Source organism: Colletotrichum spaethianum (assembly GCF_022836535.1).
Source record: "Colletotrichum spaethianum MAFF 239500 DNA, contig07, whole genome shotgun sequence".
Taxonomy (NCBI): domain Eukaryota; kingdom Fungi; phylum Ascomycota; class Sordariomycetes; order Glomerellales; family Glomerellaceae; genus Colletotrichum; species Colletotrichum spaethianum.
The window spans coordinates 1,241,000-1,301,947 of record NW_026054777.1 but is presented as its reverse complement, the minus strand read 5'-3'; the positions used below and the strand labels follow the sequence as shown (position 1 = coordinate 1,301,947).

The 60,948-nt window shown below is 52.1% G+C and overlaps 20 protein-coding genes across 20 annotated transcripts; 10 read left to right on the top strand and 10 right to left on the bottom strand.

The window, feature by feature from the left end:
- Positions 1 to 1,595: 1,595 nt before the first annotated feature.
- On the top strand, positions 1,596 to 2,646 carry ColSpa_03787 (uncharacterized protein; the record flags this gene model as incomplete). Its single annotated transcript, XM_049269999.1, has 2 exons — positions 1,596 to 1,601; positions 1,681 to 2,646. 2 exons carry the CDS (start codon positions 1,596 to 1,598, stop codon positions 2,644 to 2,646), a joined length of 972 nt encoding a protein of 323 aa, XP_049125956.1.
- Positions 2,647 to 3,102: 456 nt separating this feature from the next.
- Positions 3,103 to 4,330, bottom strand: ColSpa_03786 (D-alanine--D-alanine ligase; the record flags this gene model as incomplete). Its single annotated transcript, XM_049269998.1, has 3 exons — positions 3,103 to 3,276; positions 3,337 to 4,184; positions 4,243 to 4,330. The coding sequence occupies 3 exons, from the start codon at positions 4,328 to 4,330 to the stop codon at positions 3,103 to 3,105; spliced, it is 1,110 nt and encodes a 369-aa protein (XP_049125955.1).
- Positions 4,331 to 4,760: 430 nt separating this feature from the next.
- On the bottom strand, positions 4,761 to 5,977 carry ColSpa_03785 (putative transcriptional regulatory protein; the record flags this gene model as incomplete). The annotated part of the gene is made up of 2 exons (XM_049269997.1): positions 4,761 to 5,610; positions 5,661 to 5,977. The coding sequence occupies 2 exons, from the start codon at positions 5,975 to 5,977 to the stop codon at positions 4,761 to 4,763; spliced, it is 1,167 nt and encodes a 388-aa protein (XP_049125954.1).
- Positions 5,978 to 7,899: 1,922 nt separating this feature from the next.
- ColSpa_03784 (2,2-dialkylglycine decarboxylase) lies at positions 7,900 to 8,091 on the top strand (the record flags this gene model as incomplete). Its single annotated transcript, XM_049269996.1, has 1 exon — positions 7,900 to 8,091. One exon carries the CDS (start codon positions 7,900 to 7,902, stop codon positions 8,089 to 8,091), a length of 192 nt encoding a protein of 63 aa, XP_049125953.1.
- Positions 8,092 to 8,133: 42 nt separating this feature from the next.
- On the top strand, positions 8,134 to 8,662 carry ColSpa_03783 (uncharacterized protein; the record flags this gene model as incomplete). The annotated part of the gene is given in 3 exon segments (XM_049269995.1): positions 8,134 to 8,344; positions 8,372 to 8,476; positions 8,493 to 8,662. 3 exon segments carry the CDS (start codon positions 8,134 to 8,136, stop codon positions 8,660 to 8,662), a joined length of 486 nt encoding a protein of 161 aa, XP_049125952.1.
- A 1,966-nt stretch (positions 8,663 to 10,628) lies between these two features.
- On the top strand, positions 10,629 to 12,007 carry ColSpa_03782 (satratoxin biosynthesis SC1 cluster protein 4; the record flags this gene model as incomplete). Its single annotated transcript, XM_049269994.1, has 4 exons — positions 10,629 to 10,851; positions 10,931 to 11,393; positions 11,444 to 11,511; positions 11,562 to 12,007. The coding sequence occupies 4 exons, from the start codon at positions 10,629 to 10,631 to the stop codon at positions 12,005 to 12,007; spliced, it is 1,200 nt and encodes a 399-aa protein (XP_049125951.1).
- Positions 12,008 to 12,294: 287 nt separating this feature from the next.
- ColSpa_03781 (KsdD-like steroid dehydrogenase MSMEG_5835) lies at positions 12,295 to 14,208 on the bottom strand (the record flags this gene model as incomplete). The annotated part of the gene is made up of 1 exon (XM_049269993.1): positions 12,295 to 14,208. The coding sequence occupies one exon, from the start codon at positions 14,206 to 14,208 to the stop codon at positions 12,295 to 12,297; it is 1,914 nt and encodes a 637-aa protein (XP_049125950.1).
- An 852-nt stretch (positions 14,209 to 15,060) lies between these two features.
- Positions 15,061 to 16,191, bottom strand: ColSpa_03780 (zinc-type alcohol dehydrogenase-like protein; the record flags this gene model as incomplete). Its single annotated transcript, XM_049269992.1, has 2 exons — positions 15,061 to 15,530; positions 15,591 to 16,191. 2 exons carry the CDS (start codon positions 16,189 to 16,191, stop codon positions 15,061 to 15,063), a joined length of 1,071 nt encoding a protein of 356 aa, XP_049125949.1.
- Positions 16,192 to 20,513: 4,322 nt separating this feature from the next.
- ColSpa_03779 (putative secreted lipase) lies at positions 20,514 to 22,229 on the top strand (the record flags this gene model as incomplete). Its single annotated transcript, XM_049269991.1, has 1 exon — positions 20,514 to 22,229. One exon carries the CDS (start codon positions 20,514 to 20,516, stop codon positions 22,227 to 22,229), a length of 1,716 nt encoding a protein of 571 aa, XP_049125948.1.
- A 3,724-nt stretch (positions 22,230 to 25,953) lies between these two features.
- ColSpa_03778 (cytochrome P450 monooxygenase TRI1) lies at positions 25,954 to 27,786 on the top strand (the record flags this gene model as incomplete). Its single annotated transcript, XM_049269990.1, has 3 exons — positions 25,954 to 26,368; positions 26,693 to 27,295; positions 27,353 to 27,786. 3 exons carry the CDS (start codon positions 25,954 to 25,956, stop codon positions 27,784 to 27,786), a joined length of 1,452 nt encoding a protein of 483 aa, XP_049125947.1.
- Positions 27,787 to 29,170: 1,384 nt separating this feature from the next.
- Positions 29,171 to 29,725, bottom strand: ColSpa_03777 (uncharacterized protein; the record flags this gene model as incomplete). Its single annotated transcript, XM_049269989.1, has 1 exon — positions 29,171 to 29,725. The coding sequence occupies one exon, from the start codon at positions 29,723 to 29,725 to the stop codon at positions 29,171 to 29,173; it is 555 nt and encodes a 184-aa protein (XP_049125946.1).
- Positions 29,726 to 30,097: 372 nt separating this feature from the next.
- Positions 30,098 to 31,556, bottom strand: ColSpa_03776 (amidase 1; the record flags this gene model as incomplete). The annotated part of the gene is made up of 2 exons (XM_049269988.1): positions 30,098 to 30,174; positions 30,224 to 31,556. 2 exons carry the CDS (start codon positions 31,554 to 31,556, stop codon positions 30,098 to 30,100), a joined length of 1,410 nt encoding a protein of 469 aa, XP_049125945.1.
- A 1,729-nt stretch (positions 31,557 to 33,285) lies between these two features.
- ColSpa_03775 (uncharacterized protein) lies at positions 33,286 to 34,792 on the bottom strand (the record flags this gene model as incomplete). The annotated part of the gene is made up of 3 exons (XM_049269987.1): positions 33,286 to 34,335; positions 34,390 to 34,550; positions 34,612 to 34,792. 3 exons carry the CDS (start codon positions 34,790 to 34,792, stop codon positions 33,286 to 33,288), a joined length of 1,392 nt encoding a protein of 463 aa, XP_049125944.1.
- Positions 34,793 to 36,580: 1,788 nt separating this feature from the next.
- ColSpa_03774 (linoleate 10R-lipoxygenase) lies at positions 36,581 to 40,288 on the top strand (the record flags this gene model as incomplete). The annotated part of the gene is made up of 5 exons (XM_049269986.1): positions 36,581 to 36,786; positions 36,891 to 39,459; positions 39,525 to 39,743; positions 39,809 to 40,085; positions 40,134 to 40,288. The coding sequence occupies 5 exons, from the start codon at positions 36,581 to 36,583 to the stop codon at positions 40,286 to 40,288; spliced, it is 3,426 nt and encodes a 1,141-aa protein (XP_049125943.1).
- Positions 40,289 to 41,665: 1,377 nt separating this feature from the next.
- Positions 41,666 to 42,478, top strand: ColSpa_03773 (uncharacterized protein; the record flags this gene model as incomplete). The annotated part of the gene is made up of 3 exons (XM_049269985.1): positions 41,666 to 42,035; positions 42,106 to 42,258; positions 42,318 to 42,478. 3 exons carry the CDS (start codon positions 41,666 to 41,668, stop codon positions 42,476 to 42,478), a joined length of 684 nt encoding a protein of 227 aa, XP_049125942.1.
- Positions 42,479 to 44,033: 1,555 nt separating this feature from the next.
- Positions 44,034 to 44,924, top strand: ColSpa_03772 (uncharacterized protein; the record flags this gene model as incomplete). The annotated part of the gene is made up of 1 exon (XM_049269984.1): positions 44,034 to 44,924. The coding sequence occupies one exon, from the start codon at positions 44,034 to 44,036 to the stop codon at positions 44,922 to 44,924; it is 891 nt and encodes a 296-aa protein (XP_049125941.1).
- A 170-nt stretch (positions 44,925 to 45,094) lies between these two features.
- On the bottom strand, positions 45,095 to 46,897 carry ColSpa_03771 (vacuolar amino acid transporter 5; the record flags this gene model as incomplete). Its single annotated transcript, XM_049269983.1, has 1 exon — positions 45,095 to 46,897. One exon carries the CDS (start codon positions 46,895 to 46,897, stop codon positions 45,095 to 45,097), a length of 1,803 nt encoding a protein of 600 aa, XP_049125940.1.
- A 2,359-nt stretch (positions 46,898 to 49,256) lies between these two features.
- ColSpa_03770 (uncharacterized protein) lies at positions 49,257 to 49,698 on the bottom strand (the record flags this gene model as incomplete). The annotated part of the gene is made up of 2 exons (XM_049269982.1): positions 49,257 to 49,294; positions 49,458 to 49,698. 2 exons carry the CDS (start codon positions 49,696 to 49,698, stop codon positions 49,257 to 49,259), a joined length of 279 nt encoding a protein of 92 aa, XP_049125939.1.
- An 80-nt stretch (positions 49,699 to 49,778) lies between these two features.
- On the bottom strand, positions 49,779 to 50,717 carry ColSpa_03769 (putative acetylxylan esterase A; the record flags this gene model as incomplete). Its single annotated transcript, XM_049269981.1, has 1 exon — positions 49,779 to 50,717. The coding sequence occupies one exon, from the start codon at positions 50,715 to 50,717 to the stop codon at positions 49,779 to 49,781; it is 939 nt and encodes a 312-aa protein (XP_049125938.1).
- Positions 50,718 to 55,530: 4,813 nt separating this feature from the next.
- On the top strand, positions 55,531 to 57,201 carry ColSpa_03768 (putative feruloyl esterase B-2; the record flags this gene model as incomplete). The annotated part of the gene is made up of 1 exon (XM_049269980.1): positions 55,531 to 57,201. The coding sequence occupies one exon, from the start codon at positions 55,531 to 55,533 to the stop codon at positions 57,199 to 57,201; it is 1,671 nt and encodes a 556-aa protein (XP_049125937.1).
- Between the last annotated feature and the right edge of the window lie 3,747 nt (positions 57,202 to 60,948).

Here is a 60,948-nt window from a genome sequence, read left to right as displayed (position 1 = left end):
CTTAGCACCAGTTCTGCCGAGTCGTTGTCTCAGCTTCCAAGGTCAGACATGAAGGTCAAGTGCCGACGGGAGGAATTAAACTCGATTGATCAAACGCATCTCAAGGATGCCGGACAGATCGACACGCCGCAAACACTTGGCATCGGTCAAACACCAGGGTTTGGATTCGTCGAAAAAAGCCGCAAATAAACGGCTGAGCTTCTCTTTCGCTGGACAAGGCTTGCGGTCCTACTGGCCAGACATGACAGGCACACAATCAGCAGCCTTGCCGGGCGCACACCGAGATGATCAGCGGAGACATCTGCACTGAGGGCGAGTGCTTGTAAGCGGAGGATGCCAGTCCAACCGTTCGGGTCCATAACCCAGCATCCACGGAGGGTTTGGCCTTAAAACTGGGTCAACAACCAAAAGTCCGGAAAGCTCAACAACAAATTTGAGGACCCTGCTGACCTCATTTCACGCAGAACAGACAAATTCATGACAAGAGCCCGGACCATCCGAAACGCTATTACAGCGACTCGGCCGAGTCTGTTTGCGGCACTCTGGTTCAAGTGACCGATGCTGTCTGACGACTGGCCGGCAAGCGCCGACCACCAAGGTATAAATGTTTGCTCCTCGCAACGCGCAATTTCCTCGTCATGGCATCTTTTTCTTCAAAAATGTCAGCTACTAAGTTGCCATGCTGTTGCTTCACAAAGGCGTCTTGGGAAGGCATACCAGGGTCATAGCTTGCCCTATCATCTTGTGCAGTAGGCATAACTTTGATGGAGGAACATTCTCTCTGACGTGATGTAGCAGTAGTCTTCCAACATCACTTCGTCTCTGGATTCAGTCGTCTCTTCCCGACGTAGTCTTATAGTGTTGTTGGGACGTAAAACCATCCCCAAAACCAAACCCCAAGCGTTACCCTGTAAAAAAAGAAGAAAGAAAAAAAAAGAAGCAGCATCTTTCTATGAGAGCAAAATCAGACCTCACCAGTTGGGTATGTACGTCAATCTTGATTAAAACCTGTCCTGCGGCCCAAATAGTCACAAGGAAAGGCTTGTCGGTTGTGAAAACGTGCTCATCTTCTTCAAGACAAACCTAGGCCACGTGATCTTTGCAACAACAAGCCAACTAACAAGGTTCTTTCAGTATCTCAGGGCCAAATTAACATAACGGTGACCCCAGGAAAAGGCTAGCCTCGCTCATGAGGCCATGTGGAAGTTCCTGATTCTCGCCTGGTCCAATGCCGTGTTTCCCTGAACGACCTCACCTTACACAAAGCGTGCGATCCAATTGAATACCAGCTCATGTATTCGAACCGTGCCTGCCTTCTTGGTTTGTACTTCTCTGATAGAGAGAAACGGAAAGAGAGACTAACTTTGAGGTTTCTCTCCTGCCCTTCCTCGCCTGACGTTCCAATTTTGTCTTCTCTCCCTCTCTCACAAACAAAATATCTCACCTTCACCTTTTACTTCCTTTCACACACACACACAAGCGTACAAGAAACCCAAGATCGGAATTCAAACGCGCAAGCAAAGCAGTATTTCTAATCTTCCAACAAAAAAGCCAACTCAAGCAAGTAAATAACCCATCGCTCGCCACCTGCCAAGATGAAGGTAAGTTACGGCTTTATCTGATTCTCCTTCCCCTACTGGGCGTGATGAAATTGTGGAGCTCACACATTTTGCTTCACAGAGCTACCTCATCGTCACTCTCATTGGCACTCTTGCCGCTACTATCAATGGTATCCCCATCATTGACAACGCCAACGTGGCTGGCACCAAGACCGCCCAGACCGGCACTGCTTCCAACGGCGTCGTCTACGGTCTTGGTCCTCACCGTTTCGACAACATTCAAGGCCCTGATGGCAAGTTGCCTGGCTCCATCGTCGGCATCCACTCGTCTTCCCTGGATGCTCCTATCCCCACTGAGATCAAGTTCGGCACCTTCTGGCCTACTCACACTGCCACTGGCACTTTCACTGGTCCCTACACCATTCACACGACCGGTACCGAGGCGGCTCCCGCGACCTTCGAGACCATGATCACCGAGCGCAAGGCCAAGATGACCCCCACTGTCTGCATCCTCCGCTACGATCCCAATTCCACCCGCGTCAATGAGTGCCTCGGTCAAGGCTCTGAAATTTCGAACACGAAGCACACCCAGACGACTAACACGCCTATTCCGACCATCATCTCCACGGCTTCACCCACCATCACGAGCTCTACCCGCATAGGATACGACAAGTACTGGTGGATACTCTGTGGACAGTTCTCGATTGGCGCCCGCCCTGCGGAGTGCGCTATCATGACCCCTTCTCCCTTCGCTACTGGTCCTGAGCCCACCCTGGAGTTGACTACGATCAGCAGCATGATCCTCCCTACTCCCATCAACAAGGACACCACATCCACCGAGGCCTGGATGGAGTTGACTACCATCAGCAGCATGATCACATCTATTCCTTTCAACAAGGACACTTCCACTACCAGCGAACTCTTCATGGTCTTGACCACCATCACCAGTCTCATGGACCCCACCCTTACAGACAAGGATGTCATGTCAACTACCACCATCTCGATTGTTGCTCAGACCAACCACCCCGAGACGGACTACACTTTCACCAAGATCGACTCCGCGCCCGTTGCAACCGGTAGTGGCTGAGTCTTTCGCTTTCCCACCTTCATAGTTTCGCTTTTTGGTCATTTTTGTGGAGGAAACCGGAGTTAAACTTGACTTACGGAAAGGATCCATCATCTATGAAAGGCTGAACAAATGAATTCTGAGCAAGGCGTCAAGGAGGAATCAAACATGGGATTTCATTCAGTGTTGGTATGGAAGCATTAGGCTTCGATGACCAGCTGTAGGAGGCTGCACACTTTCGCAGCAATGATGCATACGAGAAATGCTTTCAACTAGCATTACATGCACCATTTCCTCCCTTTTCTTTAGTGACTGTCAAGAATAACGTGGTGTTCATCTGTCATCCCACGTCATTCCCAAAAGTAAATGTCGTGCCTTGACCCAATGACACCATAACTCATGGTGACTTACCTAGGTTGAAAGCTAGGCAAGCCCATCGTTGAGATGCTTCATGGTCTATAGTACTTGTACTTTGTATCATCCTGATGATTGGCAATTCTTGGGCTTTAGTTCCCTGAGGGCCCTCAACGTGGACGCAGTATGCAGAATCTGCCTCAATAGCTCTGGGTAATCCCAGCCCAAAGCCTCAGCCGCCATGAGAGTAAGGCTGGCTTGATCATCTCGTCCGGGCCTACCAGGGCCGGTCATGTTCTGCCATTTTTTGTTAATAACACAACTATAATGCCTTTTGAGATCCTTGTCACTGCTTACCGGCTTCATGTTCACGTCGAACAAAGCAAATTTTGACCCGGGGGAGTTTTCAAAGCGTCGCACATCGATACGGATAGGAGCAGTGACACCCAATACCTCAGCCGCTTTCTCACATTCCCTCGCAATCAGTCCGTAAGCCGGATCCTTCTCCTCTTCCTTAGTGATGACCCTTGAGTTGGCAGTGACCGCCACCACACCATTGTACGGGGCTATTCCGTCTTGGTGGTTAAAGCGGGTAACGATGGGAAGGGACCAGTACTCGTTCTTCTCGCTATTGGGGGGCATCACGGTGACCGTGGCTTCTTCGCCGGCAAGGTACTCCTCCAGCATAATGCTTGGGGACTCCCCAAAGAGGGCTTCGGCGTGAGAAGTGAGGTCATCAAGAGTTCGACACACTCGTACGCCATGGCTTCCTCGTCCTCGTATTGGTTTAGCCACGACAGGAAAGGGTAAGTCATTCTGGCTGAGCTTGGTGGAGAAGTCGGGGCTGTGGTGAATTGTCCAGGAGCGGGGCATGGTGAAGTCGCCGGTGCGGCGCAGCAGGCTGTTGACGAGCTCCTTGTCATCGTATTTTTCGACCACAAGGGGGCCGTGGCCGACGACCTTGAGCGTATCCTGGAGCTTGCCAAGTGCTGTGGAGGTTTGCAGCGGATGAGAAGCAAATAGAATGGTGTTGGCCCAAATATGAGTAGCTCCCTTTCTGACCGCGTCCAATATCCCCTCTTCTGTGTCTGGGAAACACCACTCTGAATCATTCTCTGGAGACGGAACAGACACCGGACAAACCGTCTCGATGGACTTGCTGGTGTGAAGGTTATAGGCGATGTCGGCGCCAGAGTCGCGGTATCCTACAGCCTGTCAAAAAAGTTTCTTTGACGTGAAGTAACAAGTGTTGAAAGTACTGACCACCAGGCTTCATAGGCTTGCGCATGCCATTAATGAGTGGTGGCTTGATCGCCTGGTAGATTACCGCGACCTTCTCCCGAGTTGACATGATTGAAATCTGCGCTGAATTCTCGGATGCTTCCGAGCTAAGTAGTAGAGTAGAACCGGCGTGGTGGAACGAGCGCACTTGAAAAGTCGCCGATACCAATGGGGATACAATGCGCCGCAATTTTTGAAGTCCATTCATTCTTATATCTCGCCCAATGAGGCAAACTGTGAAAATGATGCAATGTAAAGTCGCTGTTCGGTGAGGCCGAAGCAATGGCATTCATGTACTATGATGAGACGGAGCTATCCGTCGGATCCATCCGATTTATGTCCGACCGAGCGTCGGAGCACTGATAGCTTCTGGTCCAATCAGGAAGACATTACGAACGGTTTTCGGATCAAGATGGTGGCTATTGCAAAGTTACCCAACAGCGACGAAAGAACGCGATGTGAAGTGCTGAAACGCGCGACGTTCCTACCGGGACGATGCCTTAAGTAGTGCCGAACATGTCCCATAAACTCGGAAACAGCTCATCGATGTCCGGCACGCTCGTTGACACATACTCTTGCAAATCGGGCATGTCGACCGGCTGCTCCGCAAGGTTGGCGCTGGAGGTGGACAAGGCCAGCTTTTCGATGACCTCAGAGTACTGAGCGATACACAGATCCCCCAAATCCCAGGCTTTCTGACGATGTGACTGCAGCGCGCTGATGAGGTCGCCCGCCAGCTTGAGCGACATGCTCTGAGCTATTCCGCTCATGGTGTTCTCCGTCTCCAGCGCGCATCGAATAAGGAACTTGATGGTGGAGGTGAATGCGAACGTGAGAAGAGGAAGCCAGTAGTCCCCTAGCTGAGGGTCTTTCAGCTCCTGGGCCAGGAGCACAATCTCTTCAGCGGCCCGTCGGACTTCGAGGTAGCATCTCATGGGGATTGAGGACGGGCGGTCGGCGTTGACTGCTTTTTCTGCGTCCAAATCCCACTTGCGGAGGAGCAGCTTGATGTAAAGGTATGCCAAGCGGAGATTCGCTGAACCAGGAATGTCAAGACTGTCACCGCCGCGGATGATCCTTCGCCTGAGGTTGAGATCGAGCGAGTCTTCCCACTGTGTCAGTAAAACTTCCAAGTCACATGGGCCGGTTGACAACGTCTTCTCAAGGTCGTAAATATGCTCCAAGTACCGGTCGAGGAACCGAGACAAAGAGACGAAAGCTAGGTACACCGACGTTGCTTCGTAGTCAACCGGGTTAGCCGCGGGGCCGCAGAGCTGCTGTACTGTTGGGATTAACACATCATACTGGCCGCTTCGCAGCTGCGGCGGAGTGCCATATGCCAGGCTCGACCTACCACGTGGTTAGACACAAGCTCGCTGATCATGAAGGAGGTTGCTCACCATTTGTCATACACAAATATTGCCCACCAGATTTTGGTGCGTAGGAGCTTCTCAGCCTCGGGCACGTCCCAGTCAGACGAATCTCGGTTCAGGCCAAGCGAGTGGCACAGCGAGATGGCTGACCCAAGCAGCAGACCATTGCCAATGATGGAGGTCAAGGGTCTGCCAGAAATATTGAGCAGGATGCCGAGTAGCGTAGAGATACCAGGAGAAAGGTGTATCTCCGAGTACAGCGCATCGTTGGCCTGGTTCCAAATGAACCTTGTGTCTGGGCGATGCTGAGTCACGAGACTTGGCGACTGGGCCCAGTAGGTCATTGTGTGCGCATATAGGCATGATAGCAAGGCAGGGGAAATGTGACGACGGTCCTCGACGAAGCGTTTCTCGAAGGAGTGTCTGTCCAACAGAGGGAAACACCGGTTGGGTTTTTCGAAGAACCTGCGTCATCAAAGTCAGACCTAACCAAAATCCAACTCAGAAATAGCCCTGCAAAAGACTTACAGCTCGACGACATCAGGCAGCATCGGCTCTAGAAGCATCTCTATAATCTGGCATTTCAAGAATGCTGGATTGCGGTCGTCGGGAACACCCAGCGGCTGCTTTCTTACTGTCGTGAACACGACCGGTTTGCGCGTGCTGTTACCCCCATGGTCCTGTCTCGGGCTCGTCCCCGAGATCCTAGTCCGGATGCTTCTATTGAGGACGGACGAGTCATTTGAAAGGTAGGTAGAAAGCACCTGGGTGTCCTCAATATCGGCTGGTCCCACAATGTGTGCCTCATCTTCCCCCCCTCCGCCGATGGGTTCAGGGTAGCGAGTGTCATGTGGTGAGATTGGACGAAATTGAACGTCGGAGGACCTCGACTGCCTCCTAGTCGCCAAGCCAGCGTCAACGGTAGGTAAACCAATCGTTTGGGGATTGAGATGAAGCTCTGCCAAGCTCTGTGTTCGGGATGGAGACGAAGGGCGATGTCCGAGGTCCTTTGACTTGCGGCCTTGGGCGTTTCTCCAAGCACCCTTCGGCCGCGGAGAGGTGCCGGCTGGGGTCGGGGGAAACTCACACGAGGTCCCGTGGGCTCGGCAAGTTAAGCATGTTCCTCCGTTTCGATCGACATTACACCGCGACTTGCGCTTGCGACAAGCCAAACAAGCTGGACGGAGGTGAGAGCGGTAGGGGCGCTTCGAGGGAAAGGCGTCGATGTCAGCCTCGGGCGCCATGTTTTGGCACTGCTATTCCGTTCTTTTATCAGATCAACACAGAACACATTGCACCACTCCTTTGACTTGGCTATGGACATCGTGCATATTCGCACTTATCTTGAAGGGTTCTCGATGCAGGACGAGGCTCTCCGCGGGAAAGTTTTCCGAGGAGAACGTGCATGGAGCTTATCTGGTGTACTGGCAACAACTGACTAATCTCTAATCGGGAACACTGGATAAAGATAACGCACCTAAGCAAGTCGGTTGTGGCTCCCTCTCCCAACAATCTCATGTCTTTGGATCCTTGGGTTCCAACAAGGTATCAGCATTCACGGCCATCAGTAGATATCTCGCTAGCCATTACTTCCAATAACCATAGCTTGTTTAAAAAAACAACTGCAGCATATGGGTTGACGGCAATCCTCCTGGATTACACCTGCAGCCATACGGTGGAGCTTAAACCCTTTGCGATCCGAAGGGATGATCTCGCGGGGAACTGTGATACCTAAACTTAACTTTTCGCTCGGTGCGGAAGAGAGTCTTAATAAAAGGATATCCCTTAAGCTCACGAGGGAAGGGCTGCTCCTCAACTTTTGCTCCATCCATCTCTGTTGAAGACAGATCGAACCACAGCAAGCAACGTGCCCTCTTCCATCCTTGATCAGGCTACAGATAACCAATGGCAACGGGGCCAGCACGGCGGCCCGAAAGTCTGTAGCCCCGCGATGTAACTCCAATTAATTGCCAGGATGCCAACCAATTAATTTGGAGCCAAGGTGCGAGGAATACACCCCTACGCTAGGGTACCGAGTTCCAACAAGGAAATCATTCGCGGGAGGAAAACAGCTCAAGTCTGTTTTTCAGGAGGGAAAAAAATCATCGGCGTGAGTCTTGCGGTGTTGGAGCTGCTGGTGGCTTCGTTTGCATTTTCACGTTCTGGCGTTATTCCGCTCGGAGGTGTCTATTCAGGGATTCGGATATCCCAAAGTTGTCAAGGTCATCCATGACCACGCCAGAGAACTAGACGATCTGGTTTGGGCATGGTCCCCCCTCCTGTCATTTCCCTTTCTCTCAGTGAGCGCCTCTACACCCTGCTCCCGCCTGGCCTCTACAAGGTTTTATTTCTCAGCATCGGCGACGAAAGCAACGAAACTGCGTTTGGAATGGCCAAGGCCATCACCTGCAAATTCGACAACTGGCACGGGGTTACGACCCAGGCATTGGAGGTCTAGTATCACCTGGGTCGCAGAGACCAGGGTTCTGTCATGCCAGTAATGCACATGTTACCCGGCCCGAATGCTTACCGCTCCATCTTCCGTAACCCGGTTGGGTCTCGTGTCTGCGAAGCGGAGCTGGAGGACGGCTGCATCATGGTAAATTGGCCGTCTTATGGAGTCCCTCGCCGCGTGCATCGTCGAGCACATCCAGTTTCCCGCCGTGCACATGTAGTCTTCTATCAGGTTACCTCGTTACGAGCGAAGGGGCGTGCGGCTTATTGCTGATGAAGCCTAGTTCAAAGCCCGACGCTACGTTGGTTGAAGGCCATCAACCACGGAAGCGTGGTCCGTGATATCCTACCACTGAGCAAGCCACATATTGGCAACGGGCTACCGCGGAGTGCGGTCCTCACAAGTGATAAGATGGTCTGCGTCAAATATAACTAACTTCTACACCGTACATGTCGATGATCCGTTGCCGACAGTGATAGGCAACAAGGTGGTCGAGATCGAGGTGCGGGGTGACCTGGTTGGGTATTCGATAGAATTGCAGAAGCATCTCCACGAAGGTCTGAAACGACTCTAGGGCCGGTATGGTTACATCGGTGATGTTTGCAGCCGAGGCGTATGGCTGGTATCCTGATTGCTGATCACAGTCAAACCAAGGCGTTGACTCTTGATCTTGCAAAAAATCGTGATGCCGCGTATGAACCGGGGCTCTGGGTGAATCTTAGCATTTGCACCCAGCTTTGAGGAATGGATCCGTCGATCAAGACGATGAGGACGCAGATCAATCACTGACTCGAGATGCTGGAGAAGATTTTTTGCAAGTGCACCGGGAACCCGGCCTCTTCACAAGGGACGAACTTGATAGCAATCCCCAATAAAACGCCCATGGTCAGCCTCTTGAGCATCTGCCAGGGCAAATCTGAAATACTTCGGAGGTTGACGCGTCGGTAAATCAGGGCATGAGAATTGCATGATCCCCAAGGTCGCAGGCGGCATGACAAGGCATTAGGAATGAGATCGGGGATCGCCCGCAATGGGTATCTGTCCACTTTGCATCCACAACCCGAAGGATCGCCGTGGAGCTCTCGCCCACCTTATTGTTCGGTAACCAGGGCTCTTATTCAGCCCTTTGTCAACAACAGGTATGGCATGAATGCTGCAGACCCGGATTTCTTTCCACCGTGGCTCAATGACGCCAGTGGAGCGCATGGGTCAGTTGTTCGCTGCAGCACGAAGCTGAAAAGACAGCTAACGGCAGGGTCATAAAAAGTTTGCAAGACGAGAGTCATTGACGTCGCCACTGCTTGGTTGCTTTCACTGTCCAGATGTGTTGTTCAGGAAGACTGAATGGGAGTTGGAGGGGGGCGGCGGCAAAGAGAGTTTAAGCTTGGACAGACATGTGCCACCGTTCAGGACCATGAGAAGAGAGGCGATACTTAAAGCGGTTGTGTGTGTGTGTGTGTGTGTGTTTGTTCACTGCCATGTACCTACACGATGATCCGACGGCTGCTGTAGTTTCGCAGCACCAAGGAGTCGAAGAGGAACTTACACGAATAACTGACAAACAGGAACTCCTGCTGTGCCGCCTCCTTCAATATTCCGCGTCTCATCGATACGATTTAGAAACGGCCTACTTTTCCACCCCTCGGCTAGAGGCTAGAACCAAGGCAACCAGGACTCAGTGGCCTGGGATGAAATTCCTTAGTGGAGATCCTCGATATTATCATGGTCGCGAGCCGATCCCTGCTACGACGAATAGGAATAGAAGCCAGGGCTAGATCTCTCATAGCGAGCATAACGACTGGGTTATCCCAGGCGCATCTCAAACCCTCCTTCCACGATCATTCTAGAATGCAGCGTTTCATACGAGCTGAAGTAGGGGAAGGGGCTGACTGCTCCGTGGCTTTCTTTCCAAAGCTGGCTTTTTCTCCATCTCCCCGGCCTCGATGGATCAGCTCCGCGGTGCAACTCAACCCAACCAACCAACCACGTTAAGCATAGCGTCCGCCGACGCTACGCACGGCAATTGGGAGCCCGAGAGCGATGCTCCGCAATCAAGGATCTTGTTGTGGAACCCACTACAGAGAACCGCGGACTAAACCTGCGCAAGGCGACGAAATGGTGTGAGTGGGAGGCGCAAATATAGGTCTACCATCCTTTTCCGCCCAACGGCAACAAATGACACTTCGTCTTGGATGTGGTCTGACCATGGTGGTGGACATGCCAATGTGCAACACCCCGGCCATGGCCAAGTCCTTGCGTTCGCTGGCTCGCCCCTTTGCCATCGCAGATGGAGCCTCTGGGGAACGTGCCAAGTCGGGATATTAAAGAAAGAGGGGTGCCGCTCGCCAAGATAAGGCTGCTGCTGATGAAGAGAGAGGAAGAGAGCGCTGAGGGAGAGAAAATAGAAATTGCGTTTCTTGGTCTTTTCTCTTGTTTCTACCGCAGCAGAAGACGGAGGGACCCATCTTACACGGATTCATGCTTACTTTGTATATTGGCCGCCGATCGGCTCAGCCTACCTTCGATAACTCTCGCGCACAATGGCCACGGCTCTACTCATTGCCGCCGAAAACGGAACAACTCGCACTTTGACGCCAGAGTACCTGGCGGAGGACTCTGGCGACCAGCTCATTGGAATTTCCATCGCCTTCGCCATCCTGACAACCTTCTTCCTCGGCCTGCGGCTGTTCGCAAAACGGTTTACTGCGGGCGGCTATGGGGTCGACGATTACTTCTTGGCGGCGGCATACGTTGTCGACCTGGGTATGTGCGCTGTGGGCATAGGTAAGGTTTTTCTGCACAGGTCATCTATGGTGTGACTCTCTAACACCTGTGTTCGTAGTTATGGTTAAAGTCGGCGGCGTCGGACGACATGTTGAATTCGTCGAAGACTTTCACCCTGAACTGTTGACCGGATGGGCCAAGTCCCTCATCGCATTCGAGATCGTCTACTTCACGTCGGTTGCGTTGCCAAAGATGGGCATCGTGTGTCTGTACCTGCGCGTATTCAACTGGAAGGGCATGATGCGCACTACAGCCTACGTGCTCCTCGCAACCCTCGCCGCGACGAGCGTGTCTTTCGTCGTCACGGCATGTTTCCAGTGCCAACCCCTAGAGTTCTGGTGGGATCGGACGATCCCCGGCGGCAAGTGTATCGACGTCCAGGCCTTTTTCCACGCACAGGCCATTCCGGGCTTCATGCTTGATTTAATCATCATGGCGCTGCCTCTCAAAACCATCTGGGGTTTGAAGCTCCCTATGCACAAGAGGATTGCGCTGGTCGGAATCTTCATGGTTGGCAGTTTGTGAGTATCCGTCTTCTTACCTTGGAGGATCAGGACTAATAGCTATACAGTGGCGTTGTCGCTTCGATCATCCGTGCCTACATATTCTTTCAGACATCTGCCTTTACGGATCGCACATGTAAGTCACGTCGCAGCGGAAGCCACCCTAACCATTACTGACTGACGCAGGGGCATCTGTCGGCCTCGTTGGTTGGAGCATCATTGAGACTGGAACTTACATCATCGCTGCATGCCTCCCTCATTTTCGACCCATGATCTCCCACTACACGCCCTCTTGGGTCAAGACTATGGTGCGCAAGACCATAACAAAAGCCAGCAACTCTGTGTCCAAAGGGGCCAGCTCCAAAAACGGCCGCAGCGATGATGAGGTGGAACTCACAGCGCGATCCAAGAAGCAGACTGTCGACATCGAAAGCGATATGGCCGCAGACGAAGAGCGCGGATACTCAGGTGGAAGACGATCGCCGTCATCCGGAATGACCGTCGAGGTGCGCAAGTCGGACGACATGGTCAAAGGAGACTGGGAGGCTCAGGAGGGGAAGATTCGAGTCACGACAGTAGTCAAGCTGGAGCGAGTGCGTACGTCGGCCTTTCTTAGTGACTCAAATTCATAAGCCTAATAACGAATGATAATAACAATGTTCATCCAATCCGAGATTGGATTTTGACTTCCATGACCCGGTCGACGCTCTACGTTTTGGTTCATGTCGTTGTCTTAGAGGCTCTGAGAGTCAGTTCCGTAGAAGTCGACGTCTCAAGCATCCGGCATGCAACCGGCCAGGATTCCGCCGCCGTGGCTACGACTGGCTATCCCTGCAACAAGTCATGGACATGAATGGCTGGCTAATATGTAACAGCGCTCGATTGTCATTTGCTCTACAATGTTGGCTCTTGTTGGACATTACAAGTACGACTTCGGACCCTTGGCTTCCGCCGGCCCAAGCAACTCGTTCGCGATACCGCGACCTGCTGCTCTTCCAGAGAAGATGCAGCCTCCCAGGAAAGTTCCCTCCAAGCTGTTGTACCCGTGAACACCGCCACCACCGAAACCTGCCGCCTCACCCGCTGCGTACAACCCCGGGAACTTCTCCCCGTCAGCCTTCATGACATTGCTGTCCAGATTGGTCTCGATGCCCCCCAGCGTCTTCCTCGTCAACAGGTTCATCCGCACCGCGATCAGTGGGCCATGCTTCGGGTCCAACAGCTTATGTGGCGGCGCGATGCGGCTTCTCTTGTCAGCCCAATACGTCCGTCCGTTGTTGATAAGCATCGCCTGCGCGTCCTTGGAGTACGCGTTGTCAAACTGGCCATCGCGGATCTCAATCGTCTCCTTGATGTCCTCCAACTCGAGTACTGGCCCGCCGCGCTCGCGCTGCAGCTCATTCATTCCCTGCACCAGGTCGGCGAGGTTTTCCCGCACGACAAAGTCTTTCCCGTACTTTTGGAAGTTCTGAACTGGAACGGTTCCCTTCTTGCCGAAGACGCGCGTGAGAAGCTGCCACACGCTCTTGCCCGTCACGTCGGGGTTCTGCTCCGACCCTGATAGCGCAAACTCGCGGGCAATGATGCTTTGGTCGAGGATGAACCACGTGTAGTCGTACCCTGTGCTGCAGATGTGCTTCAGAGTGCCCATGGTGTCGGTGCCCGGGAAGAGAAAAGGAGGAAGTCGCTTGCCAGTCGCATCCAGCCACAGCGAGCTCGGCGCGGGGAGTACGCGGATGCCGTGGTTCGGCCAGATGGAGTTCCAGTTTTGCAGGCCCTCGGTGTAGTGCCACATGCGGTCGCGGTTGATGACGTGTGCACCAGCGGCCTCGGAGATGTTGATCATGCGGCCATCGACGTGAGCAGGAACGCCAACGACGAAGTTCTCGGGGACCTTGGGGCCCAGGCGGTCGACGGGCCATACGGCCTTCACGGCCTCGACGTTGCCGCCGATGCCGCCAGAGGTGACTGCGACAGCGGACCCATAGATTTCAAAGTCGCCGGCAATGTCTCGGTTGGACTTTATGCCGCGGGGGGAGTCGTCAGGTGCGAGGACCTTGCCGCGAACACCAATGGCGCGACCCGTCTCGTCCGTGATGATCTCGTCAACGCGGTGGCGGAATCGAAATTGAATAACGCCGTTCTTGGCGGCGCGCTTCACGGGCTCTGCGAACACCCTCACAACCTCGGGTCCTGTACCCCAGGTAACGTGGAATCGCGGTACCGAATTGCCGTGGCCCTCGGCCATGCCGGCACCTCGTTCAGCCCAGCCGACATTGAACAAAAACCCCATACCTCTGGCTTTGACGTAGTCCTCCATCTCGTCGGTGGCGAAGTTGACGAACGCCTCTGCCCAGCGTCGCGGCCAGGCATCCTCCTCGCGATCGAATTGCGCAGAGCCGAACCAGTCCCTCATTGCAAGCTCCCTGGAATCCTTGATGCCCATCCTCCTCTGCTCCTTTGAGTCCACACAGAATATCCCACCCAGCGACCAAAACGCCTGCCCGCCGAGGTTCTTCTCATTCTCCTGGTCGATAATGATGGTGGGCACGCCGCGCTCGGACAGCTCGAACGCCGCTACCAGGCCTGCCAGTCCTCCGCCGACAACGATGGCGGGCCGCTCGAGAAGCTCCTTCTTCTTGTCGGCGCTCATTGCTGCGAATGTCGGACCGGACGATGAGGGCGAGGCGTGGGAGCGTTTGGCGGGGCTGCGGAGGAGGATATGTCGGACGATGAGCTTTAGTAGCCAGGCCGAGGCGCCGATGCCAGCGAGCGCGGCAAGGGTCTGGGTGGGCGTCTGGGGAAGAGGGAAAATGTCGCGTACGTCCTGCATGTGGGGTGCCATAGCAGCGCTTGACGGTTGTTGGAAAAGCTGCCTGCCTTTAACTATTTAGCTGATCAGACCCAACGGGGGTGGTATGGATGCTGGGCAGGCTGATTGGTATCTTGGCTACGCGGCTAGACGGACGAATTGCCTGGTTCTCTCGGCCTCGGAGACTAAAACAGATGTAACGTCCGAGTAGTTCTGCTTACGGCCTGCTTGAGGAGGACGAAAAGGTCGTGGATGTGCGGGGAATGGAATCCTGCTTAGAATTTAGTGCTCACAGCTCCGGGTCCCGACGGGGGAATTAGAGCTTAGGGAGACAGAGGTCCGCGGAAGGCCGATATGCGACTCCGTCAGTTCCGGCGCAGGGATGAGCTTGGGGACTGGAGCTCGAGGCTCAGCGAAGGCTATTTAGTCTTGTATTCGTAGACAGATGTGATCCGAATTCAATGCGAGTTGAGAAGATGATGAAGTTGAGAGAAGGATGAGTGATGTAAGCTGACCGTGAGATCGAGCTTGTGGAAGCGAACGTTATTGCAGCTGACATGTAGGTAAGCTGCTTGGCTGCACAGCATCAGAAACGCAACCGGAAACACACAGAGCTCAAGACACGCAAACGCGACCGAGCTGCTGCAGGGAAACCTAGTGTCTCGAGTCAGCTCAGAGTCCCTGTTTTCCCCATGCACGTTGCTCCCCCTCGTGCGGGGTGTCATTATCCGAGGACCCCGGGCGGGCGCATCGCTTGAACATGTGCCTCGGCTAGCTGTCACCTCGTACTATTTTCATCGACCATAATCCATTGTCTTCTCAAGAGTTCATCCCATTCATATCTAATGTGATCAAGGCCGAATCGGGCAACATTTACTGGACTCTGACGACAACCTTGCCAAAGTGACCTCCGCTGTACAGGTACTGGTACGCCTTGTCAGCCTCTTTGAAGTCAAATACGCGGTCAACAATCGGCTTGATACCCTTGTCCTCGTAAAAGTCTATCATCTCCTCAAACCTCTCACGCGGCCCATTGATGATGCCCTTGAGCGTCACCGTCTTGCGCAGCGCCAACAAGTTCACGTTTGTCCGGTCCTCCTCCCCGTCCACCTTGCCCGACAAGTACCCGATGCACGCAATCACGCCGCCGAAGCCGATGGCCTCGAAAGAATGGCGTAGCGTCTTGGCACCGCCCGTCTCGAGGATGATGTCGGCGCCCTCGCCCTTGGTGACCTCGTTGACCTTTTTATCCCAGTTGGGGTTGGTGCGGTAATTGACTGTGTAGTCTGCGCCGAGTGCCTTGGCCTTCTCCAGCTTCTCGTCTGATGATGATGTGATGATAACTATCGCGATGATTAGTCACTATCCGTCCTTGAGTAGTCCGGCGAAGCATCTTCACTTACCCGTCGCGCCGGCAGCCTTTGCAATCTGCAGTCCCGAAATCGCAACACCGCCGGTGCCCTGGCAAACAACAACCTCTCCCTTGCCGCCAGGCTGGCCCAGTGGCCGGAACTGGTTGATTGACATCCACGCCGTCACCGCCGCAATCGGCAGACAGGCTGCCTGCTCATCGCTCAAGTGCTTCGGCGCCTTGACCAACCCCTCAGCAGGGAATACGCGGTAGGACTGCAGCACGCCTTCCAACGGGAAACCGAGTCCTGACTTCATATCCGCCGCCTTGATCTGGCCCTTGATGTGCGATTGGTTGAAAATTGATACAACGCGGTCGCCAGTCTTCCATCTCTCGACGCCGTCGCCCACGGCCTCGACGGAACCGCACATATCCGAAGCCGGGACCAGGGCCTCCGTCTCCCCCGGATTGATGGTCTTGTGGTGGTTGTACAGGCCCATGGCCACCTCCGTGTCACGATAGTTGAGCGAAACGGCGTTGATCTTAACGAGGACCTCGCCGGGTCCGGGTTGCGGAATAGGCCCCGAAGCAAGGAAGAGCTTGTCAAGCCCGTCCTGGCGGGTCTGCCAACGCTGCACTTCGTTGTTGCTCATGATGAATGTGATAATGTGCTTAGCGTCAGTGAGATCAGTGTTCGTTGAAGCTGTTGTGGTTTTCCAGCAAGAGTCAACTTCTTTAACCTCGAAAACTCGTTCGAAACGAGACCCCTCGGCCGGGTCTGGGTCCTTCAATAATGACGCAAGCATTAGAAATCAAACTCGGCCGGTCTCCGCAATGAGGTGGACCGGGCGGGGGCTATCGGCGCCAGCCTTGTGGTCCATAGAGACGGCCCCGGTACCGCGATCGATTTACCGGTGGTTGCGGTCTCGGCGTCTTCTTACTGATATAGGCTACTTAACTCACGCTTCAAACTTGGAAACAGCTCCATGAAGAAAATTGGAAATAGCTGTGTGTGTCGTTTCCCCCGCCTTTCACCAACTACCCAGAGACCCTATTAGAGCCTTACCCCAAAGGCGTAGGATGGTTGTCGAGTGGGTGTACTTGATTGATGATGCAGGTGCCGATCTGCAACAGATGCTCATATGGTCTCTCAACATGAACAACATCGATAACAGACACTCCGCAGCTCGGCCCATGCTCATCATCATGACTTGGTTGTCGACGACTTGTAGCGAAACGTTTTCTGATCAGTGTCCTGATTCTAGATTATAAAACACTTTGCTGGAGCGCTCGTCTACTGAAGTACAATACTCTCAACCCTTCATGTGGGCAGTAGGGATATGGGAAATATGTCAGTGATGTTGATGCAAATCTCCAAAACCACACCGGAAGTAAGTGCCAAACTGTGCACAAGCTTTATCCGGGTAAATACACCAAGGATTACACCTTAAAGTGGAGTTATATCATATGGATCACTCGAATAGATGAATGTGAGCTAGCACAGGCTGGAAATGGAATTCTGCAGGAAAGAACTATGGTAATTACAATTGCTCAGTGATTGAGAAAATGTTCAAATGGTCAGCCATAATTGACCCAATTCCTCCCCTGTGCTCTGATCTTCCAGGGAATCCGGAAAAGACGGCGGCCAAGGTGTTTTGTCACATTCATGGCACTGTAGGACATATGACACAGCCAGCCTTCCTCTCGAGTTATCCTGGAGATTCCCCCAAGGGTGGACTATCCTCTGCAGAGGTCCATGAATGATAAAATGTAGGTCACAGACCGGAGCGCTGTATACGGTGCAAGTCAGACCAAGGCGTCAGGACCAACAAGAATTGTACGTACGTATAGAACCAGCATTCACTGGCTTGTTGGTACCGGAAAGAAGCTGTGCTAGTTCTTTGAGCACTTGGGATCCGTTGGTGCGAGTCCTTGTAGTAACACCACAAGGAGCAATGACCAGAAAAGTTGACGCCAGTGCAGAGAGTGAGATCGCAGATGCGCTCCTTTCTGAGTGATTGAACTTGCCCAGTTCCACCGCTGGCGATTCCGGCACGGTAGTCTTTGTAAGCAATGATGTCCGCCATATCTGTGGCTGCATAAGATGAATTCGAGTTTGTCGGTCTAGGCGGCGCCGCAGGAGCTGCAGTTAGGAAATGAGCAAAAAGGTGATAGCTAACCATTGCGACGGCTACTAGTTGTTGCTTGGAGGGAACCCGAATCAAAAATACGAAGGTCGTTGGAAATACTACACGAAACAATTGGAACGGTGGTTGGATTTTATGTACGCCCGATTCAACAAATAGTGGTCTTGAATACGAGGTTGTAACCTGCATTTACAAATCGCATGCTTGGGTCCCGTAGTTTGGTCCAACGTAGCGTCAGAGACGATGTTTGAATCAACCTAGCCAGAAAGTTTGTGCTACTATTAGAATATTAACTATATCCAAACCTGACGTACTGGAAGATGGTTTGCGAATTTACATGGTTTGTGGCTTGTTCGACTCCGGTTGTTGCTGTAAACCAAGCTTTATCTCGGGGCCGACAACACGACATGAGCTTGAGTCTAGTAATAACGTATATACCTAACAAGAGCCTTTTTCTTCGCCGCTGTGTTAGGGTTGAATGATGTTCGAATTCACGGATATTTACCAAGCATCTATGTCTGGGCCTACATCCTCCATGGTTTCCAAAAAAGAACACAGTTGAAGATACTTGCGAGAGGAAGAGAGGCACCAATCCCAAAAACGCGTCCACTGGTTTAGGAATAGGCTGTACCTTGCTTGGTGAGGTTTAGCCTTGAGATTAGTGAGTTTGCCCTACTCTTCGGAGGTCAAGGATTGACAGAACCTGTATGCTTAGGCGTCTCTCTAGATATTGCATGAGATACAGGCCTGAAAAGCCTGCTCTATACGAAAAACGGACAAAGCGGAAACGACTCTCCCGTTTGTTCAAGACGCTTGGGCTAAGTGATCATACCTAGACACTGCATTGACATCAGTCAGCCTCTAACATATGTCCGGTGCCGCCGCAAACCATGAAGAGAAACAAGCGAATTCCGCGTGAGATGGAACAATTGCAGTCGGCACAAACTTGGCAGTTCAATTTCCAGGGGTGAGTTCCTTTCATGCATGATGATTGCCTAAAAGAGATGGTCAATCTCACTGCACAACTTCTCTATTGTTTGAGCCAAGCTTTTGTGGTATATTACAGGCCGAGAATCTAAGATTGTCAAGGAGACGATGCATAAGGGTATTTATCTTACCAGAGAAATGGAACATGAGGCTCCTAGATCAACATGGCTGCCACACGCATTGTGTGAAATACGAAACTGCATAGACGCTATCAAACACTGCCCAAAGCACCAATATCAATTTTATTTCTTGTCTTATCTGGTATGGAGCAGATGAATCGTCTATCGCCAGAGAAAATAACGTGCCAGGATCGCATGCAGTCGGCTGATATAGAACTTGAAGCCGATCCAGACTCTAAGCAGTTCTTTCCCAAACCCTGCTGGGACTATGAATGAGCAAACAGTTTATAAGAACCATGGCCCGTCCGATTCCCCTGCAATAGTTCCAGCATCTAACGATATCAAGCACCAGGTGCGGTAACCCATTCAAATCGATGACACAGTAAAACACCGAGCCGTCCAGATCTACGCTAAGATTTTGAGCTTCTGATGTATCCCACCGGGTGCAGACTCACATCATTTTGATTTGCTCCATTATTTCTGCAAATACTGTTGTTGTTTGATTTTCTGTTGGACAAAATATGTTGGCAGTAAACCATACTGACTTTCTTCGCACCTTGGCAAAATGTGATGTGTTTCTGTAGCTAACGGGATGTTTGCTACCAAGGGGTGCTGGAAATCATCTGTTACGGATGTTTATCATCTAATGTGCATTTTAGACGCCAAACCTGTGCCCCAGAAAATGACACCATCAGATGCGATATTGATTCATAAGATCTAGCCCTTCACCAGAGTCTGCTCGACGACTCAATTACTCGTCGGCTGTGCCACCATTCCAGTGAAGATAGTTAAGGTCGAGGCAAAGAGCAGCACAGAAAAACACTGAACTCCATTAAGCTTATGAGAAATTTGGTCCTCAGGCTGATATCATACTCTAGAAGCTGAGTGCCGGAGTTTAATAAAGTGCGAATACCGTTGTACGAATCTGATTGAGAGCGACTATGTTTCATTTAAGTCACCTAGATATCTTGGCATTTTACATCTCAGATTAGCCCTGACGACTGTGTCCGTGCCTGTCCCAATATTTCGGGTTCGCATTTGCACCCACGTTTAAGGTTCCGGCTAAAGACAATCATCCACCACAACTGGAACGGTTGGCTCATTATTCAGGTGTGTGATCAGACCAGCCTTGCAGACAGAGACGGTCATACTTGTGAATGTCTTGTTGTCCAATCAATGCATTTCTGTTCATTTAATCCAGGTAGTGGATCTAATCACCTGTTGCTAAGCAAGAAGTCTAGTCATTTGCTTGTGGCATCACCGCTAATTAAATTTGGCTTCGGGTAATATCACTTGTACCAAACTGCCTCCACAAGGAGCTTGACGTTCGTCCCGTTTATTAAACTTCCGCTTGGGTGGGGTGACATTCACCGGAGTGACCCGCGTTCCACTTAGCCCCAAGGGGCACTATCGTCCGTATTGTTTCAATTAAAACAGGCAAGCTGACTCAATAGCATAGTGTGGAACGCTGTCGCCAGCGGGACCTACGGACTTGGAAAGAAAGGAGATACATTATTAGGTTGAAGAGCTTACAAGAATTCAAGTATATAACAATGATGAAGAGAGAATGATGTTCGCTGTCACCCTTCACCCTTTTGTTTGAAGTGCTGCTAGCACTACTTCCATTCTTTCGCCTAGTGTCTTTACAGACAGTTTCTATCGTTCCTTGAGGGTTTCTTAGATAAACACTTTCGTTCAAAAAATCCGGATTCTTCATACAACATGTGGCAGGGATCACACTTAGCCCTTTTGCTCGCTGCAGCGACTATTTTCACTCCTAATGTCCAGGCCGTCAACAGCCTTGTGGACTTGGGATACGCTCAATTCCAAGGGGCTGTGACTGATGCCAAGCTGGGAGTGACAACTTGGAAGGGCATCCAGTATGCCGCTCCTCCCATTGGAGATCTCCGATTTGCCGCACCAGTCGATCCCGTTCAAACCGGCTTGGTCAACGCTACTGTCCACGGTCCCATCTGCCCTCCTCAGCAGCCAAACGACTGGACTGTGTCTAGCATTAACTCCCGCTTCACTGTCGACGAAGACTGCCTCTATCTGAGTGTCACAGCTCCATCCAATGCCAAGACCGATTCCAAGCTTCCCGTTGCCTTCTTTCTCCAGGGTGGAGGATTCGGCTCCAATTCCAATGCCAACTGGGATGCCAGCGAAATCGCATCGGATGGCAACGTCATTGTGGTGCAGATGAACTACCGTGTCGGCATGTACGGCTTCTTGCAGAGCGATGAGGTTCGCGCGGGCGGTAGCCTCAATGCTGGTATTAAGGATATGATCAAGGCTCTTGATTGGGTTCAAGAAAACATTGCGAAATTCGGCGGAAACCCTGAGCAGGTTGTCCTTGACGGTGTAAGCGCTGGCGGTTCGGCTGTCGGTCTCTTGATGGCTGCCGACACCGGTGGAAAACAACTCTTTGCTGGTGGAATTGCCGAGTCTGGCGGCTGGGTGACCATGCGAACTATGGAGCAGGGCCAGGGCCAATACGACTGCCTTGTCAAAGAAAAGGGCTGCTCCGACTCCCCCGACTCGCTGTCCTGCCTGCGTGCTCTAAACCAGTCCGCAGTCCGTTCTTCAAGCTGCTGGTTCAATCCCGGTATTGACGGAGAACTCTTTACCGACAGCATGGTGAACCTATTCAAGCAGGGCAAATACACCAAGGTCCCTACCATATGGGGCTCTTGCGCCCAGGAAGGCACCATGTACTCTGCTCCGCAGTCCACCAACTCTACCGAGGAGGCAAACACTTGGCTGCACGGCCAAGATCCCTCTCTGTCTAACGCCTCCCTCACCATTCTTGATGAGCTGTATATCGACGTGTCTCAATCGGTATTTCCCGACTCCGGAGTCAAATGGCGCCAGACGGCTAACGCCATCGGTGACATTGGCAACCATTGCATCATTCGCAACATCCAGAACTACCTTGCCCGCGATAAGGTGCCTACATACAACTATATGTACGCTGTACGAGATCCTAAGTCTGAGGCTGAGGGTTTCGGTGCTTACCATACCGTGAACACGTACGCATTCTGGGGTCCCAACCGCACCGATGGCTCAGCTCCCACATCGTACTTCGACATTAACAAACCAATCATCTCTCAGTTCCGCAAGTACTGGGTTTCTTTCATCCGCAACCTGGACCCCAACACCGATCGTGAGAGGGGTGCCTCCGAGTGGAATCTCTTTACAGGCCTTCAGGGCCGCGAGAGACTGTTTGTGCAGACTAACAACACCCATATGGAGAGGATGAGCACTTCCCAGGCCCTGCGCTGCGATGTTGTGAGACCCATGTCGGAGAACTTAGGGAAGCCGGCTGATGAGGGCATTGTTACCGAGTTGGATGCGGCTTTAGCGGCTGGCATCAATAGCACGACGGAAGACACCAAGTTCAAGAAGAGACGCGTTAGACAGTTCTCTCGGTATCACTAAAGTTGTTCAACTTTCAACAAAATGAAAACGACCCGTTATGGGCTGAAATTCAATACTCTTTAGAATGAATCTTCAAACAATGCGTTATCTTTAATGCAGTCGCTATCTAAGGGGGTAGAGTAGGCGTTGAAACCTCGACGAGTGACGACGGCCTAACAATTCTTGCCAGACTGTAAGATCAATTGGTGGTGGCCATGCATTCAACATCTCCCTGTCAACAAGATAAGAGTCAGATGTTCGCTACGGTCTGCACCAACTGAAGAAGGGGGACTTACAAGAGCTAATTTGATTATCGTAGTCGCCAGAATACCCCTCATCATCAGCCTCTGCAAGATTATAGTTGTAACTAAGAGAGACACCACGATCGTCGCCCTTGTCGTTGCAGCCGATAAATCTTTTATGCCTTTTGTTAGCTTAATAAATCCTCATGTTTGATCTCGATATACCTACTTATAGAACTGGCAGAGGCCACCGGTATTTGTGCTCAAGGAAGTCGTTTGGTTGTCGTACTTATCGATGAATGTTTGGTTATTGTTAAAGCTGGAATAGCTCACTATCAAAACCATTTGTCAGCCATGTGCATCTTCCAAGGTGAGTAGGCGCCACCCTGCATGGCCGAAGTAGTGTGTTCTCACCGCATCGCCCCGGGGGTGCGCCGAAGGAAAGACAGTTTCTCAAGAACCCGGCGTCGGAACACTGCAAAACGAAGATATTTTCGGGCGTCACCGCGGGTCGATCCGGGTCGGGGCTGCCATCCCCAGGTACTGCCTGACGCTTCTGGGCGGTACCACCAAGAGTGATCTTTGGTGCTCTTAAGAACGCGGCGTAAGCCTCTGGGTGATCAGATTGCACTACATCGGCAACGTTGATGGCAAGGCTATTTTGAGGCGCGGGAAGAGCAATGGCCTGCTGAAAGGCTAGTGAGGCCAAAAAGATTGATGTAAGAGTTGAATACTGCATGATGAACGAGATATGACGACATGTAATCAAGGTAATTGTGACGCAGCATCCGAGACAGCTGTCTCTGCACGCCTGAAAATGGAAAACAAAACAGCCCAGCCGCCAACCTTTCGAAAGGTTGAACACGCGCTATTTAATATTCTACGCAGCGTCTTTGCCAAGCAAGTCTCTCCTCTTTCTGAAAGGTACGAGGCCAGTTTAAGTTCGCAGTTTAGTTGCGGGGATTACCATGTGCGAGTCACCATCGAAAAGTAAATATCGCCCGCTTCTCCAGTCTTATAGAAACGCTGATGAAATCGAACCAGGCCGTCAAATGGCCCCGTCTCAACGCCCGAAGTCGCATCAACAAACCCAATTGCCTTCCTAGAAACCCAGGACCTCGTGATATCTTCAACATAGGTAAGCTTGAAGAACTCAGAGCCCCAGTATCAAAAAACATGCAAAGCCAGGACTTGGCGGTATATCCGGTTCATCCGAGATTAAATGAAGTGCAACTTATCTAAACTCAGTGTGCGCGGTCATAGTATAGATGTAAGATTTACCTCTTTCATGTTGTAGCGAGTCATCTAGTAGAGTCTTTGGGAGCACGGCGCCAAGTCTGATGAATGCTAATTCGAACAAGGATATCTAGGGGCACATTGCCAGCGGAATTCAACAGATGCGCCTAGAATTAAACCTAATGATGACACCGAATCCTTGTTCATCGGATAAGAATTCCTCATTCGAGGCCGAAGCGAAGAACTCGGGTACCATCAAACGTGTTCACTACAAATTGACAAGATTCTTCACTGGACTCAGCCCTAACCGGCAACTTTCTCCGTTACTCAGTCGAATAGGACTTACTGGTGTTTTCACAAATGCTTTGAAGAGCTACCTCTTTGCGAGTGTTTGGATCTCAAGCTAATATTTTTCATCCCTAAAGCTGTCTGCGCCGAAGTATCGATATCGGTATTGAGTACGGGTGAAAGTTCTTACAGTTGAACGATTTTTAACAAATCCTACGATAGAACTGATTGTTGCCAATTGAAATGATTTTGATATTCTACACGTCTTAAAATTGCTTTAATCTCTTAACATGGTCCTTGTGGCAACGCAGTCCTGATGCACATACTTTCAAAGCACAATAGCAAGCTAAGGGGCGTTACTCAAGAACTGAGCAGCTTTACCATCGAGTAATACCGGTATATCTTAATTAGTGAGAAAGTTCTTAGACTCCTAAATCTAATAATAAACCGCAGAATGTAGCCAAGTTGTTGTGGCGATTGGCTGGCCAAAGTTCTTTGGTTCTAGAAAGCAGCACTCGCACGGTTCCGCGCCCGGCGCGGCGCGTTGATCTTCACTTCCCGAAAAATAAAACAAGAACAGTTTCAAATAGACGTTGAACGGCTTTTCATTCTCGGACAAATAATTAACGGCAAGCGTGTCTACATGCGAAACCGCTCATTCGAACGACAGCATATGAGTATTTTTGCCATCCGATTGTGGCTTGGACTTCCTTACCAGCGAGATTCGTTCTGTGTTATTACTTCTCATTGGAGACAACACCAAGTAGCCTTGTAACGTCGGTCATGGGTGTAATTACCTTCTTGTTCGTCTTTGCACTTTGCAGGGACTATTCGAGTCCAGCACGCACAGCTTCTCCATTCAAATCGAATCTGATCGCGCGAACGACCATATGCTGGTGAGGACTCTTGCCGACTGTAACGATAATATTAGTAGCATGGAAATAATAGTTTGAACAACACCTGCAACTGGGTTACGTAGCATTCATGGCTATTCAGATGTACTTCTCATTCAAGGCTGCGACCACGACACCACATTTTTGACATGAAACTTCACTCAGCCTTCCACAACAAGTAACTACAAGAAAGCTCCGAAATTTCAGTGCCGCAGGATTTGGTTAAAATCTAGCATAAATTTGTACCAGAACGGAGCAAGCAAACGCCATGGAGATCTCATATTCTCATATTGCTAGATGAACAACGGGAAGAAGTGGCAGATGCACACATTGTAAACCCTTGCACACCGAATATCGACCCCATTTCCGGCACCGAAGCTGAATAGTCCTCCGCTACGGAATGACCCCGCAGGCTCCGGAAGCCACATCAGAGTCCTTCTTTGATTAATTCTCCGCGACACCATTCCAAATCTGGCCTGGTACCATTCGTGGCAGATAGAGCTCGGCCCCACTGGTGGTTGCCCCCTTGCAGACTTTCTGCGGCAAAGCACCGATATTCTGTCCCAAGCTTCGAATAAGCAACACAGTCCGGCCGCATCTGCCACAAAGGCCCCCGTATGTGCTACTCAACAAAGCTCCCACATATTAAATCATTACACCCATATCTAAATCGTCTCCTTCTACCGTGCTTCCTGGCACTTGAGGCCCCAGATCGGCGCTGAGATCGTCCGAGGATGCGGTCCATGCGCCGAGCCAACAACGACAAACTCTGGTGGGCTGTGCGGCTGCATGTCCCTTGAAACCAAACACCGCCCATCAGCTGTCACGCCAGCGGGTGTGAGCACAGCGCCCCAACCTCTTGAGCTCGTCTTTCTGTCTCGATAGGCGTTTCGCGGGCATAGCCAAGATGAGTCCGTCCAGTCTGCCCGCAGCAATGGGTTGTCCACTTGCCAGCTTCCCTTTTCTTCCAGCTTCCCCTTCATTAATTCTTTCACACTTGTTTTGTCTCCAAATTGCTCCAGCTGCAACAAATCAACTCGTTACCCAGAACCTGTCTCTAGCGTGAATAGCGCAACCTGATCGACCATGGCCACCGCCAACGATTCTTATTCCAACCAATCTTCTTGGGGGCCTCTTGACACACTGCAGGCCTTCCCCAGCCCTCTGGAAAAGCCGGTCCCTTATTTCATTACTGCTTTCTTGTTGTTTGTCTTTTATTTCTCCATCCAGCAGGCGGAGCAGACACCTCACACAGATTTACCCATTCTCAACCCGCGGCACAAGTGGGATTTCGCCTGGGTGAAAGTCAAATGGGATTTTATCTTCAATGTCCGGCACATTGTGGAAGAGAGGACGAAGACCAGTCCCGATGAGCCATATCAAGTTCTCACGGATGCTGGGGATATGACGATTCTCCCTGCAGTACCCTTCGCCAACGAAATTCGCAACCATGAAGATCTTAGCTTCGACCGCGTTTTGGATAAGGCAAGCGTTCCTCACGGTATGTGAGATGTAAAACGAGTATATTGCTAACGATTGCGCGAACTGCAGAACTTTCACGCTCAGCTACCTGGTTTTGAGCCACTCAAGGAAGCCAACCCGCAAAAGGCGGTTCTTAAATACGTCATCCGGACAAGATTGACCCAGTTCTTGTGTATGTATTCAATATCTCTATTTGGCGCTACGTGACTGCTGATAACTTCCCAGCGAAGCTAACGGCTCCTGTTTCTGACGAGACGACACTTTCTCTAACCGACACTTTTGGAGAAGAAACAGGTGGGTAGATTGCATGACTGCTTTAGCAAACTCTGCTGACAGCCCCTAGAATGGCAGACTGTTGTAATTAGGGAGGAAATGCTCAAAATCGTAGCCCGAGTTTCCACTCGCGTTTTTGGCGGTGAGAAGCTTTGCCGCAACCAGGCCTGGTTAAAGATCACTTCCGAGTATGCCAGAACCAGCTTCCTCGCCTCCGAACTCCTCAGGATCTTCCCCAAACCTCTCCGCAGCCTCGTCCACCAAATCAACCCTTTCAGCCGGAGACTCCAAGCCCAGGTGAAGGAGGCCAGGGATATAATCAACCCCATTGTCGAGGAGCGTCGGAAGGAGAAGAAGGCAGCACTGGACCGGGACGAAGAAGAACCCGAATACAACGATTGTCTCGAGTGGTGCGAGGAGTCCTCTGACGACGCCAGCTCTGATCCTGCGATGATGCAGCTGGGACTCTCTTTTGCCGCTCTTCACACTACGTCTGACCTGATCACACAAGTCATGCTCGACCTTGCCAAGTACCCCGATTACTTTGAGCCCCTTCGCAAGGAAATCACTGACGTTATTCGCACCGACGGCTGGTCTCGTATGGGTCTCTACAAGATGCGTCTCCTCGACTCTTTCTGTAAAGAGACTCAACGCCTCCATCCCATTGGTATCGGTAGGTTTCATCCTCTCGATGTGTCTGCTGGCTTGTGCTAATGTAGAGATTTTATAGTCGCGATGCACCGTGAGGCTACCAAGCCTATTACCCTTTCCAACGGCCTAGAACTTCCGGAGGGCAGTCGCATCGCCGTCAGCTGCCAGCGAATGCGCGATTCCTCTGTCTACTTGGACCCCAGCCGCTTCGATGGACACCGTTATCTCCGAATGCGTGAGTCTCTTGGCGCCGGCAACGATGGAGCCGCCCATTTTGTTAGCACCTCGCCTGAACACCTTGGGTTCGGCCATGGCCAGCATGCCTGTCCTGGTCGATTCTTCGCCGCCAATGAGGTCAAGATTGTTCTCTGCCACCTCCTCCTCAAGTACGACTGGAGATTGGCAGCAGAGGCTCAGCCTAAGTCCATTAATTTTGGCTTCACCATCGAGGTTGATCCCAAGGCTAAGCTTGAGATCCGGCGGAGAACTGGCGACTTAGGCATGAAAGCATAGGAGCTATGAGTGCCATGCGCGATGGTTGGATAGTTTCGCATTATCGAACATACTGAAATCCATGAAGACCTTCTGTCATTGGGCTCGCTTTACATGGGTTAGCTGGGGAAATTGTAATCTAGGTCAGACAGCGGTCATAGCAATGAGCCAAAGAAATTGCAATAGCTCAGCGGTCAATGGAATTCGTACAAGTTGTACTTCAAACTACATTTTGACCCGCAGACTATCCCATCGAGTGCGGATGGACCTCATTCTTGCCAAGACTAAGAATGTCCTACGCAGTCTTACTTCAAAAGTCTTCTTTTCTGAGGTCTTCATTGGATTGAAAGTGCTAGTCAATGGTTTCAATTGGTCTACACCTCCCTTGGCAAAAAGAGGTCCATTCGCACTTGGTGCGACAAAATAGAATTTTGGTCAGTTTCCGCTCTGTCATTACGGATGGTTGCCTCAAAAGTAATGATCAAATTAGGCTGCATAACTGTTGACTTCAAGAGCAGATAAGTGGTCGAAGATCCGGATCGACTTAACATCTTTCAATGTTCTGCCGGACCCCACGTACTCGATCTGGCAAGCCTGCTCAGGTGCTCACCTTCGACTTCATCCCTTCTACGGCCCACAGCAAAGCTTCCGCCACGTTGTGCCGACGGGTATGCATCACCGAGGCATAGGTCTCGCATCCTTTTCCCCGGTTTTCAAAAGAGTTAAAAAAGTTAAGCTTCGACCGTTATACTTTAGCGGCCTATTCTCGGGGCCTTTCATTTCATAATCGGGAAATTAGAATACAGTAAGCTCCCCTCGTCAACTGTTGACGCAAAAGGTATCCTAAGGACATGTATTTTCCGTAAAATGTTGTCGCATGTGATTCTACATCGCCATAGTAGCCTTATAGAACACAAGTAGTGGTGCGCATACAATTCGGACGCGGGACAAGTTGCTGTCATCGTCCGCGAGTGTCTGGAACACTGACGATGATCATCTAAGGAGAGCGATCCGGCCGAAAGTCGGCCTACTAACTAACGCCAACTTCCATGTGTATTCTCTTGCGTCGCAAATGTAAGATCATTCAAAGTTCTAAACACCTATATCGTAAGCTGTAACCATCTAATCTTCCTCTGACGGCCACCCAGCAGCACGTCCTACACACCCCGAGGCACAGATGTATACATCAGACGCAAGTTCTTAGGTCGCTCGAGCTTGGACAAAGGCGTGAAAGTTTTCCTTGGTCAGGCAAAGGAATACCTCTCTTCATATGGGAGAAAGCTGGCTCACGCATTTGTCTTGATCGATTTTGGGCCTTCTCTGTAACAGCGTGAGGATAAAGAGTGTTTGATCAACTCAAAAGTAAAGGACAAATAAAGGACACTAGGTCTATATCGTTTCTCAACTAGTCCATCTGACCATGAGAAGTCTTCCATTGTTCAATCTCCCCCACTAAGTCCTTAAAGTCATTGATATTGTGCTTTTCGGCCAAGGCCTTAACATAAGGCAGCTGTCGCGTTAACCAATTATCATCATGACCCGCCTCGGGAATGACCATTCCGCCCTCTCTAATTGCTAATATCGGCGTAAAAACAACCATAAGTAACCTTTTCGATTCGTCAAACTCGTCGTTTCCTTTGATATTCTTGTCAATGGGTTCTCGCAAAGCCTTGTTCCAAGCGTCTTCGATGCTGGCTGCAAGGTTATCGAAGTCCTCCTTTGTTCGAGAAGCCGACGTCCGCACCAGCGCAACAATGCGATTAGAGTTGCCGGAGTGCAGCTTTCCCGCCATGAAGTAGGTTCCGTCGTCAGTCTTGGAGTCTTGGTAGCTGAAGCTCACATGCACGAAAAATGCAGGCGTGCTGAAAGCTTTGCAGTGCAGGTTTGTGATGGATAGGGCGATGGACTGTCGCTGTGTTTGATGTAGAGGATACGTGTGGTAGATCTGGTAAAATGGCATTGTGTACTATGATGAAAGTGAGATTTAGCACAAGGGAAGCGTGATCTTGGCTCGTGGAAGTGGTACTTGGGGGTGGGGATGACTTTTCAGGAGGACAAGAAATGATAGTCTTGGAGATTGCAACTACATATATTTTCCCTGACAATGCGATGAGCACTGCTACCTTGGGCTGGATGAGTAATCCGTTTACCTTGGTTCTGTGGTAGTCAGCGCAGCGTGGTGACCAACGTCACAACGACCATTCATGCATGGTGCGGGGTATCTCGACTCTACTTTCCCTGGTTAAGTCCCTCTATTCTCAAGATGGAACGATACTGAATTATGATGATATCAAAGTGCTAGCTGTTCATGGATATAGTCGATGGCCCGCGGCTACCTGACGAAGAATTCCCTTCGCTTCCAAATCTCGAACCAGACTCGCAAGATGAAAGTCGCAACCCCTGGCCATCCTAAAAGCCATCGTCACAGGAAGATACTCCGCGTGCAAGGATTTCGTACTATTGTACGAGACCTCGCCAATTGGTACCACAACTTCCGGAGCGCCAGCCATGACCGGAACGGAAGAATCGTCGAAACCGAGAGGAGGTGTTGTGCGGGACTCGAGATACACATCACGATATGATGGTACACCCACGGACCAGGGATAGACATAAAGGCCCTCCGAGCATGACTCCGGGTCATGTCGTCCGTAGCCGGCCGTCTCATACCAGCTCTTGAAAACAGAAATGTTTCGAAGCGCGTCGGCGTAGACGTCTTCCGTTGCATAGGTTTGACCCCACTGCCATCTAGCTAGCGGCCCTGGGTTGATGTACGGTTGGCGGCCGTTAAACTTGGCAGCATAGTCTTCGAAGAACGGCTTACCTAGTTGCTGCCATTGGTCGTGGGAGACGAAAACGCCGTACGTGAGAAAAAGCATCTTGTTGACATCCTCGAGTGCATCGCCGTGGGATTCGTACCATAATTGCGTGTAATTGGCAGGAGTTGAGTTGGCTTTCAAATAGCTTTCAAGCTCGCCCACAAAATTATCGATCATGCTCATCGCTTCTTCACCAACACTGTTTCCTGACCAGGCGCCTCTTTCCGCTGTTGAGCGGTAGAGAATGGACGGATAAGAGGTGTAATTAGAAGCAAAGTCAGGATACCAAGCCTGCGTGGCCTTGGCCCAAAGGCTACCGCTGCGGGCAAATATCCCAGCTGTATCCGAGACTGGGCTCAAAGGAATGACATGGTCGAGGGAGATAGCTCCAGTCGAGGGTCTGTTGCCAAAGAGGCCTTGAGATCCTGCTGGACCTCGCATTGAGCCACCCGTATCACTTCCAACAGCCAGATCAAGCCAATCGTATGCCGCGATACCGGCACTTGGGCCAGTAGAAGAGCCACTTGGGTCCTGATACCCGTCGCCTCTAGGGTTGAAGGGTGCATGGAGATCTACCCAGTCTGCCGTGGGGCGGTCGCCGTTGGCAAACTGAACGGTACCCATCTTGCCAACAAGGACAGCACCAAGATCGATCAAACGTTGAACTGATGGTGCTGTGTGGTTCTGGCGCCCATACAAGTAAAAGTAGGCTCGATTGCCTCCGCTTGTACTGACACCCTTTACGTGAAAGATGTCTTTGACTCCGAAACGAAGGCCGGCCAGGGGCTTCTCTTCAGTCATAGTGTAGTAGAGTCGCGAAGGAACCGCTATGCTCTTGGCCATGACATTTTCGGTAACTGCCGAAAGGGGGTTAAACCCTCCATTCTCGTCGCTAACGACACCCTGCACGAATGCCAAACTGTCGTCATCATAAAGCCGATAGGCCTTGAAAATATTCCCGGTATATGCCGACATGAAATATGGACCTTTGGGCAGGCTCAAGAACGCAACTCCAGTAGTCACATTGCTGGAAAGACCATGAATGTTACTGGAGGACACAACCACTGCCGCGCCCACTTCAGTGAGTTGACGCGCCAGAGAAGCCGCTTTAAATTCAGTTGAGTCTGGTCTTGCGGAGCGGAGGTAGATTGTCCGCAAAAACGCGGGCTGAAAGACATCATCGTCATTGTCGTAGGCGGCGGTAATGTTCAATAGCTCATCTGCAAAAAGTTCTCCACTAGATGTCTCGATAATCGTAAGAGGGAAAAGATCTTGTCCAGGGATTTGAGCGGCAGCAAAAATGAAATTTCTGGAAGTACCATTCCCAAACTGACCAACGGGGACCCCACTAGTGTAATAAAAGATACCGTTGAGCTGAACAACCCGCCCATGATCGCTGAAAATAGCGTGAACAATGCTCAAAGATGCTAATAGGAAGGCGAGAGACCACATCATTAAGTTGATGTTTCGAAAGTATTGCTTATGGCCTGGTATAGGTGGCGAGCGAATGAAGCAAGCAATTCCAATTGATTTTAAGAAATTCAGTATTTAAGCTTGAATATTACCGAGAAGCGTCTTATTCAACAAATGCAGTCCCATTTTTGTGTGTCACGTTCATGCTGCTATTAAAGACAACTCGATAGGAACAGCGTTATGGGCATAGATAAGGCGATAACCAGTCCAAGAATATAGTTGAAGGCCATCACTACAGGCCCCAAAGCGGTCTCCAACCTGGCCATCAACGGAGGTAACGGATTTTGCATGCAGGTTGATAGGCCTCCAGAGTTGGCCAAGAATGTCGGAGAACCGAATGTCAGCAGTCTGCATTGGCGTTGCTCCACCACCTAAGCCAGTATTGTTCCATCGGCCGCGTGCTTATCGACAATAACCCTAGCTTTCGAATCGCTTCACCATCAAAGGAACCGCGATGACTGTGGGTTAGACAGGGAAACGAAAATTGCAGTATTCGGGTCGAATCTTCATCCGAACAGCATTGGCAACACAAAGCCGTAAGGGCAGTTGAACATAGGTGTTTGTGAACAAGATCGAGAGATGCAATGCGGCATCAGTCGACTAAACAGTGATTTATGTCTGCAACACGAGGGCATGGACAGTCCATAGCAACACTGTGTGGCGTCAGTTGTATATGCGTAATGGGTTTCACATTGGAGGCAAGGGCTATGAATGGAATCAGGTGAACAAACAAGACAGGCGTTTTTGTACATTGTGAAGACCTGGGAGATAGCGAACTAGGGGCTTGACCGACCCACCGAACATAAGTAGTTACATTCTCTGGGGTATAATAGCATAACTGAGTCTCCCACCTGCTAGTCCTATACCTCAGTAATGAAGCAACTGACGATGCCACAGCCGGCGCGAAATCTCTTGTCAAAGATCAGACGCGGACCTTAGAATCTTGTACGTTTTATGTTCAGACTCTTCGTCTTCCTCGTGCCCTATTGTAGTTTGGCATTCGGCAACAGCGTCCTTGTGTTTTAAGCAAGGTGGCAGCCGCCCGCCGTGATTGTTTCCGGGACAATAGGTAGGGTCGTTCTTCAAACGCCATAGAAGGGACTCATGGAGGACTGCGTCTTTGGGAATGTCTCGTGTATGGCCCTTGTTGAGCGGAAAGCGGACATTTTGCCATCCATCGTCCTCGAGTTCCCAGCGAGTGATGATAGGAAGCCACTCTGTCGGGGTGAGGTCAGTGTATGCAATAGCAGATAGGAAATGCAGCAGGGATCTCCTTACCCATGAACTTCCATAACAGGACTCTGAAGAAGGCTGTACCGCAGCCAAATGCGAGGGAGTCATGTATCACTCCTTTGAGCGCTTGCTTCTTCTTCTTGGCAAAACGAGCCTTGAATGCATGTACGCTTTCGCGCCATTTGAGAGATGCTGACGGCTCTTGCTCGCCAACAAGCTCGACCTCACGGATCATCCACGCTAGCGGGACGTCGCTCATCTGGAAACGGTCGCACCCTAGTGCTTTACTAGGTCCCTTATTCTTGCGGCTCGTCCAGAAATTCTTGACGCGCTCCCAGAAGGTCATCTCACCTCGGTTATCAAGAGGATGATCATCAGAAGCAGGCCAACCGCCGCCCACGTCTCCGTGACACCCTGGAAACCAAACCTCCTTGATATCTTCGTGAGTGTGATCAGTATCACGGATATCTTGGGCGAGCAGTGCCGCCTTGAATTTGACGCGGCGTTCGTCGACAGCAACAGCATGTCGGACATGGTGGGCTGTGCCTACGACTGGAACCGGCACAGGCGTGGTGCGTTCTAAGACGGCAACGGAGTTGACACAGTCCCAAATGCCCAGGAAGAAGACCTTGATGTTAGACTCCTCCATCTGTCCGCAGTGCATTACCGTCTCCTTGCGGCAGAATGTGTCACTGAAAGCTTCGATCTCGTCTCGAGCGACTTCATATCTGTGTCCATGGGCCACTGGGTCTTCGCCTTCTTGGTGGCCATCCTGGAGCGGCTCCTGGTCATCATCCATGATTGGGGTTTGGTTGTTTCCATTAGCTTTAGCTTGTGGAGGTTTCCCATTGTCTTTCTTGGACTTCTTGGGGTGCGCGACAATAAAGTCCTCGACCTCGCCTGCCAGGTAGCGCTGATAAAGACGGTAGGCAAAGGGGACCATCTCCTCGTTGCCTTTGCAGAGCAAACCAACAGTATGGATCATACGTGCCAGGAACTTGGCCGTAAAGGCGCCGCGGCTGAAACCGAACATGTAGATCTTGTCGCCCTGAAAACGGGTCAATCAATAGCAATCAAATGTTGCAGTGACGATCACACTTACAGAATCGTAGTAACGCATGAGAAATCGATAGCCCGCAAGAACATGAGCATCAAAGGTCGTGCCAATTCCCTGATCAATAGTTTGGGAGATGGAGCTTCGCATCTCACCAAACCAGCTTTTGTTGACAGACTCGTCATTAATATCATATGTGCCGATACCAGCTGATGAGCAACGTATGTCAATAGTGACGCCTTGAAAGACTTGAACAATGAAGATGCTTACTCTGGTAGTAATGATACTGATTTGGATCATTGCGATCCAGTTTACTCAATATCTTCACGACGTTGGTGTCGGAGTTGGAGCCAGTGAAAGTGTTTCCTGTGCCATCAAAACAGAGAACCAGCTTTTTGGGAACAGTAGTTTGTCCCGACCGCTGAGTACCGTTGCTCAAAGCTGCAGGCATCGCGGCGCAGGTTATGGAAAGATTTCTAATTGACAATTGATGAGGACAATGCTTAGTTGTTGCAAATTCGGCGAGCGTTTGGGCCAGAACCGTCATCTTAACTGAAGACCACAGAACCTGATATATCTATAGTCTCGCATGACGTGGGTGGACTGCCCTTGCCGAACCTCCGTATACATCAGCAGGGCAGTCTCCTAAATGCCACCAGGCCTGATGAAGCAAACCTCTTTACTAGTTTCACAACTAAGACACTGACATGGAGGGCGTTAATCGTGCCCAACCTGGTTTTGGCGCTGATGGTGCTGGATTCAACCTAGTATCACCACCCCGAGGCTACCTGCACCCTCGTGTCCTAGTTCAATTCGTATATTGATCCTCGTTCGTGTTCACTCTCAAATCGAACCTGCCCTATCGAAACAAGAGTTACAGGTGACGCCAACTGACTGGTGGAATCAGGGTAGATCGAACGTCACACTGATCTGCCATGTTACCCAACGTCAACGTCTTGGTTGGAATGTATTATCGACAATACCTTCCGCCAACGCTCATCGCATTCTGCTGTTTTAAACATGCAAACCAGTAACAATGATGAACGAAGATTAGGATCCTCATTGGTTAAGACGTATATGCAAGACAAGCGGCAGGGTCAGTTGTGGTGAGCATCATGTTCTCATCCAGTTCTCGTCCCGTTTCCGTCATATTACTCAAGACACTCAGCCAGCCACAATGTTTTAAACCTGCGCTTCAGTAAAGCCAAGAATGATCGACTAAGGCAATAATCATCCAACAATCGCAAGGGAGCACGGCAGCTTGGATATAGATGCCTGAGCTGAGCTCATAAGTTTGCGGGGAAGGTACAAAGTGTCTCACACTAACGCGGAAGATGGGTTCACTCACATGAAATGTCTTGGACGCATCACAGCGCAATATGCCAATGAAATACACACACAAGGATTTACCCTGCCGGAATACTCCGACCCCAATGAGATGCAGCCGAAGTCTCATCGATCCGAATCATGCAAACGGTGCGGCCCGTTCGGGCAACGTTGTGAGCTTTGCCCTGGCCAGTATTTCAACCTGTCGATCTCCTTGGCTTTGATGTGCGGCTGGAACTTCATTATTTACCCCTCACTTCCCGCTCGTCTCCTTTCCACTGACTTACATTACACAACATTAGTGGTGTATGTTTCACGGTGATTGTCGTCTCTACTTACCCAATTGATAGCCTTGAGAGTAGCACAGGCACGACAGCTTTGTTGAGGTAGAACTACCTTTGCCCCGTTACAACATGATACCAGCTCCGTTTGCTCCCCCTCACTTTGGGACGCCACGATCTGCATGTCTCCGGTTGATACGAGGAGCCAATCACTTTGGAGATGGAACATGAGTACTCTCCGCATCGTTCACCGTCTCAGGCCTTGGCAGCTGCTTCGGGCATCATCTTTCATCAAGAGTCCCCAAAGTGGTTTCCTTGACATGAGAGAAAACCAAGGATGATACGTCAAAAAGGCGACTATGCACAGGCAGATCCATGTCACGGCCATCTGCGACAATGAACCCCACCGACTGGCAAATCGCGATGTGAGGGGCATACTGAAATCCAGGAAGCGAAGGTATAATTCGTGTTTCTCGGTTCATATGTCAGAGGAAATGATTTCGAACTGATTGGCCGGTGTTTTGTATAAGGTGAGCGACATATCAGCCGTTTTCATGAGAGTAAAATATTCACCACAGCTCTTCACTCTACACTGTTTCTCACGTCTGAAAACGCACCCTTGTCAAATAACAATGTCTTTTGATCAAAAGTTCATGGCTGGGGAGACTTATGGGGATGAAAGGAAAAGCTCAGCCAACTTCTTTTCTGATCCGACGAAGGTTGCTACAGATCTGTTGAAAGACTATGTTGGCCTGCGAAGCCAAACGTCTCCAGTAGAGCTTGCAGCCCTCATCAAGGAGTTGCTGCAGAAAGGAGAGCCTCTTGATGACAAGAAGGGGTAAGTATGCCGCCATCTATGTGAGGTCAAGTTCTAATGTCGGCTAGAACGACCGAGGTCTTAATTGGGATTCTTACATCTCTCCCTTCTACTTCGAATACCAGAGTACAGCTCACCAACAAGCTTATCGACACACTTTGGGGTAATCTCCAGCATCCCCCACTGAGCTATGTTGGTGGCGATGTCAAGTACGAAGTTGTCAACTCCAAAGAGCCATCTCCTAAGGAAACATTGCAGCCAGAGGATTCAATCGAGTTCAAAGCCCCTGATAGCGACGTCATACTACGTGAGCAGGTTCCTCGACCACCTGATGGGCTCCATCACTACAGAATGCCGGATGGAAGCTACAACAACATCCTCGAGCCCAACCTAGGCAAAGCGGGGACTCCCTATGCCAAGACAGTAAGGACTACCAAAAGACTTCATGGTGTCAAACCCGACCCTGGTCTGCTTTTCGACCTATTGATGGCGCGGGACGAAAACTCCTTCAAGGAAAATCCTGCTGGTATATCATCCATGCTCTTCTACCACGCGTCTATCATCATCCACGACATTTTTCGAACCAACCGAACGGACCCGAACAAGTCCGACACGTCGTCGTATCTTGATTTAGCCCCTCTCTACGGATCCTCGCTCAAGGACCAGTTAGAAATACGTATTATGAAGGAGGGTCGACTCAAGCCCGATACTTTCCATGAAAGACGTCTTCTCGGACAGCCTGCCGGCGTCAATGTCATGCTGGTTCTCTACAACCGTTTCCACAACTATGTCTGCGACATTTTGCTGAAGATTAACGAGAACGGACGCTTCACTCTAAGATGCCCTCCCGACGCCGGTCCTGAAGAGAAGGCCAAGGCCATGGCTAAGCAGGATCATGACCTTTTCAACACGGCGCGTTTGATAGTTGGTGGCTTGTACGTCAACATCTCTCTTCACGACTACCTGCGTGCCATTACAAACACGCACCACTCCAAGAGTGACTGGACTCTTGACCCTCGTGTCGAAATTGGCAAGCAGTTCGACGGTGAGGGCGTACCGCGCGGCGTTGGGAACCAGGTCAGTGTAGAATTCAACCTGCTGTACCGCTTCCACTCGTGTATCTCGAAGAAGGACGAGCGCTGGATCGACAGCTTCTTCGCGAAGCTCTTCCCAGACCGAAAGCCAGAGGACCTTCAGAATATCGGCATGGCCGAACTCGGTCAGGCTCTGGTTACCTTCGAACAGAGCATCCCGAAGGACCCTAGCGTTCGTACGTTTGACAACCTAGAGCGCCAGTCGGACGGCACCTTCAGAGACGAGGATCTTGCTCGCATCCTGAAGGAGGCCATGGATGATCCGGCTGGCTGTTTTGGTGCCCGCATGGTTCCCAAAGCTCTCAAGGTCGTGGAGATTCTCGGCATCAACCAGGCCCGCAAATGGCAGGTCGCATCGCTGAATGAGTTCCGCGAGTTCTTTGGTCTGAAGAAGTACGACAAGTTCAGCGAAATCAACTCGAACCCAGACATTGCGAGCCTCCTCGAGAAGCTTTACACGGACCCCGACATGGTTGAGCTCTACCCCGGCCTCATGATCGAGGACATCAAGCCCGTCAGAAACACCGGTAGTGGCATTTGCCCGACATACTCTGTCGGCCGAGCTGTCCTATCTGATGCAGTGACACTTGTGCGCTCTGATAGGTTCAACACCCTCGACTACACAGTCTCAAACCTGACGGCTTGGGGCTTCAACGAGGTTCAGCAAGACTACAAGACGCTTGGAGGCTCGATGATGTACAAACTCATCCAGCGAGGTCTTCCAAACTGGTTCCCATACAACTCTGTTGCTGTCATGCAACCCATGTACACAAGGAAGGCAAATCAAGCCATTGCCAAGGAGCTCGGTACCCTTCATCTGTACACGTCAGATGACCCGAAGCCACCCCCAAAGGCAGTCGTACTCATGACTAGTGCATCCATCAAGCAGGTTCTAGGCAACTCTAAGCAGTTTGCGGTGCCGTGGCTCCAGCCTCTCAACGCCATGTTCACGGACTCCAAGAAAGATATCAGCTGGTTCATGCTTGCGGGTGACGAACCCAAGAACTACCAACATCGCGTTAACATTCAAAAGGCGCTGGGCAAGATCCCGAATTTACACAACACTATCCATGACTTTATCGAGCGCGTTGGTGCAAAGTTAATTGAGAAGGAGACGTTCAAGTTGAAGGAGGGTCTTTGTCAGATGGATCTGATCCGCGATGTAGCCATTCCCCTAAACGCCCAGCTGCTGGCAGACCTCTTCTACTTCGACATGCGCACGGATGAGAATCCCAATGGTACTCTCAGCGCCGCCGACCTTTACCGACACCTGCTCAATATCCGCATCTGGGGTGTCAACAACAATGACCCTGCTCAGGCCTGGAACCGCCGACGCCGCGCAACGGAGAGCGTCAAGGTCATCATCGACTCAACCCGCACACTCATCAATGAGGTCGCTGCTGGACGAGGCTTGGGTTTTGGGATTGCGTCGACAATCTCCAGTGTCGTCGGCCGCAAGTCCAACTTCAAGAAAGACTCATTGCGCTCCTGTGGCTACAAGCTTGCCGAGGAGCTGTTGGCCCAAGGCAACTCGCCCGAGCAGGTCGTCGACAACATGTGGCTCACTGCCTTTGGCGGCATCGGTGTTCTTGTAACGACGGTAAGTACACTCGTAGATTTCTTGTCCATTCATCTCTGTCATGCTTCGAGCTAACATGTATGTAGTTCTATGAAGTTATGGAGTTTTTCCTTCGTCCTGAAAACGCGTCCATTTGGGCAGAAGTTCAAACTCTTGCCCAGAAGAAGGACGATGCTGTACTTCACGAATACGTCAAGGAGGCGCAGCGTCTTACAAGCTCCCAACGTAACGTGCGTGTTGCCACTGCTACGGCCGAGATTGAGGGCAAGTCGATCCAGCCGGGCAACCTCGTGGTGATGCTTCTTGTAAGTTTCACCTCCATTCGCTTATCCCTTAGACGAGGGAACTCTTCTGACACCTAACTCTTCAGGGTGAGGCTGGCCGCAATCCGAAGGATGTGGTCAACGCCGACAAGTTCGACGCGAACCGCAAGTCGGATTCTGTGACAGCTTTCAGCTACGGTCAGCACGAGTGCTTAGCGAAGGACATTGCGCCTACATTCATCGTCGGGCTCGTGAAGCTTGTGGCCGATCTCAAGCAGCTGCGGCCAGCCCCGGGTCAGATGGGCGTAGTCAAGACAATTCGCGTTGGTTCCGAGCGGGCTTACCTGAATGACACCTGGTCATATCTCGGCTTCGATGCCAGCAGTAAGTGCATTTCAACTAGACAGGGTCGCAATGCTAATAGTTCAATAGCTTGGAAAGTGCACTTTGAGGGGCACGGAAAGGGAAATTTCCAAGGGGATGTCCAGCCCAATAAGCCCATTGACCTAGAGCAGTACTACTACCTTATCCAGAAGCGCAAGGAGAAACTCTTCAACGGCACTAACGGCACCAACGGCAGCTCATAAGAGCGCCCTCCCAGACAGTATGAATATGGAGGACGAGTGGGATTCATTGGGTAAGGAAAATTCGGTCGTTTGGATGTTGCAATCGGTAGTTGGAGCAATCGCCAAATTGTACTGTTCGTCATGAAGACCTTTGTCCCATAAATTCGTTCCGCCAATGGCAATCTTCCGTTACAATCCGATCGTCCAGAGTGATGAAGAAAAAGAGATTGTAGCGTGGAACATTCGTTCCGAAACCAGATCCACTATCCGAGTTGGGACACACACTGGCGAGAGTTTCCAAGAAGGTATGAATGGAGAAATCGGCATTGACCCCTGGGCCTATGTTCGCAACTTGTGGGGACGATCTCACACCTTGGCTGACTGCGGAGATCTTCTCCTTGTCGGATTTCCACTTGGCTACTCTGTCGTCGTTCGAACTCTTCTTAAGGGGGTCTGTCCTGTTCGTCCTATGTCATGGCTCATCGTCCACTTGTCAGCTCAGAGCAATTTCGCTAGGGGCCGAAAAGGGGAAGGTGGGTAGGGAACAGGGGGTATCTTTCTTTACTCACTTCCAACAGAGCCGATGGCGCCTATTTTATGTAAGGCTTCGTGGCAAATTGATTAAGCTTGTGCGTCATCTTGATTGCAGTTGCAATGCTACCCGTCGTACAAAACGATACTAACCTAATAAATAAAGCGCGTCTGATTTAAGAGTATGGGCGTCGGCTGCGAACTCTAAGTCTCAAGACGGTAAACCTGCTGTAGCGCGCTTGCAAAAACGGTAAAACAAGCATATACAATAAGCTTCCAAGGCGTGGGCCGTGATAAAGAGCAGGACTACGCCAAACAGCGTCTTCGCCAAGTGTGGTTGCAGAAAGCCTCGGAATATTAAGACGATAGCGTCATCTTCTGAAAGCCTAGTGGAGTCAACGGTTTCTGCAAATCGACGAGGTCCTTGTCGCAAGATGAATGTCCACCGACATGTTCACACCAAGCACCGGCACCACATTCCGAGAACCACCGGCTGTAGATCTCACTAAATGAAGAAACACACTTGGCCCTGTCATCAGGGACCGAGCTCCTTTATGGGGTAAATCAAAGTGAACCGCTCACTAATCATTGTTATTGAAACCCCGTGTTGGTCGCTGCAACCACCCACAAAAAAGCTGTCTCATTGAAACATGCTGGATCCAACGATACGGAGTAATCCAGCTTGACATAATATCGCCGACAATAGCAGCAGCAGCTCTGGCTGATCCACCAACTAAAGAAAATGGATGCCTCGCCATGGGAGTTATAAGTAATGAAGATCACCTTCTTCGATGATGAGAGCAACCCATCGATCCAGGAATTTCTACCAACAGCCTTTTCTCAACATCCCCCATATTGATCTCCAAGATGCCTTCCACCAGCCAGATTCTCTCCGCCCTTGCCGTCACGGCTATTGCCGGCGTTCAGGCCGCCATGGGGCCAGCCTTCAGCACCGGCCCAGTCGCCTCCGACTCGTTCATCCGCGAGGCGACCTCGACCCTGGTCCTCCCTGCCGCCCCTGCCAACAACAAGGGCAGCGCCTCCCTCTGGGTTGGTATGGGCACCTCCAACGGTGACCTGATCCAGTCCATTGCCGACAACTCCAACTACGACAACACCGGTACCGACAAGTGGTCCATCTTCGGCTACACTCTCCTGAAGACTGGCGACAACTCTCAGATGCCCGTCCAGACTGACGGCACTGACGCCTCGGAAGGCGACAAAATCACCATGCACTGTATGTGTGACCTTAAGGCTTCTTGCCGACCAGTATCTTTATCCCAATTATGCTGACAAATAACTTACAGACAAGTTCGATGATGCTTCCCAGAACTACACCCAAACCGTCTCCATCAACGGCAAGGTCGTCGCCACCCTGTCCACCAAGGACGGTGAGGCCCAAGGCTGGGGAAGCGCTGTTGAGTGCGCCGCCGAGGACTGCGGTACCATTGGTGCTCACTGTAAGCCTATATCCCGGATTCTGTCATTGTGAAGCAAGCAGACTGACACCCGACAACAGCCTGGATCAACACCAAGATCATCCTCGACAAGGAGGACCCCAACTACATCAGCACCCTCGGCAAGGGCCAAGGCGTTACCGGCGACATGTCAACCAGTGACGGTGGCAAGACCTGGACCGTCACCACCATCGACATCCCCGAGCATACTTTTGGCCAATAAACGCTGCTGATGAACCGAGCTTCGTTCCGTTTGATGAGTAATCTTTTAAAGGGGGATGACGAACCCTGTCGTATTTAGCAAACCTGTCACATACCTTGCCCTGCCGTACATACTAGCCAAGATACCATTCCGCAATTTGACCAAAATTTAGATCACTTTAGAATCAGTACGTTGGTGAGAGACTAAACTTTGTGTGACAATGAAGCTAGCATGATCCCATTCCTAACATCCTTAGAATCCAGCCTGTGTGGATTAGTTAGTTCATGGTGTAAGTTGTACTAATTTGTGTCCGTCGTTGCAGCGACTGGCGGTACACCAACACATGCCCGTCAACGGACCCATTGTCTTCGACATCCAATGCTGTGGGCGATGATATGGCCTGGAGGTAGTAGAATCGGCAAGTGCATTGCTGTAAGTCTCAAAGACAGCCAATTTTTTGCCAGTCGCAAGAAAAAAGCATAGGCGGGAACGTTAGTAGGACTTGCAGTATGGACCAGGCTCCAACTCAAGTGAAAGCTCGACAAAAGGAGGCCTGTGCCCTGCTTGTCGCATTTATCAACTTCAATCCTGCAAGCTTGGAGGTATCAAAATGTCTCCTCTTCGGGCGGGTTGTGCAGAAATGTGTTATACGGAAGGATTGGCTTGTCTTCTGAGTCGAGTACTTGCATATCGGGTGGTCTTGGCTAGCAAACTACTTGCAGATGTTGTTTCCGTAGCCATGCAGTGTGCCGTAGCTACTCTTTTATGGTCTTGATGTCGTTGGTTGCGGAAAGACGGGCGATGTGAGCTGTAGGATTTTCTAGATGATTTGTTTCGCTAGCTAGCAACAAAGCCCTGCTAGTCAAGTAGCCAAGTCGTCTGAAAGCATTTTCGAAGCCGTAGTAGCAAGACTTCCAAATGCCATCACGGCTCGTGTCATACCGCACGGACCATCCCTTCTCTTCCCATACATAAACCCTCCTCGCTCGGCATTGAGTTCGACTCTGGATTCAATATCGAGGATGAGTATTGGAACTAGCACTTCTCAGTAATGGCTCAGCGGCTGTACATTAAATCCTCTCTGGGTATCAGATATATACAGATTGGCCTCACTGCTATGGGTGGCGCCTGACCTGGCCTCAGTCTGCTGGGAGAGCTACCCATGTCTTTTCATACAACACATAAGAAAGGAATTCAAGGACATGAACCCACCGTTGTCGGATTGTCCCTCGGAGCACCTTTATCGAGCCGGCTTGGGATTAAAGCTTACCCTTATGAAAATTAAAGCAGTCTTGCCAGCAGCTGGCACAGACACCAGCAAGGAGGAATTGGAAACAAGACATCGATGACGTAGCTCGTCCCTAATTGATCGACAACCCTCAACCTCGGAACTCTCCCTTTGTCTCTGCACAAAACCAACATCTGTCCCATTGCCAGCCTTTTTCAGATGCTGCATCGACCACTTACCCTCCGTTCCGTCATACCGCTCGCCCAAAACACACGAAAAGCCCAGCTCCACCTCCAGCTTCCCCTCCGCCTCCGTCTCCCCCAGACAAGACCCCTCCACACGACCAGGATGAGCTGGATGGACTCTTGGTCGCGGCCCTCCAAGTCGCAGGCCACGCCGGCGCCGTTCTACCTCCTGCCCAACGGCGACGCGACGCCTTACTGCCGCACATGCGGCCGCGTCATCTCGAGCCGCAAGTCCACGGCGGCGTCCAAGTCGTCCAAGCCGGCCGAGGCGAAGCCCGAGCCCAAGTACTGCTCCTCGCGGTGCCGGGGTCAGAAGCCCGGCCGCCTGGACAAGGAGATTGAGCAGGCCTTTGTGCGGTTCCTGCAGGGCGACGAGGAGGTCGACGGGGCTCGGGTCAAGAAGGTCAAGGGCGACGCCCGCACGCTCGTGCCCTGCGACTTGGTTGAGAGCAGGGTCTTTGGTGACAGGCAGGACCCGAGCAAGGTGTTTGGCAGGCGAAAGAACCGCGCCTCGCGGGTGATTCGAGGCGGCGGCGACAAGTCGGACGAGGACGAGGCCATTGACGTGGGCGAGCACCAACACCACCACGTCGACGAGGATCCGGGCGAGGAGATTATCGACGAGATGCTGGGCCTGGGGCGCGCCAGGTCCACGGAGCTCGACCCCAGCGTGCAGGCGAGCCTGTCTGTCCGCAGCGGCACGCGCGTGCGGCCGCCGCAGGCGCAGAGCCAGGTCAATGGCAGCGTCGGCGGGGAGAAGGGACGCGCCGAGCGGATCGAGGAGACAGACGAGATGCGCGAGAAGCGGGCCGAGGGCCAGCGCAAGGCGCACGAGCGGGAGATGGTGCGGTGCGCGGCGCGGCGCGGCGTCGTGTTTGGGCTCCTTGTGGACGGCACGCAAGAGCGAAGAAAGTGCGAGGCTGTGATGCAGGGCAAGGTCGTCGAGCCGAGCTTTGCCAAGGGGGACTGGGCTGTAAGATGGCGCGAGGACTGAGATGCTATGGACATCACGGAGGGGAACACTGGGGACTACTGGTTGTTTGTGAAGAACTGCGCTATATTTGTACATTTTTTATATATACTTCAATTATGAACACGGACATGCTTGGAACGCTTGGGCATTCCGCCTCTACTCTAACAAGTGTTTCTGCTCTCACTGCGCCTTCACAGGAAGCTGGTCGCCAATGTGATGGCCGTCGTGTACACCATGCCGACGAGGCCGAGGGCCATGAGGGCTATATCGCAAATCTTTTCCCTCCTCGTCTCGGCGATGCCCTTGAGGTGCAAGTAGGGCGGGTAGATGTAGACCAGCGGCACGCAGGCAAAGGAGCCGATGAGGGCGACGAAGCGGTCGAGGTTGGTGGAGCCGGCGACGGAGACGCCGATGCAGACGGCGACGAGGGCGGTGCGGAAGGCGTTCTTCTTCCACTTTGTCAAGAGGTCCTTCTTGCCGGAGCGGTGGCCAAAGATCTTGCCCTCGAGGATGCGCATGGCCGGGAACAGCTGGACGGGGTTGCCAACGAGGACGGCGAGGGCGTACATGAACTGGACGGCGTTAACGAGGCGGCTGTCCTGGGGGTAGTTGTCGATGATTTCAATCTTTGTGCGGTCGCCAAAGGTGGCGTAGCACAGGGCGCCGACGGAGGTGAAGACGCAGGTGATCAGCAGCATGACGCCGGCGAGCAGGGGCTCAAAGTGCTCGGGGCGCTTCATGCTCGCCTGGATGGGGATGATGAGGCCGATGCCCTCAAAGGTGAAGATGGAGGCGCCGATGGTGAGGGTGTAGGAGCTCGGGTTGAAGAGGCGGACCGAGGGGTCGATGCCGCGGGTGGCGAGGGCGGAGATGTCGTACCACCAGATGTAGACGACGCCGACGACGATGAAGACGTCGGCGAGCAGGGCGGCGGGGCCGAGCTTGGAGATGTTGCGGATGAAGGCGAGGGGCACGATGACGAGGGCCTGCAGGGCGATGAGGGCGGTGGAGCCGAGCGGGTTGGCGCCGCCGGTGACGGCCTGGAGGAAGGAGAACCAGTTGTCGGCGACGAAGACGAGGCCGGTGCAGACGAAGCCGATCTGAGACAGGGTGATGGAGGCGAGGATGAGGGCGCGCATGCGCGGGCCCGAGATCTCCTTGCCAAGATCGCCGTAGCCGCCGCCGTAGCGGGTGCGGCACTGCAGCAGCAGGTGGAAGGCGAGCATGGAGACGGCGGCAATGGCGAGCATGGTCAGCGACGAGAAGAGGATGCCGCCGTTCTTGAAGGCCTTGGGCAGGAACATGATGCCCGTGCCGATGAAGGCTTTGAGCGTCGTGAAGAATGTCTTTGTCGTCGAGGCGTCACCGGCCTTGCGTGCGAAGCGCGAGGACCGCCGCCGCCCGAGGAGGGGGCGAGTCTCGGTGGCCGGACCACGGCGGCGGCGCGATTCCTCGTCGTCATCGCCATTGTCCTCGTCGTCCGACTCGATGGCCTCCTCGTCCGAGTCGGCGAGGTCCTCGCCGGCGAAGGAGCCGTAAAAGTCGAGGAACTCGACAAAGTTCCTCGTGATGGGCAGGTTGGCGGCGGTGAAGTTGTGCTTCTGCATGACGAACTGGCGGCGGAAGCCCTGGGGCATGAGCATCTCGGAGGCGGCGGGGAGGTCGGACTCGTGGCCCGACTCGGTGCGGCGCGGGTGGGAAAAGGTCTGGGCGCGCTTGAGGCCCTGGTCGCGGGCCGAGATCTTGAACAGGTCGCGGTGGATGTCGCCGCCGGGCAGCAGGAGGGACGAGGCCTCCTGCTCGGCGTCGGCGGCGGCGTCGTAGGTATCGGTGGCGGGGAGGTTCGAGGTCGAGTTGGAGTGCTGCCGGGTCAGGTCGCCGTTGGAGAGGCTTCGGACACCGTCGAAGCTGGTGCCGTAGCCGGGCGGGAGGTGGTTGGCGATGACGGCGGTGCGCAATCGCTCGTCCGAGGACGAGGGCGTCGTGTCGGACATGGTGGGCGGGGGTTTGAGATCGCAATGCTACAGAGAGGAGACGTCGACGGTAATGGTGGTGGTGGTGTTTGGGGGAAAAGTTGGAGACAACAGCAACAAAATGTGGGGGTCCGAACGGGGAAAAAAAAAAAAAGAAACGAGCTGCTGGGCTTGCGAAAATTTCTCAATTGAAGAGGGGCGAGAGGGGACAGGATGAGAAGGAGGAGGAGACAGAGACTAGAGTTGCCTCGGCTGAGGATGGCTCACAGGCTACGTGATCAAGATGCCGTCGCAACTCTGATCATGGGATCGTGGGATGAGCAGAAACTAGAAGAAAGCTGCAAAGCTTCAACGTTTTGTTTTTGAAGGTCGAGAGTCGGTGGGGCATGACTTGACGAGGCTCGAGCCGCTTGCGGTCCCCACTGCGGATTCATGCATGGGGGAGAGAGGATAGTATGTACTATGCATAGAGGAGGGAGAGAGAGGGGAGGGCCAGATAGGACGGTACCTGGGCGGCCGGTCGAGGGCCGAGCGAAAGAGGGAGAGAGAGGACGAGAAGCGCCGCGAAACTTGCCAGTAGTGGAAAGTCGTGATCTATCGCGGGGGTGGGCAGGAGGGAGGACATTAGAGACGGCGACGAGCCAACGGGAGAAGAGCACCAAGAGAGAGAGGAACACGCAGAGTCGACGAGCAAACAAGACGCAAGATGCAAGACAAGGATACCCGCAGCAAGACATCCGCTAGGCCGAGTTGGGCCTACTACAGCTGCAAGGTCTGGACTCTAGACCACAATCTACACTACACTCATACTAGTACAGAGTACGTACCGGCATTAGGTACTGGGGTACCAAGCCATGTATATACCTACGTCAGTCTGCAGCACAAGCGCGGTGAGTTGTGTTGTTGTTAATGGGGCAAAGGCGGACGGCTAGGTTTCGCACCGGCATGGACTGTCCAAGTGCTTGGTGGTTGGACTCGAATACAAAGTATCATGTACTGATCACATATTGTACTAAGTATGTGTACAGTGGCCCAAGTACATAGTAGGCACATATCGTCCAAGTATGCACAAATGCACGTACCATATACTAGGTACGGCGCAATGTAATTAGGTAACGTGTCGCGGCCAGCAGCGGGAGGAGCGATCATCGAACAAAAGTGCTGAGGTAGGCAAATAGGTAATGGCATCAACCAACGCGCCGTCAACTTGCAGCTCTTGTGGCGGTGAGGCGCGGGCCGAGTTACGAGCGTTGTCTCTTCCCACACCAGCAGAAATCATTACCTACATTGTACATATGGACATGGAATGTACCCCGGCTCGGGCAAGACAGGGGCAAGACATTCGATCACGGTGCCCCTCCGCCGAGTGGCATGGCATGGCCTGCAGTGGATTGGCTCAACTCGTCATCGTGGCAGGCGTGTCCTAGACAATTGTCTCGTACCAGGGCAGTAGACACAATCTTTCTGGGCCCTTGGAAGCTTCGCCTTTGTCTCTGTTGTGCAAGCTGGACGACTCGACGCGTTGGTGAGACTCGTTCTTCATAACGAGTTTCTCATCTAAGCGGGGCCCGGGACATGACGCCACCGCCGGGGGACCCTGAAAAATGGAGGGGAAAAAATTATGAAAAACCAAGATGTCCGCTCCGGCGGTCCTCTGCACCTTGCAGAAGCGAGGACCCAAAAAGAGAAACCCACGACAAACCAAAACCGGATCCTTTCCGACCGGAGCCCGCCGCCGGGTTCATGTGATTGGCCCGTCAACCAAGGATGGGCGGCCAAATCCAAGGCGCTGAATGGTGCACGTGGAATTTAACAATGGATCATCACGATGCACGATAAATCGTCGGGAATAACTTCACCGCTTCGCAGGTCCCTCATTCACCAATGCGACCTCAACCTTGCATAACCGCATCTGGGAATTGGGATTGTCACTGCCCGAAACCAAGACACGGTCGCGGGGTCCCTCTGCCGAGACACGTCTTTGCTTCTTCCCGCTGGAATGCGCGCTGTCTCGCAGAAACGCCATGTCACTGCGAGACCGGCACTCGGTCTCTGTTTCGTCCACGGCCGGCTTTTTTTTCTTTTTTTCCCCAATATAAAGAACCCCGAGTGTCGCGGCCCACAACCGCTTGCAGAGCCCGTCGCATTCCAGCTTCGACATCCCGCGGCGCCGGTCCAGCCAGCCCATGCACCCGCGAGCAGCGTTTGGGCTGGGAAAGTGACGTTCGCTCAGCTCGCGACATGTTCGTTTTGCATATCCACTATGAAGTTCTGGAAGTCAAGATTGAGATGTCCCATCTGAAAACAGATTGTGTGCTTTGTGTGCCATAACATTCCTCGTGTGCAACCTTGGACCCTGATGTCTCCCGTCGACCACGACTCAACACGCCCCGCCCTCCGCATCGCCATCTATCGGCACTGTGAGTACCCTTCATCGTCGGTCAGCGCATGCTCATATCGTCGGAGACGGGGTGTCGTCACTTACACTCATTGACCTTGTTACACGTAAATGGGCTCGCGCACTGCTCAACAAGTCAGCATCCAGACCCTCAACAATCTTTCCCACCGCGTCCCAACGTACAGTGGTCGGCCCCGTCCAGTTGATGCCGCCGCACTGGCCCCACTGCGGCGCCGTGCCCGATCCGCTGGCCGCCGAGGTCGTCGTCGCTCCGGCCGTCGTGGTCGTGGTCGTACTGACTACCAGCGTTGTGGATGCGCGGCTCGTCGTTGCCGGGTTCGTCGTCGGGGAGGCCGACGGGCTCACTGGTGTCTTCATCACGGTCAGACCCCTCGTGCCGACCACAAACTTCAGTCCGGGTCATCTTACCTCGAAGCCGAACCACTTGAGATCCTCCTCTGGGAAGACGTCGATCGAGTGCGTCACGCCGGTGCCGAGAAAAGTCTACACGCCATCAGCCGCCTCCTTCTCCTCACCCCTCGGCCTTGAACCCACCTGCAGCTTGTCCCCATACACGTACTTCGTGTACGGACTGCGGGGATAGTTGGGTGTCTGGGACACGGGCGTTGTCGAGTACCCGAACACGCCCGTCCACTGCTTAATCGTCTCGTAGTAGTTCTGCACGTTGAGCGCCTCGTCCGCCGTTCCGTGGTAGATCTGCATCCGGGGCCGCACCCCGGTGTACCCGGGGTACATCTCCTTGACGACGTTGGCCCACTGCTGCTGCGTCCAGATGGACTGCCCCGTCGAGCACGTCGAGTTCCAGAAGTCGGGAATGTCGTCCGCCGACATGAAGCACCCGGCCGGCACGCCCGCGTACGCGATGCCGGCGGCGAAGACGTCGGGGTACGTCGCCGCGAGAACGTTCTGCTCACGTCCGTCAACGTCACGCATCTCACAAAGGAGGAGCCCACGGGATCCCAGACGTACCGTCATCATGGCACCCGACGAGATCCCCGTCGCAAACACCCGGCTCTTGTCGGCGCCATACTGCGCAATCACGAAGCTCACCATGTTGGCAATCGAGTTGCTCGCGCCGCCGCCCCCGTGCGTCAGCGTCATCTTGCTCGCCACATCCCAGCAGTTGTCGCGCGTGTAAGGCGTCTGCGGGTAGACGACAATGTAGCCGTACTTCTCCGCGTTGGTCGCCCACATGCTGCCCTGGTAGTAGGCTTGCGCGCTGCCGCTGCACCAGTGGATACCGACTACGACGGCCGGCTTCGCCGCTAGGTTCCGCGGCACGTAGAGCCACATGCGGGTGCCAGTCGGGTTCGAGCCGTAGTCCGTCACCTCGGTGAAAGTCGCGCGGGGCACCACTTCGGCGCCGAACACCAGCGTCAGGAGGGTAACAGCCCACAGGGCAAGCGTCAGGAGGGACATCATCTTGCTGGCGAGTGCGGGTGAGAGGGCTGATGGTGAAATGCTTCGGATATAGACTTGTTCTTCACGGCAAGCATCTATATATCGACTCACACGGCCGCTGACATGCTAGTCACCGCCGGCGTGCTTCAGCGGCACACTTTCAATGTCTCCAATAGGCGATGCGGATCACAAGCCTCCGTCCCAAGGTCCGCCGTCACATCGTGTCGATTGGATATCGTTCCGCCAGTTCTCTGCGGAGCCCATGTCATGCCTCTTACAGTCCCGCCTCATCGTTGCAGGATTCCAGCCTCCGTCGTCGTCGTTCCTGGGCGCCGTCATTGTGGCGGGCACCCCATGGTGCACGTGGCGTCCGCCTCGAGTTGATTCCGGCGACGCGGGTTTCCCTTCCGTTGCGGGAAACGGGCCTTGGTTCCCCAACCTCTCAACCTTGTTCTGATGTGCGTGCCGCAGCATTGCCCTGAATGACGGCCAATCCTCTTCTTTCCCCCCCAAAACAGGACTGCGGTGATGGATTGGCCCGACGGAGCTGAAGTCAGACGAAGATCCCACCTCCGCACTTGGGAGGAATAGGCGAGGAGACCCCGCCATGCAAGTCGACGCGCGGAATCTTCTTCCGCCAATCGCTTGGGCGGATGTTCCCGTCCTTGGATGGACGGCCGTGGAGAGCGTCCGCGACCTTTTGGGCGACTACCTAGCCATGGCTCAGCCGGTTCACGTTCACGGTAACCTAGTTGAAGCCTACGAAGTAGACTTAGTGAGATGTCCCCCAAACCGAAACAGCTCCTCGGTGACCGGGGATGCTGGCTTCTCAAACAACACATTCGCTGATTGCCCCACGCGAGCTTGAGGCTCTTACTAGTTTCACAATTCCGACCCTGCTCCCAGCCGGCTTCACAACGTGTCCTTCGTGAGAAGATTGCTATCGTTCTGTATAGCTTGGGATCAGGGAGCTGTTGTACAAAATGCCGCATCTCCAATGCTTTTGCAGTTTCGTCCTCCGAGTATCACGCAACGTTCTTCTTCCGCCTGATCAAACAGCTTCGCCCTGGGACCGACCAATGTCCACAATCCAAGCCGCATGGGATGAACCGCTGTCTCTTCGTCCTTGGCCAGCTTGAACTCAGACTCGAGCAAAACGTTCGGCATCATCAGTTCCGTGCAGCTCGCGCCCAAAAACCGGCTGGAACACGCGCGCGCGCCGATTCCGAAGCATAGATACTCCTGCGACAGATCGGCGAGCTGCGCAAGGTGCTCGTTATCGGCAGACATGCGCATGCGCAGGAGCAGCAGTCGTATTAGCTCCCGGGGTTTGGGTATATTTCCTGCTCATGGCGGTGTCTAGCAGACTGTCTTGCCGCCACAAAACCCCTTTCTGGACACGAAGAAGACGACTCACAGGAGCCTATATCTTGGCCGAGGACACGGTAACGCCTGTCGTTCCCGGAAGCAAGCTGCCATTGCTTAAGCTGCCGCCATCCTCCATAACGCGACGTCAGACGGCAACTGTCCGCTATCCTTGTCAGCATTGTTGACCTGAAGTCATTGGTTTCAGTCGGGGCGTTTCCTTAACCACACTGTCCATGAGCTTCGTGCGGTATAGTGGCGAGCTGTTCCACCAACCTTGAGGCTCTTTTACCCGCCCTCCTACTCCTCCTACTCCTGCCTCTTCTACGGAATCGGCTCAATGGCCATCCGCGCTATGCGGAGCATCTTCCTTAGCTCGCAGCAGCTGGAGAGGAACCAATGCACCAGCCGACAGAGGGGCGGAGGGTAGTAGCATGGGCTTTTGGCGGCGGTTATAGCTCTGTTAGGGTAAGTGATGATGAGATTGAGCCACGGTGGATGACGATAGAGTTTGGGCCGAGAAGTACGACGACTGAGACGCGGGCAACAATTTGAGGGATTATCGAGGGCCAAAGAATTGCACGCCATTCTCGAAAGAGTCATTCGGATGCTCAAGGTAGGATACTGGCTGCCTGACTTACCTTCGTTGTCGGTGCAGACATCTCGGAGAGCATCCGCTACCTCGTTTGCGAGCGGCTGCAATAACTTGACCGTCAAGCAAATACCCACCGGCTAGATATAAACTTCGTGAACTCATGGCTATCCCAACTCACTGACGTCACTTTGGGTCAAGTGTGATCTGATCGTCTCACGAATCAATTCGCTGCCTGAGCTAAAGTGTGGCTCAAACTACGGAGTCCCGGCCTGCCAATACGCCCGCAGAAACTCTGTTGAGCTCAGCCCATTGTCGTTCTTCACATCATGAACAAGCGTGGACGCCAATACCGTAAGAAACCCTTGGCCCTTGTGCATTCGGAAGTGGTAACCGCCAATTGCTTTGGCCCCTCTGTCGAGGAGTGCCTTGCCTTGCTCCAGATACCCTCACTTGGTCTCACTGAGAAGCGGGTAGATTCAGATATGCCGACACCCATTGGGGACTGGTACTGCGATAATGAACGCGATGACAGTGAGCGCTAGCCAGCAGAGAGCGGCGTTGCCAGTCGGAAAGTAGGCAGCTTCACTGACGCCAGATCAGTCCAGCTGGGTGAGGACGTGTAGTTCATATTCATGATGAAATCGGAAACTTCTCCTTTGCACGCAATCGCAAATGGAGAGATTTCTCTATTGGCACATCATTGGAAATTCTTGGTGCTATTATCACTGCAGAAAGTCTCATTGTGTCCAGGACAGCGTGCTGTTCTTACTTGGGCTAATGGATACGTGAGCCGGCATTTGAAAGGGACCAGAAACGAACATGTTCATCAATATCCAGTCTGTGGAGGCTGTGTTAAATGACAATATACGATATGCAATCTGCTAGTCAGTACCTGGTGGCGGGTCAAGGTTTGGATGATCGGCGCCGAGGGCAGCCGGCTCGGTCCTAAAACCCATAGATGAGTCTACTCCGGACCGCTGAACGAACGCAGCAGGCGCCATTGGCAACGATACGAAGAGAGAGCATCGATTCTTGAGTCGATGCGTCCATGTTCGAATTAATGCGCCCACGGAGGACGAATGGATAACACCAAGTCTTTGCAATGGCATGTTAGGCTTCAAGGTGCCTCGACGCTGGATACCCGACACGGATAGTTGTCTGAGTCAGTCGCTTCATTTCGTAGCATTGCATTGTCCTTTCCGGCCAATGGCTGGACTTGTAACGACAAACGATGCCGGTTTACATGTAGAAGTCAATGGTGCAAGCCATATAGATTGTAGTTATTATTAAGAAGCTGCAGCCAAGTGTATGCAAAATCTAGGTGCACGTGTTCCCAGCTTTTCGGATCGGGATGGATTATTGAATATCAACGGCTGTCTCGGCTTCACTTCGGACTGGATATGGGACATGCCATATGAGTCAGGGTCCGATGCCTCTTGGTTCTCGGGACCCCATTAGCTAGTAGTGGAGAAAAGTCACGCAGCAACTCGCCGTTTTCCGCTCCACTACGCCGTGTAGAAACGACGGTTCGTTCGAATGGCGGATGCAAGTCGGCTGGTGGGGGAGGGGCGGGTGGCATTCCCACGACGTCAGGCGTAGACCGCCGAGTCACCAAATGGCGCCGAGCAAAGGCTCGCGTCTCCAGGCCTCCTACCTGTGTTGTCTCACAAGCATTGCAGATATGATCTCTTAAAACAAATCATAGTTGCTTATCCGTGCACGTACGTCAGGAAAAGCCCAGTGAGCGAAAGATCCCGCCGAATTGGTAAAACCATTCAATGCCTGATCGACAGGAACTCCCGCAAGGGTCACATCAATAGGGGTTACAGTGCCGTAGAGGACGTAGTTCGCGCCAGTGGAATGGGTCGCAAGTCGCCCAGTTTTCTCAGCTGGGACGTTACATGCTGTTTGGACTCTTGAAACATCAAACCTTTTCCAAAGTAACATGAGCAAGGCTGCCATGTGGGCTACGGAAATCGTCCGGTGAGGCAATACTCAAACCATCGAAACATGCCAGGCTTCTCTCCTGTCGTTGGGTTTGGAACTTTTGGTCTTGGCGATGGTAGTGATACTGTCTGAACAACGGGGAGCTTTCCATTGCTACGTCGAACTAGGTACGAGAACCAGCCCCGGAAAACCCGAATCGCTCCCCGCACGTGGAAATAGAAGTCACCTGCAGGTTGCACTGGGGAACTGTACCCCATCAAAACCCAGTTTCCGCGCTAATCCCAACTTAGGTTGTGTTCCCAGCCGGTGGTTCCCCGGCTAAGCACGGCACTTTGCAAGACTAGAGTCATTATACTTTGAGAGTTCACCGGGCAAAGCAATCCATCTCACTACCACTACGGCGTCGACTTCCGTCCTAGAGAGGTCACGAGTCTTCTGAAAATGAAGTAAAGCCACCAGGTGATCGAGTCAGCTTGCTTGCCGGCCGGGAGAAGATTCTACCTCCACGATCACCCCCTGGACCTGCTATCTGACCTGGTCGCTTTCTCCGCATTCGCTATTGCCGATACATGGGGTATCCCTCGAACTATCTCGGCAGTGGAGAAACAGGAAGGACACCAGCAGCACCGCCAATGTCACGGCCCTCGGTTGGCGCTTCTGAATCAGGGCGTGTTTCCATGCCCACCATGCCGTCGTTAACTGCCGTCTCAAATCGCCGAGCTGACCTCCACCCAGTGGGATCGCCGTCCGGGACCGCAGAAATAACCACCTGCCATCTTGGAGATGAAAAGTTCGTCTGACAAATGGTCAAGGGGATCGGCAGGCAATTTGGTCCCGACTTGCAGTATAAGAGCCGTAAACTCAACCGCCAAGCCGTCGGCCTGGATGGCCTTGTGAATTTGCTCAGCTCAACATCCATTCCTCGACATGAAGTCTCTCACGCTCTCCGCGATGCTGCTGGCGCCAGCGGCCCACCACGTCATGAGCGCCTTCGCCGACGACTGCACCGCCCTCACCACAACGCTCAAGCTGCCAAACACCACGGTCTGGTTCTCCACCCCCGTCTCTGCCGGCACCAACATTACTTTCCCTGGGAACCACCCGACTTGCGCGCGCTACGGCCAGGTTGTCGATGTCGACATTTGCCGCGTGGTGATGCTGACAACCACTGGCCCTAAGAGCAACATCTCTCTCGAGACCTGGCTTCCGTCGAACTGGACTGGGCGTTTCCTGAGTACCGGCAACGGAGGAACCGGCGGTTGCATTCAGTATGAAGACATCGCTTACGCCGTCTCACGTGGATTTGCCGCCGTCGGTGCGAACAACGGACACAATGGCACTGTCGGAGCACCATTCCTCAACAACCCAGGTACCATTGAGGACTTTGCCTACCGTTCCCTGCACACTGGTGTTGTCATCGGAAAGGAGACGACAAAGGCCTTTTACGGCAAGGCACATACCAAGTCTTACTACCTCGGTTGCTCGACTGGCGGCAGACAAGGCTTCAAGGAAGCCCAAGACTATCCCGACGACTTTGACGGCATTGTCGCCGGTGCTCCCGCTCTCGCCTTCACCAACCTGACTTCTTGGAGCGGCCACTTTTTCACCACCACTGGCACCTCTGAGAAGCCGACGTACCTGTCAGCGGATCTCTGGAAAGTTGTTTACAAGGACCTTCTGGCCCAATGCGACGGTCTCGACGGTCAGGTCGACGGCATCATCGAGGATCCGGATCTGTGCCAGTACCGTCCCGAGTCCATCATCTGCGGTGCCAACCAGACCGAGAACTGCTTGACCGGAACGCAGGCCCAGACGGTCCGCACCGTGTTCAGCGACCTCTACGGTCAAGACGGAGCCCTGGTCTACCCCCGTCTCCAGCCAGGCGCCCAGGCTGGCCTCCTGTTCAACGGCCGACCATTCTCGTACACGACAGACTGGTTTGCGAATGTCGTATACAACGACACCAACTGGGACCCGTCCACCCTCGGCCCGAAGGACTATTCTGCCGCTGCTGCTCAAAACCCCGGTAACATCATGACCTGGAAGGGCGACCTTTCGGGCGTGAAGAACCGTGGCACCAAGATCCTGCACTACCACGGCCTCCAAGACCCCATCATCAGCAGTGACAACTCTGCCCGTTACTACAACCACGTCTCGAGAACCATGGGCCTTACCTCTGACCAGCTGGATGAGTTCTACCGGTACTTCCGCATTTCCGGCATGAACCACTGCGAAGGCGGCCCTGGTGCCAGCTTCATCGGCAACAAGCAGGAAACCGTTGCTGGCTATGAGCCCGAACGCAACGTTCTCTCTGCTATTATCGAGTGGGTTGAGAATGGTGTCGCTCCGGAGTCGATTCTCGGAACTGCATTTGTCAATGGTACGCAAGGTGGTGAGGTTTCTTTCACGAGGAAGCACTGCAAGTACCCTACACGCAACATGTACAAGTCTGGAGACCCCAACTCCCCAGATAGCTGGACCTGTGTACCCCAGAAGGTGCAGCAAGGCGCTATTTCCTCCAAGGGCGGAGTAGAGAAGATTTCTGCTGCTGACGGAGAGCAACTAATCAAGGATTACAAGGCTATCATTTCGACATAATCGGAGGTTAGGGTTTCTAGGTCAAACATTTAACATATTTTTTAGTGATATTGGAGACGCTACTACTAGGATCTATTAGTATATAGGGATGCAATGCATCTACTAGACACATTACCTAAAAAGTTGATGCCATTGGCTTTAGGACTTGAAAGGAACAAAAGCAAACAGTGAAGCAGCGCAGACAACGCCAAGAGCAACCAATGACGCAGTCGAACTTAGGTAGAGATATCCGTAGATACTTACGATTGATGTTTTCGGGATGAGGGCCGCCGTGGAAAATGGCTATAGACAGACATGTAATAACACAACCACCCTGTTAACGAGCCACCCCCACATCCGAGCCACCATCGGCACCACCATCACTACCACTATCACCACTTATTTCACTCCCTCTTCCACCCACCCAGATGCAACTTTCGGCTTCACTAGATAATTCAGATGCGCTGGATTCATCTAGACTATCTGTATCGCCGATATCCGTATTTTGCGCCCGCTGGATATGGGCTATTGTTGCGAAGGTGCTGTTAGGAGATGTTGGGACCTTTTTCCTCTTGCCTTTGTGCTGGTTATCTAGACAGGCCTGCAGATCGCTGGCTTGTTGCTTTGCAATTGCTAGTCTAGATGCCTGCTTATTATATCCCTTTTGCAGCTTTCTAGATAGGTGACGGATAGTATAGGTATCTAGGGCATTCTTACCTAGCTGGTTGAATAGATGTAACTGATGCCGTAGATCAGCAGAGTGACGATGTAACAGACGCTGACAGTGACGTCGGTCGCAAGGACCCTTTGACTCTACGGCCTAACCAATTGACCCAATTGACCCAAAAGATCCGTCAGTGCTTGCACGCGTGCAAGCCCTGCTGTCAACACTGCTTATATGCCCTTGTGACGTACAACCATCGGGCTAGGGGAGTTGTGCTGTTACAGACGAGGGGTTGACCATGGGATAGCAGATATTGCCTTATCCTATTGCTGGCTACTGTTTTGCTGGTTAGCTAGTTAGCTAGATGATGCTTTTGATACTAGAGAGTTAAATAGAGGGCGCTATATAGATACTGGCTATAACCTAGCCTATTTCTAGCTAGACTTTATATTTTAGGTTATTATTATTGCTTTATACGTATTAAAATAATAGTTTAGAAATACCTTTTTGCTAGTAATAGTTAAGTCACTTATTTAGTTATTTAGACTTTTAACCTTTTTTTAATATATCTATTTTAATAGGCTAAAAACTAATATATCTAGAGGCTAAAGGATAATAGAAGAATATAGTAGTAAAAACAGTAGATAGATGTAATACTGGAAGTATTGCTATATTAAGTTTATTATTATATGGCTATAATGGCTATCTAGAATTAGTAGCCTGGCTTTGTTTAGCTAGCTAGGCATAGTCCCTGGGATGAAGACCTTTTTTAGCTACTTAAAGGTAGTCTGGTTATTTGTTTAGCTATTATTTGATGCTGTAAAGTGCTAGCTAGTATATCTAGATAAGTTGGATGATAAGAACCACTAAGCCTAGACTAACTTACCCTTATATATAATAAGGGGAAGTAAAGAGGTCCTAGTAGTAGATATACATTTAATTAGTAATATTTATGCCTTAGATCTAGGCTGTTTTTTCTGGATATATTGTGATGCCGTAGAGCCTAGTACTATCCTATTGCTTCTTTTGCCTTTTATAATACTAGTCTTATCTATATTCTATTAGTTAAATAGATAGATACCCTTGATTGCTGGCAGATCTAGATAACTGAACTATTCTTGGATAGCATCTGTAGTATAGGCTCTATATCGCCTAGAATCGATCAATCAGTATCTTTAGGTCTTGATTAATAGGTATCGCTGTAGGAATTGAGCTATTCATCTCTTCCCCAGAGGTCGCTAGGTATCGCCTGTCATACGCTCTACCAGGCCCTTCACTTGCTGATAGGTAAGGGCACTGCCTAGGGCAGCTTGGGTAGATATATAAGTAGCCAGATTAGCCTCCTGTGACTGCGATAATCGCTGATAATCAACCCACGCAGTATTTCTGCTTTGCCTGCCATGCAGCCGATGCTGAAGGGTCTGGTATGGTATACCCCAGTTACGAGCAGCCTGGCGGATAGGGCAGCCATCTGCTACGTCTGCAAGGGCTCGTTGGAGCTCAAACTCAGTGTATTGCTTCATGGTGTAATAGAGAAGGTATCCCAAAAAGATGGCGTTGTTTGGCGACAAATAGCAATTGTTGCGATAGTTTGAAAAAAGGGATGTTCTTGACGATGCAGCAATTTCGGATGGCTCGGATGTGGGGGTGGCTCTCTTGTGGGGTGGGTGGGTTATCACGCTTACCAGTTGGAGACTGTGGACCTCACAACGGCTCACGGCAAATCTCGTTTTGCTTAACTCGCCGGAACATATGGACATTATATATAGAGATCCCATTGTCAATATCCTTGCGTTATTCAGTTGTCAAAACAAATCTCTCAAGGTGCGTTTATGCAAAATGTGAGAATATGTTAGCCTTGCCTGGAAATATTTGGCTCGGGTGTCTCGTCTTTATCCGCGTGGGCGGAAGTCTATCTGTCTTAAGCTAGAGCCACCTAAACAGTAACTTTCAATTTGGGAACGCGGCTAGCAGGGGTTTCTTATTCATAACTGACTTTGTTCCGCACCTCTACCAAAAAACTGTTTCGATTACGCCGAGTGTGGATACCAAACCCACACCTGACACCATGGGAGCGACGGATCGTTCTGATTAACCTTTACGGATTCGTGACTCAGGCTAAACGGTAAAACTAGCTGAACCAACACTTTTGGGGTAACTATGCTCGAAGGAGAAATCTTCTGTATCCTGTGGCTGAGGTCTCTTAGTCCTAGGCCGGAATCTATGTGAGTGGTGAAAACCAAGGATTACTACCTGCCCAGTTAGTGATCAGCGCATCGTGAACCACTCATGGTCAATGTAAGTTGAATCAGGAGGTTTAAAGACGCAGTCGACATGAATGAGAAAGGACAATCGCGGTTTTTGACTAGAGAAGGTCGTGCGGCTAAGCAGGCTTCGTACTCCAAAACAGGCCAATCGTAAATCGGCAAATGGGTATGGAGTTTGCGTTGTTCAAGGCCTTGGTATTCCAGGATGTTTCCTTCTCAAAACTGGAAAGAATCGTCGACTAGCATAAAGGTTCTTTTCAAGACTCATCGTTCAAGGCAACATGCCTGTTCAGCATTGTTCTAGTGGGGTTCAAAGTTACCTCATCGTCAAACTTTCTCTCAATAACCGGGGTTCTCAAACTGTACAGAAAATGACCATGCCTACCATCCGAGTCTCGAAAATCCACCGCAAACAAAGAACACACTGCCCCTCATCACCCAGCTTCTTCAAGCGTCGACTTCTCCGCACATGACTACGCGATACCGTATCTGTACGAGATGGAGAGCGATGAATGATGAACAGCACCAACGGAACGGCCTATCAGCGTTTTGATCCCACATGGGCATCGGAAAGCAATACTCAGAGAATCCTCGCCATCGTGACGATTTTCCACGCATTAGCGCTGATCAGTGTAGGATTACGGGGGTACGTAAGAGTCTGGGTAATCAGGGCGGCGGGGCTGGACGATGTCATGATGGTCTTGTCAGCGGTGAGTCTCGCTATCAACATGATTTCAATGGGAGACAATTACACTAAACACACTGGAATTGTAGCTTTGTGCGGTGGGAGGATGGTCCGTCTTCGTCGTTCAGGCCAGCCACGGGCTTGGAAAACAC